General features: G+C 40.1%; 1 protein-coding gene across 4 annotated transcripts; it reads right to left on the bottom strand.

Annotated features, from left to right (window-relative positions):
• Nucleotides 1-9440: 9440 nt before the first annotated feature.
• ppip5k1b (diphosphoinositol pentakisphosphate kinase 1b) lies at nucleotides 9441-53182 on the bottom strand. Of its 4 annotated transcripts, none has more exons than XM_084554977.1 (30): nucleotides 53006-53182; nucleotides 45707-46300; nucleotides 42703-42898; nucleotides 41246-41336; nucleotides 40613-40698; nucleotides 40027-40181; nucleotides 39751-39852; nucleotides 39480-39641; nucleotides 38654-38775; nucleotides 37842-37943; nucleotides 37452-37538; nucleotides 36706-36781; nucleotides 36219-36328; nucleotides 34295-34380; nucleotides 33735-33860; nucleotides 31695-31816; nucleotides 31103-31285; nucleotides 30793-30934; nucleotides 30432-30655; nucleotides 29606-29733; nucleotides 29356-29470; nucleotides 28728-28835; nucleotides 28456-28572; nucleotides 27683-27823; nucleotides 27346-27454; nucleotides 24464-24613; nucleotides 22283-22345; nucleotides 13599-13736; nucleotides 13008-13121; nucleotides 9441-11333 (listed from the first exon to the last, which is right to left on the bottom strand). In XM_084554977.1, exons 2-30 carry the CDS (start codon nucleotides 45881-45883, stop codon nucleotides 11242-11244), a joined length of 3624 nt encoding a protein of 1207 aa, XP_084411103.1. In that variant the 5' UTR covers nucleotides 45884-46300; nucleotides 53006-53182; the 3' UTR covers nucleotides 9441-11241. The 4 variants fall into 4 exon arrangements, with proteins under 4 accessions (XP_084411103.1, XP_084411104.1, XP_084411105.1 ...); XM_084554978.1 differs by lacking the exon at nucleotides 53006-53182 and adding an exon at nucleotides 52834-52905; XM_084554979.1 differs by lacking the exon at nucleotides 22283-22345.
• Between the last annotated feature and the right edge of the window lie 12775 nt (nucleotides 53183-65957).

Below are 65957 nucleotides of genomic sequence, written 5' to 3'. Positions count from 1 at the left end.
GGTACCAGCAGACCCACGAGAGGCAGCAGGACCTGAACATCATGGTTCTGGCCTCCAGCAGCACCGTAGTCATGCAGGACGAGTCCTTCCCCGCCTGCAAGATCGAGTTCTGAGCTTCGTGAGCCCTGCTCTGCTTTTCCCCGCCACCTCCAAGTCCTCTCATCCTCTCCCCTTATCCAGAGGTAGAGCCAGAGCGAACAGCGCTCTCGGCTTCCTCAAAGCTTCTCAATCTCTCATGGTACCATTCTCAAACGTATTTGCTGCAGCTCTCGATACACTAGATTCTGTTAGCTGAAATCAAAAGTCAAAATTCTGGCTGTATGCTTTGTGGGATTATAATACTGTACTTTTATGTTTGTTTTCTCCTGTGAGTTCAATGTCTGCCGTAACACATTTCTTGTAGTAGCACTAACAAGTGTGGTAAAAACTCAAAACCTTTTCAATAACATAATTAAACCTAACAGCTTCCTCTGCTTCATATCTAACAGATAAATTTACATCATAACCCACAAATGAGTAATGTCAATCTGAAGTTTATTAAGAAACAGTTCTCACTGATGGCTCAAATAGCATTTAACTCAAAAATGTAATACTCCCAAGTGGCCAAAACAAGTGCCAAAACACAGTTAAATTATCAAACCTTATTAGCAACACCTCCAAATTTACATCTAAATGAATCAGTGATCAGTTATTCGTTTAGACTGTATGGAGTGTTTCTATAAGAGGCTTTATTTTCCAACAAATTGCGTCTTTTGCGGTTCCGCTCACGCTGCGTTAGTTTGGATTAACTCAATAATGACATACACTGATGTTATGTAACTAATAAAAGTTCCTTCCTGTCATTTGTGGTGAAGTTTTAGGAGGTGCCTGAAGTTGCCACTCTTTGAACTCTTTCTTCTCGGCTTTCACAGCTTAGCTGGTGCATGATGCTTGCATTGTAGCTCGGACTCTTTCGGAGAGAACTGCATAGGGTTAATCCTTTCTTTAGCCAGCCTTCAAGTGTGGAATGCAGTATAGTGTAGATAGATTACTACACTGTTTGGCTGTCTATGCTCAAGTGAATTCAATAGGCGCCAGGCGAAGGGACAAAGTTTCTACACTAATCATATCTGGTTCTTCTTTAAGTCTTTATCACAGTCTTTGTTGGTTGTATGTGCTCCAGTACACATGTAGGGTAAACGTTTCACATTGACACAGAGGTTATGTTCAAGAAATGTCGAGTTTCGTGACAACGCAGCAAATTATGATCCCTAGACGAATGCAGCGTTTTTTATGACGCATTTGAGAAGAAGGTTTGATGAACGTTTCTGTCATTTCCTCCTGTTCAGCTACATCGTACCGTCTCTGTCAGTAAATATCATTAAAGATGGAAAAAAACAAGCAGTGACCTGTGACAAATGTAGCAACGATAGCTCGTCTGCTTGTCCCTTTATGGGGAGCGACGCCCGGGAACTGCAATATTTATCTTTTATTATCTGGGTTATTTTTCAAGAAAAAAACAATTAGTGTGTCACGGGAGGCTTCTTTCATGTGCCTTTAGCTTGTGGTTTTATAGAGAGGGGGATGTTTTAAGGACATGTCAGCTATTTTGAAGCAGAGAAAGAAACCAGGGTAAATCAAAGAAAGAGGACCAATCAGTTCATAAACAAGGTTTAAACAGTCCAGTATCCGGTTAAATATTACACCCCCATTCCTCAAACTTACTAAATAACTTAATAATAATCAGCATTAACTCAACATCCTGAAATGCCACTTTCAAACGAATATGAATGTTTTATAGTAATCTATTGCACCAAAATAGCAAAGCACTTTTCTGGGGAGGATGAGGCGCATTTAAAGATCAGGTTTTGTTTGCAGTTGAAGCACAGAGAGTTAGTGTGGTAGCAGAAATGAACTTTTCATTAATATAATAATATAAATATATGTACAAGATGTTCCTCCAAACTGAGCTTGCTGACAGTGAGGGACGACATCTTAACATATCTAACACCTACCTGATATAAATCCCGGAGTAATATTTACAGAATGAGCATGAATGTGGTGATTATACTGGATGCAGTTATAAGCTAGGAATGTTTTCAAAGTAGTTTTGTGTATGTGAGTATACGATACACACAGAGTAGCTGTTTTTTATAACGCGGCATGGTTCGTTTTCCGTGGGTACAGTGTGAAAAGTTTTTCTGCTTGTTCACAGCCAGACTCGAGAGTGGCTCACGTTTCGTCAGGCCATGTTTTATTTCCCAATTTATATGCAAGTTTTTGGAGATTTACAATAAATTCGGATTTTATTTTCTCTACATTTTGTGCTGTGAAGCAAATGCAGTTCTGATTATGTTTTGTTTACGTTGAATTTTTGTATCAGTGAGAAATACATTTCTGCCAAGATGGCTCACATCATGCTTTTTATTTTTGTTTTTTTGAAGACGGATTTGAAGCTATTGGACAGACCAGGTTGAGCGAGGACAGGGCAAGTTTTGATTTCCAGAAGACACTTTTTTTCCCCCAGCCATTGATAGCAGAATGATTGTCAGGATGTCGCCAGCTAAAACTTCTTTACCTCATTCGGATTTAAACTCCAGAAGGCAAGACTATGTTGTCACCTCGTGCTAGTCGAGGACCAGTGCCAATATCTGCTAGTAAAACTCACTTTATACCTCATCTTCAAAGCCTCTCTGCTCCGCCTGCTCTCCTTTAGCTTTAAATCAAAGATGGCTGACTCACAAGTTGGCCACTGAATGTGGTTTCTCCCTTTGTTATGCAGAGGCAGACATAGTTTCTTTTTTTTTTTAATCCCACAGGGGGAGAATCTCTGAGTGTGATGCAGGTTGTATATTAAACAGCTGAGTACGCACAAGTACACTTACATCCTAGTATAGAGGGAGCGGACAAACTGAAGGGCAAGGGAAAGTTTTGAATAGAACTTGAAAACAGTTCATGTGTGAGAACTGATTAACTCCTTCCTTGCTATATGAGATGTATTCAAAACAGGAAGAAGCTTTTTAATGTATGGATCAGACTTAAGTATGGCCTGATTTGTTGTACTGTCTTTAAATAATGTTTTTAAGTTGGCAGATTCCAAATACCCGGCCTTGAGATTGTCGAGGCATTAATAGAACGCTGTGAACCACTCAATACTGAACTGTATGACTATACAGAAGCTGAATGCACTATACTGGAGATCTATTTTTCTGAATGTAGGGTTGGTACTACCATATGAATGCTGCTGGATCAAAACAATAGAAAAAAAAACAAAACAAAAAAATGAACAAAAAAAAAAAAACAAACATTCACACCAACTTGAAAGAAATAAATTTACGGGGACTATAGAAGGCGAGCAGGTACTTTGTTCGGTTTAGTTTTTTTTTTCTTTTACAAAAGCAACTGAGATTCCACAACAAACATATATAAACAGTTACACAGAAATGGTATTGACTGCAGCTGCAACTCTTTTCTTTTCCTGAATATGACTTGAAACACATGCAGACTCAAAAACCATCAATAAAATTAAACAAATGTACACCTACGTACTGTACACAGATTTGTACATATCACTCTGGAGAGAACAAATCTGAACGATATAACCAACTCTGTGATACCTGATCATTTTAGCCGATTTTAGTGACAGGATGATCAAAACTGCTTACTGTTCCTTGAAAACTACACAAAACGCTGACAAGATACAGAAAGTTAAAAAAAAAAAAAAAAAAAAGAGTGCATCTTTCAGTTCAATTTCATCTCCATACCTGCATCATAATGAAGATCTCATTTGATCACAAATCAGCATATGGTGTCATCTGTCCATCTAATCTTTCTGCATGTGATTTATTTAGTTATAATCCTGAATGTAATTGTTTAACATGGAAATAATAATAAAAAAATACAACGCTATTTTAAAGAGGTATATTTGAAAAAAATAAAATGCTAATTGTCTTAACTGGTACTGAAATGACCTACAGTAATATAATACTGGGCTGTGCTTTTATTGTTTGCCCTGTTAACATGTTGTTAAGAAGACGCTGTATTGATAGTTCTGTTTGATTCTCTCTCTTTCTCTCTCTCTCTCTCTCTCTTTTTCGCATTGTATTACTCTTAATTATGGTTTTCTTCCTCAGCGCAATATTCAGTATCTCTCTGTCTCTTTAAATCTAACTGGTAAAACTAGAACTACTGCAGATTCATTGTAAAAGGGAAACAGCCTGGTGATCATCTATTAAAGTACATTGAAATCCTAATGTCTATTCGTCTTTGTTTTTACTCTTTACATGCCATTTTATGTATCAGCAGCGCTCTATAATAATAAAATCCATCTTATTGAATCATTAACAGATTCTGTGTTTACATGGAGATTAAAATGCAGGGCTGTTTTGTCATCTAGCAGCCACGCTAGTGGCTAGAGCTAACAAGCTAACAATTACGATAGAGTAACATAATGTAGGAAAGGCAAAGAAATAATGAAATGATTAGGTTGTTGGAATTATCAACATTTTCTCAGACATATTATAAAATTATGGAGCAAACTCTGTAAATCTAAAGTACAACATACTGTAATTAAATTCCCATCCACCTCCATCACATTGTGTTTCTGAAAACGCCAGAAAACATGTCACCACTTGAGGACTCGGACCGTAAATTTCAATTTACGAGGTTGTGAATGCCACAACATAAGGCCTTTCTGAATCTATCTCATGTAAACAGTAAACAGGTACGAAGGCACCAAGAAGGCATCATTACTACATTCACAATCTTCATTTTGCATGTTAGCTAAAGCTCGCTAATTAGCACTGAACACAAAATACAGGTTAGGCTGATGGTAATGTCAACACATTGGTCATGAACAATTTTGTGTACATGAATGTGAACCAAAGTAGTTTGACCTGATGATGGTGCTGGAGGAGATGCTAAAACAACTGTAATGTTTTTACAGTTCATTTTGGAGGGACAAGCTGTAGCCAAGTGGTCAACAAACTAGCTTGCTAACATTAGCTAATTAGCATTAAACACAAAGAGCAACAAAATATAGTTGTACAAGCCTTCAGTAATAAACCATAAAACGACACTATGTTCTTCATCACGTACAAGTCTGAGGGACTGAATCAATCCTTTCACTCCACCTGTCTGTACACAGATAATATGTAGAGACATTTTCAGACATTTAGCCAAAGGCAGTTTTTTTCCCATCACTTAACGCGTGAGCACTTAGCTGACTTTCCATCAGGATGAAAAAGAGCATTCAGTGCAGTTTTAAATTTATTGCTTTATTTGGATGTCCTCATTAGCTGCGATTAGTTTCAGCGGATGGACTAACAGCTTCCTCCATCTGTTCCAGTTACATAAACTCGGCAATTTTGGTTTTAAGTATTCCATGGCTTATGTCTGACTTGCTGTGGTCAGAGATTTGTGTCAAATAAATTTGCAGATTTTGGTCTAACAGCACGGAGGGGCGGCTGATTTCAGAGGCCATGTTTTCTGAGCTGAAGGCCACCACCTTGAACCATACTGAACATAGGTCAATGGATATTTGAAACTGGTTCAGGCATTCATGTTCCCTTCAGAATAAACGACTGAATATATTCAGCTCTGATCAGGTGTTACCTTCAAATGAAACTCTTGCTTGGTGTTCAAGTGATAACATCAGCTCTAAGTCGTGAGAACATTGCTGCTAGGCAACTGTTGGTGTCTAAAAGTAAGAGAGTCTAACAGTTTAGCAAGCTAACAACTGGGTAACTAAATATAGAAAATACACAGACACAACAAAAAGCTGAGGAATATTAACATTTTCCCCAGAAAGTTTTTGTTAAATTTTGTTAAAAACGTTATTTAACTAAAGTGCTTTAGACCTGTGAAGCCTGACATATGAATAGTAAAAATTTCTCTGCAAAGAAGGAAAGTCAGTCCATGACGGAAAGCTATTTTGGAAATGGCTGCCAAAAGCCTGATAATGTCTGCAGAGGATGGATAAATCCACCAGAGGGCAGAGGATAAGTATCAAATTGTATGCGTCAGATTTTTTTAAGGGAAGTATTGATTATGTGGGTGGTGCAAAAGTCCCAGAAACTCATGTATAAAAAATGACACACTCGGCCATTCAGGTTTCATTTACCATCAACGTTTACCATTTCTGAAAATCCATTCAAAAACCCCGAGTACAAAAACTTCCAAAGACATACACGTAAATAAAAGCTTAGTAGTTTACTTACTTTGCACGCAAATACCACTAAATCTGTGAAGAAAGTAGGGGGCGTTTTTAGAGGCAACAGTTTTGTTCAGTGTGTTGATTGGCTTTGATTTGTGAGGTGCAAAGATAAAAGTGAAGTTATGCTCCAGCTGCACTACTCAATTTTCACTCTCAAGTTGTCAAAGTAACTCATCCATTTCCCTTTCAGTATTTGGTTCTCTATGTCTAAGCAGTGAGGGAAAGAACGCTTCAGGAATGTTAAAATATTCTCCCTGAGGAGACAAGAATCAATTTAAATCAATCCGGGCTCTATTGAACATCTAGCTCGATAGATCTACACCTACACCTGGTTCCAACACCACCTGCATTCATTTCCATTGCTGATGAATGGCTCCTAATTTATCTTTGTCTCTTAGTTCATTGATCTTCTGCAGAAGACTCTTGCATTTTTTTCAGGGTGCAGAGAGAAAGAAAAGGAAGAGATCTGGCCTGTTGTCACTCAGTCTGGCAGTCCCTCTAGCCTTGGATACCAGAGAGTTTTTGTCTCTTGTGGGGCAACCAAGCTCACACATTGCTGCTCTGCCTGCCACATCGCCAAGCTAAACATCTCCCCTCCTTCCTCGCCATCCCTCACCCAGTTACCTTGACGACACATTTTGACTTCGGAGGAGGGTTATGGTAGAGCTGAGGATGGTGTGTGGGTGTGGAGGTGGCTCCAAAAGGCCTAACTGGACACCTACTTGTCGAAGGAGTGTAATTCTCTCTTCAGCAGCACTGATAATAGTTACCCTCATCTCCCGTCCTTCCCTCCCACTCCTCTCGGTTTTTACATTTATATTTAGGCAGTTTGCTTGTTTGCAGTGCAAGTGAAGTCACCGAACAGCGAGATGAAACTCGAGTGTGTCATCGAGTGACCTCTTAAGTTTGAAATATAAACGACGGGCCACATGAAATTATTATTTTTTTTTTTCTATTTATTAATCTTTATCTAAAGTTTGGCCAACAGTGAATGTTTTACCCTTCACTGGCTTCATTGGCAGGCTGATTCATATAGTGACGACAGACTTCAGGCAAGGCATAGATATTACTTTAAATAGTTTTTGCTCATTGTTATAAATAATCATTTTGTGACGTTAATTCATCTGAGGGTTATATGATTAGGCATTGTGTTGTTGAATTTTTGTACTCGATTCTGGTATACTGGCTCGTCTATATTATATATCTCTATATATAGTTAAACTCAACGGGTTGACTCAATTCAACAGGTGTCCAGAAGCACCACTCCAAATGTATGATGTGTCGCTTCGTATTTCTGCAGGGAAACATTTAAACCTTCAAATATATTGTATGTTACTTCCTCATCAATGTGTTAGAAGTTAAAAGACAGTGAAATCTACAAGAAAAGTCTCGATGGGCTGCTCAGCCTTAAACCGTTGTGAACGCTGTTTTATGGCACTGAACTTAACAAACCGATTGCATGAAGAGCCAATGGACCTGGAGTTTAACTGACCAGAAAACAGTTGAAACAACAATCATCAAGCATTCACTTGCTAATGTACTGTATGAGATAAAGTGCGGTTTTAGTGCTGTATACAAAGTAACTGTGAAGCTGTGAACTTTATAAAACCATTTGAATCAACTAAATATTATTTAATTTCCAGCTCTACTGTTGGCACGTATAAGCCAAAACGTATCTTCCTCATTGGCACAATCTGTACACCATCAACCTAAGACTTCCTTTAATCCAACAGCACAGTATTTTAATGGAATCCACAACTTTGGAGGCAACAATCAAACAACCTTTATCTACTGCCATTTTTATCCTACAGGCGTTTTTCTCTGTCAATAATTCTGGCAAATCACTCTAACTCTTCATTGTGAATCTCAGCTTACTCGCATAGAATTTTAATTAAGAAAAAAAAACAACTTCACCTTCTCCTTGTGTTTTTATTGCTGTCCAGAGTATGTTCACCCTGAAATACCTGTGTTAATAATTTCTCACAGAACTCTTGTTTTTGTTAACCTTTCTCTAAAGCTCGGCTGTAACACCTTTGTAGCTGAACGCATTAATGGAGTGTTTGTGACTCTGTCACTGGACCGAGTACCATTTGATAAAGGTCATAAAAACCACCTGCAGCCAGGCAGCAGCCGTCTAGTGAAAGAACTGTAAATGAAAGTCGCCACTGTGTAGTTCGTATCGAAGCCAGAAAGGGCTGTGTGGCTGCAGATGGAGTGTGTGTAAGTGTGTGGGAGCTGAATGAATGGACGTTTGTGTGCGTGAATGTACAAAATGAAGCCCCAGAGAATGACCCGTCATGCAGGCAGAGGGAATGACATCAGCTTTTGGCTTCCGGTGAGTCGGCGCTCTCTGTCTGCCCCCCTTCTACCATTCACCCGGCGTCGCTCAGGAGGAGTCAATTACATCTGTGGGCGTCACCATGGCAACGCATGGGAGCATTAGGAGGAGGCATGAGTCATCACTATTCTTAAAAGCCATTTAGAGACGAGTGGAGAGGGGCAAGGAGGGAGGGAGAGGTAAATGTGTGAGGTAAGAAGGCAGCGTACTTTTTTCACGAGAAGAAATGGCAAAAAAGATGATTAAGGACAGGAGAAGATGAAACAGGGCACTGAGAGGATATGAGGTGAAGAAACAAAATGAAAAGTCAGGGAGAGAAAACAAGAAGGGGGGACAAGGAGAAGAGATGAGGGACAAGAGGAACAGAAGACAGAAAAAGAACAAGATAAAATCACAGGTAAAACGAAAGAGAGGGGGCAAGGGAAGGAAGGGAGATATGATGGACAGAGGAGATACTGGGTAAACAAGGAGAAATAAAGCAAGCCAGGTGAGATGATGGGAGAGAGTAAAAGCTGAAAAGAGAGGAGCACGGAAGAAAGAAAAAGATGAAATGGTGAAAAACTAAAAAATTGGGTGTGATGAAACAAGAGGAGGAAACAGAGACGACACAAGGGGGAGAGAACAGCGAGGGATAAAAAGAAAGGGCAGCAACACCAAAACAGACGTAGCAGGGGAAGAGAGAGAAAGGTTGATGAGAAATACAAGAGGGAGGTAGAAAAGAAAGGAGAGACAGAGAGAGGTGTGTGTTGGCAGAGCACCGACAAGGAGCTTTGTTTATGGAGCTATAACAGGTTTATGTGTCTGCACCGCGACACATTCGAACAGATGCGCACATGCGCGCGCGCGCACACACACACACACACACAAAAACAATTTCCATTTTAATTAACGTTTTTATTACCCCTCCCTCCCCACAAAAAAATTAAAGACAAAAAAAAAAAGAAAAGACTAAACAGGTGATGAAGCAAGACAGAGATGTACAGATTCCACACGTTAAACCTCGACCCTGTTCTCCAGCTGCCAGACTCATGACAGAACACACACCTCTGTTTGGCTGGCATTAAATAGCACATTAAATTATCACATAAATACGCAGCTAAAATGCCCTACGTCAACCCGCCTTTAGGTAAAAATTAATTCAAGTCTAAAACTAGAACTCTTTCCACGATGACTAAAATATATCAATTTGTTCTAAAGTAGACTTTTCAGGGTTTCGGAGGTCAATTCATTTTCAACTTGACCACGTTGAAGTGAGAGGAGGAGAAGTTTTATTTCTCCCGTTTATACTTTGGTGCTGCAATCAGTGCTGTCTGAACATAAAGCTCATCATCAGAGCACTCAAACAAAGAGTAAGTCATCCTTCTTTATGTTGCACAGGTTTTGGTCGAAGTCATAAAATATATCTTTGGGGTTTTAAAGTAAATTCACCACTGAATTTATTCCTCCTTTATTGGAAATGAATTGAACCCCAGTTCAGTCACATGTCAATAAAACCTATATCTTTAGGTTAATCTCGTCTACCTGAGCATTATTGATGACAAACAGTCATTTGACTCATTGAACATTAAAAATACGTCATTTGGTATTACAGCAGACTGCAGACACAAACAGCATCCAGTGAGAAAACACATCGCCAGCTAGTTTTACCATTTACCTAATCGAGTGGTATTCTCCCTTTCATTCTAAAATAAAACTCTACCATAAATGTTCCTAAAATCAAATGAATCTCATAGGATATTTAAAGGCACATTTACGCACAGACATACACACACACACACAAAAAAAAAAATACAGTATATATGTCTGAATTTAGCAGGTGCCAAGCTAACATGGTCCAAATCTAGTGTATAAAATGATAAACTGTATCCCTCCACATGTATCTGTGTGTCTTCAAGCAGCGCATTTTTGGGCTGAACCTGCTTTGGGTTTACATGATTTCCCAATCTGAATGAAGTCAAAGGATTTCAATTTGCCATCTTTATGTACATAGCTGTTTTTATGACCAAGATGCTCATATGTAATTATGTGAACAGTGAACTAAGGAATAGTTGGACATACTGAGAGAGAGAGAGAGAGAGAGAGAGATCATACCAGTTTTCAGAAGAAAGTGATGAAATGTCAGACCTTCAGCTTTAGGCTTCAATTTTCAATATATGTGCAAACATTTGCAACTGAAACAAAGCACAAACTCTTAATTTAGCCAGAGTCAATGAAAAATAAGAGCCTGTAATGCGTTCCAAGGGTGTAAATGGTTGCAGGTCAGATCAGGGGCCGCTAGTGTCGTGAGATATATTTTTTAAAACAGCATTTGGATTGAAAAAAGACAAAAAAAAAACAAGCAGCAGGCACTTGTTGATTTAGCATAGGCAGCATCGGAATTAAACTAAAGCCATAATTGGTCTGAATGTTGGCTTGATGCACTGTTGTTGTTGTCGGATCTGGTTTACTAATGTGTTGACAAACTGAAGAGGTGGACTGAGGTGATGAGACGTTTTCACTTGTTGAAGGTCCGCGGTTTACGAGCAGGGACGGTGTGGTGAGGAAGAGAGTAGAGCTGCAGTGCAGTTTGTGTGGCTGTGTTTATGGATTGAGAGTAATGCCCGAGACAGAGTGTCCTGTCTCCAGATTCAGCATCAGCTCCAGTGGTAATTGCGAATGTGAGCAGAAGGACAGAGGAAGAGAAGTCCTTGTGGTTTACAGAAGAGCCAGCTTACTCACTGAAGCTGAAGCTCAGGCCGGATGGCTCTGTGGTCGGGGAAGAGGGGCCTGCACTGGATACAGCACTGGAGGGGATGCTGCCATCTAAAAAAAAACAGGGAAAAAAAAAAAAAAAAAAAATTGAAAAAGAGTTAATCCCTCACGGAAGTATTACCATATCTTTTCAGCCCTGAGCCACTTGAAATCTGTTGTTGTATGTGCGTCATGTGGAGGAACAAAGTGATCTGAAATTAGTGCTCTGGTACAAAAACAGGAAAGCAGCATCATCACCCTCTCATCAGTCCACCGCATATCGCTAGTGAGAACTTAATGAAAACAAAATGGGGAGGGAGGGGTCATAAATTAAGCCACAATATGTGTAATTTTAAAGCCCGGTGGAAAGAAGCTATAGGAGCTCCTGCACTAGAGTGACTCCTGACATTGTTTTGACAATACAAGAGCCAACAGGAGAACATACACAGTCACACAACCAAAGGAACAACTGTCTGACTGTCTCCATCCATGCCTGTACACTGTGTGGTAAATGAGGCCGAATGAGTTCAGTTACAGCGACCTCGATCTGTAGCGGGTACCGATGAGACAAAAGAAAGACTGAGAGATAAAAAGACACCCAGAGAGAGAGCAATGTAAATAAAATGGTCGATGAAAGAGGGGAATGCAAGATCCAAGAGCAGAGGCTTCATCAATCACGAGAGCTGGCAAGAGGTCCCAAGAGGGAAAAAAGAGGACAGACAGGAGGAGGAGGAGGAGTAGAGAAAAAAAGGAGTAAGGGTAACACCATTACAGAGATTGGCTGAGTGGTTGTTCTATTTTACTGAAGTTTATAAGTGATGTTTAACCCAGAAGGTGGTCGACGCACATGTAAGGCTCTGCTGTGTTGACGGTTTCTCGCAGTATCGAGGTCTCTTTAGTGTATTTGCTAAAATACAGCTCAGTTTGTAAGAATACAGGCTAACCACAAAAGGGCTCATCTTCCTATTAACCACTGTATTTTAAATGACGAAGCTTTAAATGTTCTAGTAGGGAGTTCAGCTTCGTGCTGAAACTATTGAAGTTACAGTTCATTAAAACAACAGAGCCTGATCTAGTTCATTCTTGACCTTGTAAACAGCTGCTATTGGTCCCACTTAAATGTTCATGACTTTGATTAATCACTGAGTGAAGCATGCTGCCCTTCTCGTATTTTTACAGGTGAGGTTTGTGAATGTGAATATGTTTTCTGTGGTACAGTCAGCATCTGTAAACACAAGGTCAGTGCAGACGAATGAATGTCTGTCAGGTCACATCTGTTACCGCCTATGTGAAGGGCGTGTTGGGGGTGGGGGAGAAGGTCACTCTATCTTAACGCAGGTTTTGCTGAGAAAGCACTACGTTCTCACTCTGCCTCTCATTCAAACAGTTACTCCTTTTCACACATGGGAACTGCTCAGTGCAGCCACAGAACAGGTCTGCTGGACAAGCAGCAGAGGATTAAAATCCATGGATGAGGCAGAATCTGACAGCCACTAAGCAGTGAAAGCTGATACGAATGAAAAATTAAGTCGGTAGGAAGTATGACACAGTACAGGAACTTAAAATCAGAGCACTGTGCATTTTAAATAACACAAACAGCTGTCCATACACTAATAACTATATTTTATCACTAAGCTGTGTTTTCTGGACTTAATCTCTTTGAATGGTCTTGTGTAGACATTCATGAGAGGAAATTAAAGCAAGTCAACAGACTGCATAATACCACTAAAACCATTAAAAACTTACGCCATAGAGGCCGGCTTGGTGGTCGAAGAGATGTCTCAGATCCAGAGGAGGACAGAGGCTGCTGTGGGCTGTAGAGAGACGTCTGGCTCTGGGAGTCAAACAAGCCAGAGAGCGCTGGGGCAAAGACCATAAAACAAATAATTAAATGAAAGAACAAAAATCATTTCACTTCAGAACTATAGTTATATTTTTGTCATGTTAGATCCAGAGACTGCCAATTTCAGATTGATGCCTGGGACTCGTAACAATTTTTATTTAGTTTTCCTAATTTTAGGGAAGAGAAAGTAACAGGATTAGTGAAAATCTAATTTATAAGGTATACTAGGGAGCACGTACTAGTTGCTTGTGAAAACAACAATGAAATATTGATGGCTCAACAAGCGTGAGAGAGCAATGGTGGCTGAGAAAGTTGGAGAGTGAATAGAGGGAGCAGCGTTAGTGAGCAGTTCACACGTCTACACAAGGGAAGGTTGCAGGATTTTAGTGGGTCAGTGAATGATTATTGAAGGGGATTTGATTTCTGGATGTGAACAATTCAAAGGAGTTAGCAGTATATAGTGCTGCTACTGCTGCTTCACTGTGCAGACCTACCTTTCATGGTTTTGGCATGGACCTCACTGCTGCTCTCACACACCGTGTTGAGAAACTCGTCCACCTGCTTCAGGGACAGCGAGTTGTGCAGCGTCTCCAGTGGGTAGATAGAGGGCACCATGGAGCAGCCTTCAAATCCTGCAGTACAGACAGAAGAGAGACAAAAACACAACCGATCGTACCACTTCTCCATCAGATGCAGGAAGAGGAGTCGGGACACAACCGCTCTCTGTGCATGTTGGCAGTTCTCCGCGCGTCGGCTCATTCTTTTAACGCCATGGTGAGGAAAACCCAGCAGCCATTTTTATTTGTTAACCAGCCAAACAAACCTTTAGGCCACTATCAGATCTACAGTCAGCAACTGGTTACCTACCTGTCTGGCTTCAGACAGTAGGTAAACCTACAGGCCAAAATTCATGTACAGCGCCATTTCCAAAAATGTTGGGAGTGTAAAATGGAAATAAAAGAATGCAAATCATTTAAAAACAATATTTGCTTGAAAACAGCACAAATACAACATATCAAATGTGCTCATTTTTAATTTTATGCAAGCAAGAGATTTGAAAAAATTTGGGACAGGGAAGAAAAAAAATCTTGAGATGTCATGCAAAAAAATATGGAACACCTGATAGAACATTTCACTGGTTATTAAGTTGATTGATTGGGCACAAAGAAGCATCACAGAGAGGGTAAGTCTGTCAGAAAGAAGAGGAAGGGGTTCACCACTCTGAAAGAATGAATGGTGAAATAGTTCAGTAATTGAAAAACTGAAGTTTTTTTCTTTTTTTTGTAAAAATACAAAGAATTTGGGGACTTCATCATTTGCATAAACAAGATACAGAAATGCAGCCACCTTGTCTTGGCCCAAGCTCATTTGAGATGGACTCTTAGAAAAATCATAGACACCACGTCCTCTAAGTAAAAGAGGAGTGTAAGCGGGTGAATTTGTACCCATGGAATCTGTAATCTCTGAAGGCATCATAACTGAAAGATATAGAAAGATTCTGGAGCAACATATTCTGCCATCTACTTGTCTTTTCCAAGGCCATGCCTATCTCAACTGGCCCGCCTGCAACCAAGAACTGTCACCGAAAGCAATTTGCGTATTATGAAACAAAAAATATGGCTTCAGCCTGAACTGCTGAGAAGAAGAGATCCTATATCACTCAAGAATGGAAAGATGCTCTCAAAACTACAGCAACTGACATCCTCAGTATCCAAACACACAGCATGTTGTTAAATGAAGAGGTGACACAAAGTAGTGGTAAACATGTCCCTGTCAACTTTGTTGAAATGTAGGCACTGAATTCAAAATGAGCATAAAAATTCAAAGTTTTCAAAAACAAACAGTGGGACTTCTCCGACATTTCACATGTTGTTGTTTTTTTTTAACTATTTTCAGTTAAATACAAGATTGGGAGTGTTCGTTAAACCATTGCATTCACATTTTACACAGTATCCCAACTTTCTTGGAAAAAGGGTTGTGACCAGAAATACTTGGCATAGTGGTTGTTAATTTCCTTCTTTGGTTAGTAAGACCAAAACAAAAGGATAAAACCGTAAAGTTCTGATCATTTGAAAAGGTGTCATACTCATATTCATACATATTCAAGAGGTTTTAGATCAGTACACTTGAGTTCAAACTGCAAGAAGAAGCATTCATTAACCTTAACATGTTGTAGTCTGGTTGGATGTAGCCTACTTTTAAAGGTGTGATGTCAAGCAACTGGAAAGTGATGGCAGACTGCACCCCAATGTTTTGACCCATTAGAGCTGTGAACTGTTGTGTACAATAACCACATAATATATAAGATGATTAATTAAGCATTAAACACTAAGTACCTATCAACTAAATAGTATTGGAATGTTCAATATCATATAGAAAAGGGGCCGTCAGGAGGAAGACAGAATGAGCAGCATTAATAAAAACAAAACAAACAAAAAAATATATCTGCAGTATATTTAATAACTGGCCAGATTACTTATTATTTTTCTACAAGGCAAATGTTTGGCCTCGTGCTTGTTGGCTGTTACATGTCAAACCCAGAGGTGAACAACAAGCTGCACTGAAGTTTAATGAGGGTGAAAACCACAAAAAGATTCACCAACTTTTTTGAAAAGTAAACACATAAAAGCTTGGAAGCATTTTGTTTGGTGGACTTGCCTGAGATTTGCTTGATCACATTATACAAACCAGTTGGCTCATGACGCAAGAAACCAGAGTGCAGCAGATATAATTCAACAAGGCTGAACTACAGATCACAGAATAGAAACCAACCTTTTGCTGTGTTCACTCTTAGAAAGTAAGCAACAATTGCTGTTGCTGCTGTCATGCAATTGGTATCTTGCAAATGTTTACATTTTTTGAGCTTTCAGACGATGTGTAATTGGGGCTGATGTCATTCAAAACTCAGCAGCACAGTTTACACAGTGTATTTGGGAAGGTGAGTGTTATGGATGTTTTCTAGATTTGATATTGAAAGTGAATTCACAGTAGCCGGAGTTGAATTTAATTCTAAAATGTTGTTGTAGTGTGAATTATTCTCAATATTAGCAATTACTTATATTGTATATATCTTAGCCTTTATCTTGACTTGGCAGTCACCTTTATATTTTATAAAGTTATACTCATTTGTTCATGTATTTTCCTTGCGTTTGCCAACGATTGCCAAAAATAATCTTGTAAAAAATCTTGACTTTGACAAATAAACGTATAGAAAATACAGACATACAGTCCAGCAGCGTTCTGTGCAGGACGACAAAGAAAATAAAGCAATACCAGATGCAGTGCTTCCACATCAACCAGCTTCCCAGACAGCATGCTGCTCAGCCTTGCATTACTACATGACTGACGTGTAACAAATACCAATTTTACACCTATTCCCCAAAACAACAATATCACTGAGTTGATCTGTGTTAATGTTTCTCATTGAATCATGTGCATTTTATAACCTTAAAAGCGGAAAGTAGTGAGACAGTGACCTGTGTTCTGTCTATAATATCATTGTATGACATTTCTTTGAGCTATGACAAAATCAGATACAGACCACAAGAAAAAGAAAACAGGAGTGGAGAGTGAACTTTTCCTTCCTGGACAGCTTAATTCATAAAACAAAGCCAACATATAACATGAGAAAAGTGTTAATATGAAGTCTCAGAAGGAAGAGTTTTGCTGGATCACCAGATGACATATTGTAAGTGTCATTATGCTACATGCTACACCAAACAAAAGACAGCATTACTGCCTCCCTCCTCATGGCTGCAGCCGCTTCATATGGATATCAAATTCAGCTCACACACCTGATGCAGTGGGAGCAGAGAACATAACACTGCACCATTTACAAACACGCAGGCAAACAAAAAGACACAGGACAGGAAAGAAAGAAGAGCAAGAAATTAAGACATAAATGTAATAAAGCCAAAGTAATCAACTCAGTCCTGTAGAAAAAAAAGTTAAGTGGATACACTGTGCTCCTGCAGGTTTGTTAAGCCGACACAATGTGCTAAGTCCTGCTCTAGAAACACTCTACAAAATCAGCCATTTGTGGACAGACCACCACTTAATTAGCCAATTAATATGAGAGAAGGGATCTTAGCCCAAATCTTTCAACAGACACACAAATATCTGCCACCTGGCCAGGAAACACACATTATAAATGCTAAGTGAGACACAGTGGAGACCAGTCATCCTCTCCGAGTCCAGAGGTCAACCTGACATTAACCAGACCTGACGTAGTTCTCCAGACAGACCTCACTGCTCAACAAATATACAGATTTTATGCAATTTCTTTACAGCTACTGCTCAGGATGGAACATGCACACAATGCCACAATGCAGTTAGGCAAGATCACAGCTACGCCAGAGAAGAGTTTATTTCACTGGTCATCAGCATGCATGACGAGCAGTTAGTCGTCTTTGTGCAGATTTCCAGTTGAAAAATAAAGTTGTCATATTATTTAGTTCCATAAATGATGAGTAGATGTCCAATCTTGTCCAAGACACAACTGAATTTAAAAAAATAAATAACTTAAAGACACAGTGAAAACTAAATTAAATCCAGCATTGTGTTTGTTTTTTCTTTTCTTTTTGAATATACACTTTTATGTGTAGCGCACTTTCCAGCTTTCATACTATGTAGCGTACTTCCCAGTTCCATTATCACCAAAGCTCTTTAAATGCGGTCAACTGTGCTTCTGCAAAAGGGTTTATAACACTTGCTCCTCACTGGTACCTACTATTTCATTATTTTTTTATCACATTATCATTATGTTTTAATCAAAATTTTGTGGAACTTCATTTTCATTTTGCGCCGCAGGTTGAATAAGGCTTACACATCGTTTTCTTGTTTATGAAGCTAAAATATAAAGTGTTTATTTCTAAAGAATGGAGTCAAGGTTTTAATTTGGTCATCTACAGCTCTCAATATGACAGTCAGAAATGCTTTGCAGATGACTTAAATGCTCTAACAGATGTTTCACTGTGACTTTAATATACATAGGAAGACAATGATGCCCTCTGACAGACACGCAAACAAGAACATGTCTGAATTTGGACTTGAAATGGAGAACTGAGCAGGGCTAAAGATATCATCAACAGGCAACCATAAAAGGAAAAGGATGAATTCACAGGCAGTAAACCAGACTAAAAAAAAAAAGAGGAAAGCAATGAGCTACAGTAGATGCAAAGCGCAACTGGCACTGGCAGCATCCCACCTGCCCCTGCACCAGCTAGATGGGGCAAGAGTGAGAAAGAGGAGGTAGCAAGAAGTGTGCAGGGACTACAGAGGCTGACCGTGGAGAGACTCTGGGAGCTCCTGATCAGACATCAGCCAAGTCTTGAGAAGGCGGAGGTGGTAGGGGCAGTGGTGCAGGTGGTGGGCCATGGCCCCATCCACAGCCAGAGGGACAAGCCCCAGCAGGGCTGGCTCAGTGGGAAGCCCCCCCTGCAGCTGGACTACATGGAGCTCTTCAGAGGGCTCTGAGGGATGAGAGGCATGAGAGAGCAGGGAGAGAAAAGTACAGTGGAGCAAGAGGAGGAAGGCAAGCAGTGACAGGAACTGTGCCACAGACGGACACACAGCTAAACAGCAGTGCAGCTTTCTAAAGGAGAGCATCGTAACAGGGAAATACATCAAAAAAAGCACATCTTCCATACACGTCTTGATATTTTACTTATGACTGAAGCACAACACAGTACCTCAACCATACACCAACTACAGACTGAATCCTACCTATCCATTTCACAGCAAACAAACCAAGTTCAAATAACAGATAACCTGAGGTCAAACAAGATAGCAGGAGGCACAAGCAGTCAACAATATAAGTTTAACAAAAAGGAAACAGTGAAAACACACACACAACATATGAACTAGAGGACTTTAAGCCACCATTAACATTTCATTTTCAGTAACCCGCTTACATTGCAGGGCCCTTTTTCAACACACAACAAACTGCCAAACACCCAGGGTTCAAAGGTTCTAGGTTTACGGTGTGGCAACTAATTTGTGGCAATTCACATCATCTATTTAGGTCACATGAGCTTCAACCTGAACCAACTGATTATTTAGCAACCCAACTGTTACAGAGCAGCAGAATCATTCATGTGAGGTTGTGTTACTGGACATCTGGTGAATACAACATTTACCCTCTCTTTAGTCAGCTTCTGTTCTTACACTTTTTGAGATTCAGCTGCTTATTCATACAACTGAAAGACAAAAATCAAATCACACAGTATCTATGTTGCATTCTCTGCACAACTCAATATTTCAGCGTATAACAAGGTTATAGGTCGGAGAACAAGAATACTCTATTTGGTCTTTTCTCCATCCATTAATCATCATAACTGATCATTCGCTGGTGCTTATTTGAGTAATACTCTCAGTGAACATAACCACAGGAGACAGTCAGTCAACTCTGAATGAATGCAAGTGGAATGAAAATCATTACATTGCTCTCTCTCACCACTCTGTACTGGCACACAAATGTCAAACTCTGATTCACTCCAAAAACACAGCACTGATTTTGGAGAAATGTGACCTCAGGCTCACTCTGCTCTGGCTTCGTCAGTGCCTCTGGCCTCGTTATGTCTCAGCCTAAAAGAAAATATACAGCTGAAAATGATTTATATGAAAAAAAAAAAAAAAAAAAAGCCACCACCAGCTAAATACCATATTAATAAATCACAGAATGTTTTACTGCCATAGCCACATAACTCTGTTTACTAGAAGGGTTTATTTGATTTATAGGAAAGTAGTATATTTTCTGAAATTAATTTACCAAAGCATGCTGGGATCATTTCAATCACCTGTAATCGATAAAACTGGACTAGAAGAGAAGCAAAACACTCTTCACTGTGGAATCCAGAGGTTTGTCCAAACACTTGTCAACATTATATGAGATGCGTGACTTACATAGAGTCTGTTTGTCAGTCTGAACCCAACCCGTCAGATTATCATGATGTTCAGACAATATGTTGTGCAGCCAGCACTAATGAAACGGCAAACACATGACGGGCCGCTTCTGAGGTTCTGCCATAAAATCCCACACACACCTTACAGTCACACCCAAGTACTGGGAAGTGACTCATGTCAACTGCTGTTTCCAAAGAAGAAAACAAACATTGCATTGCAGCTTGCAGGCTACACAGTTGTTACAGATGTAGATAACTAAAACAAAGACACATTCTGTCATGTAGAAGACACCATTCATTAACTCATTTTAATTTGCAAAGTAGGCAGTTAGCATCCACAGTTTGGCTTCACAGCTGAATCAGCTTTACCTGTTGGTGAACAAAACAACTCACTATAATGAGATTTAAATGGTCAAACATAGAACTGCCACTAAGGATTTCTATCACTACTCATTCATTCATTAATTTTCTGTAACCGCTTGTCCTCTGGAGGGTCACGGGGGGGCTGGAGCCTATCCCAGCTGTCATTTCACCAGAGGCGGGGTACACCCTGGACAGGTCACCAGTCTATTGCAGGGCTAACACAGAGAGACAGACAACCATTCACACTCACATGCACACCTACAGCCAATTTAGAATCACCAGTGAACCTACTGAGCATGTCTTTGGACGGTGGGAGGAAGCCGGAGTATTTTGCAGTCGAACTTGACATCTTCAAAAGTTTTATTTTTATATAATCAGTCTAAATGCTACAGATATTCTGTCTAAAAAGTTACAAAACAGAAAAGCAAAACCTCGTCCAAGATTTTTTAAGATGTTCTGTGTGAAAATGACTGAAATATTTATCACAGAATTGGTCATTTCTTTGTTGATTTATTCAATTCACTGCCTAAACAACACAGTTCAATTCAACTACGTCAGAAATGGCAAAGAAACTCCAAAGCAAACTACATAAGACTTTGAAAATAATGAAGGCTCTTATCACTTAAATATGGCCCATAAATTTCATTATCATAACCTTTTGTTTGGGACGTTGATGATAATGACAGAGCATAGTTCGTGATGTGTTATTCTGAGCAGTTTTTTGTCCTCTTTGCCATTGTGTAGTAGATACAAATACAGTAGATACAAACTGGCTTAAAGCTACAATCTGACATTGGGCTTAAATGGTGGCTTTTACTAAAGTTTAAGAGCACTTGACAGAAGTAATCCAACAAATGAAAGAACAAATTCTCACAGCATCTGAAATGCAGCTTAAAGAGCAACTTCACACTCCCTGATAATCTCTCCTGGTTTAACTTCTCACCCTTTTTGATGTACATATGTAGCCCAGTGACCAAGGTCATGTCACTGTTACATTGACTACGTGAACAATATTTCTTCGGTCTGATTCAAATAATTCTGATTAGCAATTACAACTCAACTCATTACATGGACACTAAATAAAACAATCGGATAACGTCAGTCAGAATATATCGTCCTTGACGTGTGCTAAGTGGTTCTGCCAAAAGAATAAGTTCCCCCAACTTTATTGACAACACTGAATTGAGCAACTCGTTTTAACAACTTGTTGTGTTGCTACCGTCCTGTTTATACGCCTCTCTTAAAGTTGTCACGTCAACCAACAATCAAACATTTACATGTTAATGAGGTACTTATACTTTCTTAGTGAACAGATAATCAAAGGCAGTCACGACCCCTCTCAATCAGACAGAAAATTTGGGTCTGATATTTATTTTCATTATTAGTGGAATATTAGTGTCCATGTAAATACAGTGAGACTGTGGTGATAGGTGAAACAGAAAGGCGGTGGAACCCTGCTTTACAGAATGGTTTAAGGTTACTCTTCAAAGTTTAAATCCCAAACTAACAAATGAACATAATAAATGATTTCAAACGACCAAAAAGTGCAAGTGAGCAGACGTTATGAGGTGTGTAGACGATCTACACGTGGAAATATATCTAAGGAAGGAGATATATTCCACACATATTTTGGAAAAACAGCCAGATCAGAGAGGCAAATTAAACATGTGCAGGCAGAGCAAAGGTGTGTGTTAGATGTGAGGGCCAACACAAGGTACAACAAACACAGAGGTTTGTGGTGAAATAGAAACTTCTTTTTAAAACAAAAAAAGAATTTAATGTAATTAACGCAGCCAAACGTCAAACCCCCCCAAATTAGAAAACATAAGAAATGTTTTCCCACAAAAGGGTCATGCAAGATAACAGGAAAACTGGAGGAGTGTCCAAATATACTTGAATAAAACTAGACATACCATTAGTCGGATGCCTGGCAAACGACACAGAAAATCTCTTTACTGCCGGCATAGAGAACAGCTCTGAGGAGATAAGAAAAGTGACGGAATTACTGGGGCTGCAGCTATCTGTGTCTGTCTGTTGGCCTGTGTGTTTTAACATGAGAAAACAGTGGAGAGGAAAAACAGAATAAGAGAAAGTTGACCTGATGATTCATCCGTTTATCTGCATGAAAACGGTGGTCATATCTGAATAAACATAGAGGAGCTCAGAGAAACTGAATGGAGATGTGGAGCAGATGGAGTGAATGATGGATGTTTTGTCTGAATAGTTCTTCTCGTCTTTCTTTTTGTCAGACTGCTACTGCATACTTTTTTTTTTTTTTTTTTTTAGCTTTAAAGCAATAATGCTCATCATTTAGGGAAGTACAAATTAACAAATGTTTGCTCTCGAGTTTCTCCCAAAATTACACAATGAGAAAACCACCTTAGCTGCTCTAGAGCTGTTAAATGTAAGTTCAAAATTCACTACAGCACTTCTATTTATGGTCTCTACTAACACATAAAGACCAGAACACTGAGCTGAAAGATGGTATTAAAGCTGTGTGGAGCTGAAGGAGAGTGGAGAGTCAAGTCATGAATATCTACGGCTTCATAAGATGAACAACTCCTTTTTCAAATAAACGTGATACACTGTTAATACAAAACATATATATTATATATTTAGATATTATATATAAATAAACCCACTTTAGAGTGGTAAAAAAGTGGCTGAACTACCAGCTTCTGCCCCTGTAAACAGCAGCAAACACTCGACCAGACCTAATGAAAAGAGTGACCAGGCCTACACAGACAAATTTAAGAAAATCTCATTTTAAATAATACATTTTTTTCTACTGCACCGATTCTTTTAAAAGAACAAACTTATACCATGACTGGTGGTGTTTAAGAAGGGGTATCTGAACTCATTTGACAGGTGATAATAATGGGAATCACCTCTCTAAAGTGCACTTACCACACTGCACGTCATCTTCAGGTCTAATTAGTACTTTCTTTCACCCTTCCAGCAACAAAAGAATTATTTGTTGTCCTGATAATGCTCTCTTTCTTTAAATGACGTCAGTCCAAACCCTCACCTGTTTCTCAGACAACAGCACATACCATGATGTAACAGGACTGAGAAAGAAAAGCGTGTGTTTGACTATGTGGGGCCTTGCAGTCACAGTGACACCCAGTGGATGAACTGAACAGATCAGTTTCTAGGGTTTAGAACCTGCAGTGGTAAACAAAATCCCTGCAGTTGTGCTAATGATCAGAACCATGTGCATGTATGTGATTTACAAGTTAACTGATCTGCTACTAACATAACTTGAGTCATATTTCTCTTTTAAATACTGAACAAACTTGTTTAACATGCAGCTGTGACCATGAGAATTACCTCCAAGCCAGATGTTTGGGGTAATTAAAGCTGCAGTAAGGACCCCTGGTGGCTATGAAAACAGCTTGCTTGCACTCACTATTAGCAGCAGAGCCTGATGGGAACGTGGGGGTGATGAGGGAAAATGAGACTCGGGATTATTTTTTTTTTAAGGTGGTTTATTGGGTCTTGAAAATATATCGGTTCTGAATAACAGGCTGAGTTTCTTAATGTAAGGATTATCATAAATTGTGATTAATTTAACAAAAAAAGCCAAGCTTTTGGCTGTCATACACAAAAACTACTTTACTGCGGATTATGAAAGTCCTTGAGAGGATATGGTACCTACTGCACCACAACATGCGCAGAGAGGAAACACTTTAGTGTCTTTGAACCCAAGCAGACAGTGGTGTGATCAGTTAGGGGTCATGCTGGCATGGAAAAATATCCGACATCACATTCCAACGTAAGCATGCATTCTTAAGCCACACAATCACTCTGCTGTCATATCAGCGCCCTCGTTGTGCACACTGCCAAGTAAATCACTCGAGAAATGTGACGCAACACATTGAAATTGCTGGTTTGTGGAAGAAAGAAGGGAGCTTTGATTCGAAAAGATATTACAAAAACCAATGTCCCCAAAAATCAAATAATGTGAAGTCCAGGAGAAGATAAATAGAAGACATAGCCAGAAAGCCAGAAAAAAAGCCTGGAGAGCTTTTCAAAAAGGATAGTGATGAAAGGGCCAACCCCATGGAAGAGGACATAAAGCGTAGTGAACATACCAAACATGCCAATCTTGCATGGCAGACTGCCGGGGGACAGGGGTGGTTTTCGGTGGAGGTGGTGGTGCGTACGTACGTAGTCCCGCAGGTTGGGGGCGCTACAGGACACCCCGAGGGCAGAGGCACTGAAGAGGCCAGAGCAGAGCGAGCCTGTGTAAGGAGGAGCCGGGGGGGAGTGTGGGGTGAAGGGATGGGTGGAGTGGAAGTGTGAAGGGTGAGTATTTTTATTACACACCATGCTGTAATCATCTGTAACAAACTGTTGCTATGGGCAGTTTTTGGCACGAGGGTGTTTACATCTCAAGATGTAAACCTGTGTGAAAACCCTGCAACTACAGTTTGGGTGATTTTTATACTTTCACTTCAACTGTGGAAAAACTAAGATTCAAAATGTATAGAAACAGAAAATAGCTTCCAGGTCAAGGGTGAAATTTATTCCTGGAAAGGCTGACATACAGGCTACAAGGTTTTCACAACAGTGGCTGCATCTGTAAGACCCGAGTGTGTGCATATGTAAACAAGGATAAAAACATGTGCACAAGTGCATACAGAACATGTGTGTTTTGTATGCAAAAAGCAGCAGAGGCACAACAAGCAGGCCAAGCATGGAAATATAACGGTTTCAGACCTATACTCTGCTGTGAAATTGCAGTTGCTGGTAAAATACCCAACAGTTAGTTCTCATATTTTATGATAGCTTTCATTGTAACATTTGAAATCTATATGTGTTTTGTAGCCCTCAGGGAGCGGAGATTTATCTTTGAATTGCAAAGAAAGCCTAAAGACTTTAATGGAGCCAGAGTTGACTGTATAATCATTTGTTCTAAAAATAACATAGAAAGGTACGACAACCAGCCAGCTGACAACCGACACCTGCTTCTTTTGTCTGTGACTTGGTGATGAACAGGGGATCACTCAGCAGCCTCACGCTTATGACACATAACACACTGATAGGCTCCACTCAGAGAATATCCAGAGGCTTTAGGTGGAGCCCTTTTGATGTCATGTGAACCAACTGCTGCTTTCAGACTTGTGATAATTAAGAGCTGAGCGACTTGGTGCATTTAGGGAGAAGATAGGCTAAACATATTGCATATATACAACTAGATTTCTTTGTGGAGTACATAGTTGTGGTAAAGTTACTGCATGGTGGCATGAAGATGTAAATAGTGAAGTAGTTTAATGCATTAAGTCTAATGACAGATGGCTTTTGAACTTCTAGCGAAGCCACAGGACACGGAATAGTTTCCAAAGTGACTCCACTCTCCGTTCTCACATTCATGGCTTCATGGGTTTCTCCACACGTCTTGATTTAGAAGGCAGTCTTTCATGCTTGTTAGTGTCACCATGTTGGCGGATCGTTTGTTTGTTATGGTACATGCCCTTGAGGAGTGTACACACAGTAACACAAGAGTCTTTCAAGGTATTACATGGTTTGGTATTAAATAAAGGGTCTAATGAAGCTGACTGGAACATCTTAACCTTCTGTTTCTTTATGGATTTCTGGTGCACAGAGAGTTTGTTGTGGGACAAACAATATTTGGCACAATATTAGAAAAAGTGTATGTGATGACTGTTTCTTCTTGTTTAAGGTTACTCAACATAAAGTGAATATGCCATGCTATACAACTGCTGACAAATAATGATGTCACTGTAACTACATTCATCTTTACATAGATATTATAAAGAATGTACAATAGTTCATTCTTGTATAACATCTCCATTATAAATACTGTGGCTTAAAATGAATGTATAGTTTTTCAAAACGAATGTAGCTCAACAACTTCACGTCTACTGTTCAGAGTTTATTGGTAAATTGATCGACTGGGGGATAATGTTGTAATGTTTGAGTGCTTTACAAATCGATTTCTTTCAGTTTTCAGGAGGTTGCTGTGTCTGTCAAATACAACAACATGATATTTATTCAATTTGAAATATGTATTTGTTAACAGTGTCTTAGGGTATGTGAGAATTTAAATGTTCAGCAATATTTTTAGTATTTTTTTTTCTTTCTTTTCTTTTTGTACATGATTGCTGCCTGGTGATACCTCGGCTGCTTCCCAATGACATGTAACACAATCTAAGTAAGGCCCACAATGCCCAAAGGGAAAGAGACAATGAAAAGCTGGGGGGAAAAAAAATGGGAAAAAAATAACAAAAAGAACTAAATATTAAATCTTCGATAAAACATTTTGCTTTCTTTTTGTGAAGCTCACGTAATTATTATTATATTCACATACTATATATACTATGGAACTGAGATACTACATCTCCATTACATATGCAAGTCAATTCAGCAATATTATTTGCTCTCTTGGTTTAATAATGTTTAGTTTCTAAGCTGAAATTAAAAAGAAAACCTGCAAACACAAATGATTAGTGAGTTTAATTGGTTCTGACTCTCAGATATTTATTTCATTTAAAATGAGAACTAGATCTACCTACAGCATGTTACCTATGTTGTCACCTTATCACCTAGAGGGGATATCAGAATGTCTTTGAACACCAGCTGACACCACCAATCCTGCACTTGGTTGCTCGTCCCAACTGACCCTTTGCCTACATAGTTTGGAGTCTGATCCTGTCGGGCTGCTGCTAAGCTAAGCTGGTGTGAAAGGTATGTGACCCTCAGAAAGAGGAGGAGTGGTGATGGAAATCAAAGAGGGAAAGAAAAACAGGCAGAAAGAAATGAAGGAGAGGCTGAAAGAGATACTGAAAGGTGGGAGGGAGAGGGGAAAGTCACAGCCAGGGCTTGTGATGAGGACGAGGTTCAGTGATGACGGCTGGAGATAAATGTGTCTGTTGGTATATTAACACACATACAAAGACATAAAACACACTCTCCCACATACACACACACACATTAAAAATGAGATGCCCACCTAGGCCACTGGCTGGTTTGATCTCAGGCGATTGGCGCGAACACGACTGGAAGAGTCGATGGGATGTGCAGCCTTTGGAGGAATGGGTGGGAGAGGTCTCAGAGAGGACCTGAGTGGGGCCACGGACACCATGGGTTAAGACTGAGAGGGTTACACCAATAAATCTGGGACCTGATGTCTCCCATTTACTTTAAGAAAACCATTAAATTTATTATATAACAAAAAAGAGCAAAGGAAAACAATATCTGCTCAACTAAAGGGACACCCAGTTAGTCAACATTACTATCATTATCAACATCTGTCCTATTACTGAGACACTAACACTATATTCTGATACCTCCATGGAGCCCGTCTTGCGGTTGCGAATCATGGGGGACCTTCGCTGGATGTTGATTGGCTCTGACACTAGAAGAGCCTGGTCTGGCTGATCCTGGGAAAGGTCCTCCAGGCTGCCCTGATTGGGTTTTTTGTCTTCATTCTGATCGGTCAGAGAAGATAAGAAGGAAGAGCACGACATTTTAAATATTGTTCAAAAAAACGTACTGAGCTGACCTCCATTACCTGAGCTAAACTTAGAATGAAACAACAGATGTTCCTTTTTCCTTTATAAGCTAACTTCCTCATATATACAAAAAAGGACATCTTTGTTAAAACAAACAACATTATGGTCTTTATAACAGTGTGGAAGAACAAACATTTGATGACAAATAACTATAATGTAACTGCAATGCAGAGCAGAGCTGAATACTGTAGAACAACCCACTAACTTTTCATCACAACTGAACAGGTGGAGGGATTTCCCTCTAGGATGCACTATACTTAAGAATTGTATTAATTTTTTATTAATTATTCATTTTAATTTTTTTAATTTTAAGAATGAATTAAATGTGAACAAGTGGTGCAAAAGCAGAAAGAGATGTAAATTATGGAGGAACTGCATCACAATGGTGTTCTGTTAAATGCATAGCTTAAAAAGGAAAAAACATATTATATTAAATATGTTTATTTATGTTTAATTAAATATAACAAGTGATTGTTTTTCTACATTTATGAATTAAACAACCTGCACTATTTTAGATGCACCAGCACCAACCACACATTTTCACACACCTCTGAGGAGGCTGGGCGGAAACCAAAGCCAAGAGGCACGTTCTCTTCATCTTCACATCCTTTGACTCCTGGACTGAAGTGAAGCTCTACATGGAAACGCTCCTCTGAAGACGGATCCTGCTCAACACACATATGGACAAACATATACAAGAGTGAATGCATTAAGGAACCTTTAAACTTGTTAACGAAGCTGCAGGAGTGCAGTACCGACACGTTTTCATTTATGTAACACTGATGGTTTTTATTTCACTCTGTGCACTCGACTGGCTGACCTTATTGTTGTCTTCATACAGCATGATGACTATCTGCGTCATGTAGTTGAGTTCAGTCACAGCACTCAGGTAGTCCATTGCCTGTTTCCACTGCTGGTCCTTCTCCTCCTAAATTGAAGCATATGCAGAAAACCTGATAAAAGCATGTATGAAACAGCATCGATGTACACACATTCAACCAAGCAGCTGTGAACTTCAGGACTACAATCTCATCTTAAGCCAGTTCATAAGCTTTCCAAAACTATATGACAAGAGATATTTCTCAAGAATAAGGCTGGTTAATATGGCTGAACATTAGCATCTTTGATCCTTACTCATTATTACTGCTGTATACAGTCTGTGAGATGGCAAACACTAATTATCATCCAAATGTTGTTTTAGGGCATCACGTCCATGTAGGTTTCTATTAATAGAATTACCAACCCTAGCAAACTTACTGCACTTTCAAAAAGTCAGCTTCTTTTATTCTGGAAAACATAACTACTTTAATAAATTCAAGAGTAAAATAGTCCTCCCTCTCTACATCTACACCCCTACTGTGTCAAATCACTATCAGACGATATACAAAGAGTAACCTCTGCCTCCTGTGGGAAATAAAATGGTCAAAATTGAGAAAACCAGTGTTTACATTCAGCAGTCCTCCATAGCGGAAGATGCTCAGCAGGGAGTGAACGTGGCTCTCGCTTGTGAAGTAGAGACGTGTGCGGACGTGACGACCAGGAGACATCACGCCTCGAGAATACCTGAACACAATGGGACAAAAAAAAAAAAGAGCACAACAAGCGCAGATCGGTTAACACAGCAGCCTCAATAGACATCCACATATATGCAAACATGCAAACATGTGTGTGTGCTTCGGTGGTGGCCTGCGTTCTCACAGGGGGTGCAGCTTGTTGACTGCCTCGTCCTCATGGGTCCTCTGCAGGTCCAGCTGGATCTTCTTCAGCAGAGGAACACAGTACGCCTGAGCGATATCCAGTTTCTCTGCCTTGCTGATGCCATACTCCTGATATGGATGATAGAGAAGAACTAGAATTACTGCCTTGTGGTTTTATGCCTTTGTCAACTAGTCAAGCTGCACTTGACATCTATGTCTGTCCAGACTCATATAATAAATGCAATAAACAGTTGTTAAACAGGTTTTTGCAAAACATCATTATATCACACTGAAACTGACCTTTTATCTGGATGTAAACTATCATCAGTTCATTATTTTACCTTGTTATTATTACATCTAACAGGATAAATTATTTGATTGAGTTTTCTGTGACTTTCCAAAATGTCTCCACTTTTTTCATTTTAACTGACTCAATTTCTTTTCTAATGACGTCTTTTACGTCCTATTTTATAATGATTCTCATTGAGCCACACTACAGTTGGTGAGGTTTTATGTTCAAAGGGAAAATAGTGGGCCTCACCAATGTCACTTATTGCAGTGTTGGTGAAACAACCAACTTATTGAGATAGTAATGATCTACAAAATGCCTTCTGGTGCAATACTCTAATGTGACTCATTTCTTAACATGGCTCCTCAAGATGTTCATAATGAAACAGGTTTAAGTTTCCCTGTCTGTTAATATTCTAATATTACAAACAATGTTCAGTACTAATGTGAAACCTTTGAATAGTTAGAGCATACAGTCTTCTTTGACTACAATAGGAAAAGCTTGAGAGGTGTGATTATTAGCATCGTTCTGCTTTAACCTGTGGGATGACTATGTCAGCCAGAGCACGGGACAGTCTGAACAGCTCCAGTGTGTCCTCCAGGCAAAGTGAAGCGTTGTGCTGAGAATCGTATTTGATACAGTCGTATATGTCTGGAATCTTGCTGATGTCGTATCGCCCGTTCTTCGTGCGGAAGTCTCTCTCTAGTTTGGACCAGCGCTGCAGCATCAGCTCCAATGTCTCGCTGTGGTAAAGCTGCAGGTCTGGGAAAAAGCACAGGAAGACAAATCCTATTATCTTCAACATAGCCTAAACACAAACACATTTTGATCAATCACATTTAGTGCACTAGATTTTTTTTCTTATGTATATGCGAGGTTCACACGCAAATTTCCACTACCTGAAGACTTAGGGTCCTCCAGTCTCTTTTTGATCTGTGAGGTGAGGCTCTGGATGAGGGCGTAGACTTTGTCACAGGTTCTGACCGGATTCTCTATGACATTCATGGAGTTCACCAGTGACGGACTACCTGTTGGGGCCAACTGGGACACAGTGGAAACATTTTTTATATAACAAAGAATGCAGTCAGGAAGAAACATATTCACCAGTCCATGAATGGGCACTTTTCACAACTCTTCGGATAAGCTAAATCTTTTCAGAAAGGCACACCTAACAGTATAAACTGAACTTGGAAATTGTTTGAGAAATACCTTCTGATAGTCCTCTTGTGCAAACTCCTGGTCCTTCTGCATGATCTCATGCAGCCTGGCCTTCACCTTCTGCTGACAGTCAGTGAGAGAGTCACTGTCGCTGTCCAGCAGTCCGTTCATGTTGGCACTCTTCACCATCTGAACCAGGATGGGGGTCAGCTCGCCTTCCAGAGCCAGCAGACCCTGCAGAGAAACCATAAAAGTTTAACTGAAGTTTGGTTTCAGACTGGGTTCTATAATGCATAAAGTGACTTGAAAAAAAATTGTATTGCTACTGACACTATGTAACTAAAATTGAATTGAATTGAATTAAATCTGACGTTCTCTCTCTCATATTTTCATGAAATAGAAGTTGAGTTCAAGAACTGTCATTTTTGTTGTCTCGGTCTTGCTTACAGAGAATACAAGAGTTTAGGCAGTCCTTAAATTGATTACTTATTAAACTGCAATTTCTCTTCTCTCAAGCAGGGCTGAAATGACAGGAAGATAGTTGGTAGAAGAATTTGTCCTTTAGTTTTTGTTTCATGTTTTCAGACTTCTTATAGACATAACTGTCCAAAGTTTAGTCTTCCATGTAGGTTGACAGAGTTACCTTGGCAAAAGCAGCAGCCGTCATCTGCACCCTGCCCTCATCAGAGGCGTAGATCTTCAGGTCATGTCGGTAGGTGCTGTGCAGGCGCAGGAGGCCACAGCCAGGAAACCCAGCATAGTCACCTGAAAGATTGTACACAGAGTGGAGAATCACGATTAGCTGGACTAGTTACACTAACACTAAAATATATTTTAACATTTGTCATTTTTAAGAAACGGCCGAGTCGGTAAAGTAGTCGATAGGAAACAGAAAAAAAAGTGTTTGATTGTACCCAAGTACCCAAGATTACTATTAGATACAGGCACGCAGACGATACAGCACCTGTGCAGGTGCAACATCACTTTTGGTTCAAATACACTGTCCTTAAAACGCTTAGTAAGATTTTGGCATTTCACTTCAACGCTGTGATCTAAGCTGTGAACAAAATGTGAACGTGAAGTGAATTGATGTTGATGAGTAAATCCTAAAGAAACAGTGAAGCTAAGCTGCCTGATGATGGGATGAAATAGTTTAGACCATAAAAGTCTTTTAACATGCATCACTGTATATAAATGAATGTAGCTGTATGGAGTTGATGCATGATAACGCTTCAGATCAAATCACACTGATGCTTCATGCATTTCTCTTTAGCATACAGGTAGCCTGATGCTAACCTATTGATATGTTGTGTTATCATGCCTTATTTGAAAGAGAAATGTCTGAGAAGCGGTGGGGACTCTTTCTAAGCTCTAATACAGGTCAAAATGCTGTAGACTGGCTTTCATCAAGCATCAAACACCATCTCAAGGCCTCATGAAAGAATGCAATAGGATTAGTGTGAGATGATCCGCGTTAGCTCAGAACAACAAAACTGCAGTAACTTTAGCTGACTACATGAGCAAGTGACCAAAAACAACGCTCTGGTGGATCACCTCGAGAACACATCAACGACGACACAAACAGTCCACAGCAATCTCAATGTAGGACAAACAGGACGAGTCGCCAGGCGAAATTAACCAAAATCATGATGAGATGAGGAGAGATCAGAGCACGTTAGTGGACGGAGCGACAAACGCGCAGAATGACAGAGGAGTGGAAGAGCAGTGGTGTCCAGGAAACCCTTCTCTTACCAATAGGGGACTCACAGCCAACGGACCGGCGATTACCGGCTAGTAGTTTACACAGTGCAACAACAGGTAAGAAGAGAAGAACAGAGTTATTTGACAAAACTTATGGGAAAGAAAGAGGTATGAAAACAGTAGCTGGGATGAGGAAAATCGCCTTCTTTTTTATTAAAAAAAAAAGAAGCAACAAAGGGACAGGCTGCATCTAATCAATGCATCTACTTCTGGTTCAGGTTGGGAGGTGTTTTGCATGCGATATTAAACATAAGCATTAAGAAGGAAAGCCTGAAAAAAGCTAATGAATGGCACAGAGATATGCTCCCTTAAAGGTTCTGCAGGAGATCAAGTAGAGAGAAACATGCATGTAACTGGCGGTTCGTCTTATTATTCACTGTATTTCACTTTAGTCAAGAGGGTCAGGTGTATGTAGTTTTTCCAAATATTAAAAATAATGCCACACCAAAGTCTGAATAGAGGAAAAATACTGCTGCATTTCTGTCTCATGCACTTTGAACAACAACCAACATGGGTGCGGTTAGGTGTACTGCAGGGAACCGTTCAGTTAATTACATAAAGTTGATGGAATCATTTTTTTTTTTTTTTTTGGATGAGCTTTAATGATTAACATTGAAATGTGTTACTAACATTTCCCCATTTATCAGTCTGTTTGATCATTGAGGCAATGAAAACATCACATCCATGAAACCCAACAACAAAAACACACAGTGGCTACAGGTAGCCTGAAAATCTGGCTTGTCAACTCTAACATAACCCTCTCTCCTTCTATGGGACCTGACACAGCATGTTGCAGTGTGTTAGGAGAGAAAAATGATTGGCTCAAAATTTATGAGAAAGAAAGGTACAAAAGTACTTTACTAATAGTAGTAGCAAGATCCTTTGAGTGTGTGTGTGTATGAGTTTGTCTGGTCTGTGGTACCTTGACCTCCAGGGTACATGCAGCGGAAGGCCCTGCCCAGCTCCTCAGCCTGAACCCGGCCTGCAGGCGTCAGCTCTCCACCCCACTTCAACACCAGCAGCAGAGATGGACTGTCCTTCTTACAATCTGGAAAAACAGCAGCAGAAAGTTACTTTCAGATTTTAACCAGGACCACAGACACTTTTACACAATCTCATAATGTCCAAGCTTTACTACAGAAGCTATCCACAACAAATTTACGAAGTTTCTTTGTAGAAATTCTTTAATCTGACTTTAGCCACTTTTACTTGAATTGTCAACCGAAATTTTCCTTGCTGTATGTTTTTGTTCTTTTGCTTTACATATGAATAAACCCCTCAAGTGTCAACATCATTTAAGCTTAGCATATCTCACTCTTCACAATTACTTATTATGTTTCAAGATGAGCATCTACATTTAGAACAATCTACAATCTACTGCTACAAAACAAACAGAAACTAACATTAACCTGTAGTCACCATTTATTGTGTTTATCAGAATAGACACACCACACAATAAACAACAAGTGTGTCTGTTTGTACCTTCTTCTTCGCTGGAGGCTTTAGGTTGGCCATTACGCAGGTAGGTGAGCTGGACTTTCCTGTTGATACCTGAGAAATGACCATACCTAGTGGGAATAGACAAACACGCGCACGCGCGCACACACACACACACACACGCACACACACATCAAGCAGACACAATAAGGTTTGCACACAAACAGACAAGCAGAATTTGTCCCATCTTGACATGTTTTGTTTAAATGTTTAACACCAAACACACATCTGACTCCCATTCCATGTTCATTACAACACAAGCTTAAAAAGAGGCAATCTAACACACGATCATACACACAGCCTAGTATTAGCAGACGGTTTAATGATCATTCAATCACTCAGCGGCTACTTTGGAGTTAAAATGTAAAGACCAGTAGCTCCAATGGAACTCCAGATATGGCTTTTGAGTGTAGATGTGCATATATGTGTGTGACACTGTATCAGGTGCTTCCACTTGCCCAGCAAGTTAAGCTGTATTAAGAATTTGGCACACCGCTCAGACTAATGACTGCATAGTGTTCTCTAATAGACAAGCAGCCGAGCAGAAGCCTTTAGAAAGTCATGTCACGATGGACTCTGAACCAGGACGAATAACTGTGGCAGACAGCCACAGAATCTGAACAGATGTGAGAAGTCCACACATAAAAAGCAGACTTACTAGATTGGGATGGTTTGTTTTAGCATAAAAAGCTGTCAAAGTAGCATGTTACAAAGACTCTAGATGCCTCTAAAAATGTGTTAAGGACTATCCACTTTTTGTGCAAGTTGTTCCAAAGAATTAAGATTGTACTCGTGATGCATGTGTAAACAAACAGTGAGGTGACTGACAGTGCATAGGGGTTCATTTAAATTTAGATAAGGCAGGTTTAGTCTTGCAGAGTCTCTACTGTGGTATATGAGCTGGTGACAGAACGGCAAACTAAACAACTTTGGTTTACTTTTATATTTAGCCTTTACTCCCTGACTCTTACTTATGTAAATCCTACCTCTCTCTCTCTCTCTCTCTCTCTCTCTCTCTCTCTAGTAATGTTCCTTCTACTGCAAATCTGACCATCTAGGTCCTCCTCATTAGGTTGTTACTGTGCTCCAAGTCAGAGAACAGCGCAGGCAAATTACTAAAATGAGTATAAATGCAGATGAGAGGCAGGAGGAAGGAAGACATTAGGAGATTTAGAGTCCAGCTGGTGTGTGGCGAGGACAGCATGCTCACAAAGTAACACGGCACACTCTGCTTTCCACACACAGAAACACAGTGAAATCATCAAAGACATTTGACTGTGTATGTGTCCAGTGTTAATGGCTAAAACTGAATGGATTCTAAAGGAGATGATACAGTGTACAAAACATTAGGAATACCATCCAAATATCCACCTCAAAGTCTAATCTCGTAGAAGTCTTCTCTACTCTGTTTACACCGATTCTTCTAAAATTTAAATGGATTAAATGAAAGAATCCCAGGTTTTACCTGGATTTACCTGGTTGGTGTGTGTCAGAGAACGGTTTCTAATATTCCTAATACTTTGTACACACAGTCTAGGTTGACTATAGAAAAGGAGGGTGGTAAAACCTCATCCTTTAAAGTGAGAAGGGAGAGGGTGCGTACTGAGTGTCATTCAAGCTGGATTCCCTTTTGGAGAGAAAGAAGGAAGGATGGGTGGGCAGGAGAAAAGAGGGATAGAGGAGGGAGGAAAAGATAAAGCAGTTAGAGACAAGACAAGAGGGATGGTGAACATGTGTCTGGTTGTGAGTACAAGAAAGATGACTGAACCCTGGTGTTGAATGGTGAAGGAGGGTGAATCGCAGATGCTGCAAAATCTGCTGATGAACGATGACGACAGGAAACAGGTGGGTGATGACTGATAGTGTGTGTTCTTGTGAGTGTGTGCGTTTGCTGAGAAATGTCACTCACATTTCCAGGACAGTCTTAAGCTGCTCCAGTTTGGATTTCTTCTCCTCGATCTCACAGTCGTTGTGCTGGCCCAGTTCAACCAGCAGCAGCCGAGCGATATCCAGCACTTCCTGGAAACGCAGAAGCCCTTTGGCCCTTAACTAGTATACATAAACTTCGGAAATGTTCTCACTGGACACCATACAACAACGAGTGGAAGTGAAGGCAGCTCCAAAATGGTTTCATAAAAATTTGAGCCAAATGCAGGATGAAAACACTGTGTGACAGTGAATTTAGACCACCATGTATAAATATTTCAACAATAAGATAATAATTGTTTGTGCTGCATAATAATTACAAAGCTCAATACACGGGAACATTCCTGTATCCTGTATCTAAAACCCTTCATTATTGTTAAAAAGGATTTTGTTAAAGTCTGCAAACAAATAGAGACAAACAGACAGAGAGAGTGAGCGTGGAGCAAGAGGTTAGACTCAGTGTCACTCACCTGCAGCTGTTTTGGCTTTTTCAGTTTTAGCTTTCCTGATTTGTATCCTCCGTACTTATCAAACAATTCAAAGAATCTGGTCAACATAAACAGAGCAAAACAGCAGGATTAAGAAACACAGGAAAAAGAAAGCATTTTAAGTCAGACTCATGGGAACAAATGGAATGATTTCTAGAGCCAGACAGTGGGATGTTTTCTGGTGTCAGGGGATCAGTGATTGTCTTTGCAGTTAGTCCTGGAGGCCATAGTTGGACCCTTTCCTCTCCTTTACATCCAAATGAGCTTGCTTGCCGTCGTAGTATTTTCAAGTTTGACATTTTCGTCCAGACACAGCTGACTGACGTGACCTCATGTCACCTGTGTCTCACTGGACATGCAACAGGAATGCCATCAATTGACTCTCAACTCAAATGGTTGCTAGTTAGACTGAGAATAACGATTGGGGCACGGAACAGGAAGTCTTGGCCAAGATATCCACTACCCTAAAAGCCTAAGACATCAGACAATAGCCAACAGTGTTTTACCAGACTGGAATCAGTCAATAGTGGAAGACGGCCTATGTAGAAATTTAATACATAAAACTATTGTTACTGCTTTTAGTCCTTCCATTTTCAGCATTTCAGTCTGTGTAAAATAAACCTGCTCTTGCATGTCTTTGAGATAATCCCACAGTGTTTAGTATGAGGTAAATTACAGACTACCGTTTCACTAAAGTTGTTTTTGTATTAACAGAAGGAGAAACTTACAGAGGATGTCGGACCTCCATTTTCATCTTTTGCTTTGGTGTGCGATCTCCATGCCGGATGATGGCAATAACACAGCGCAGTTCCATCCTGAAGACAATCGAGGAACGACAACATTTGTTTAATACATATATATTTTAACAACGGATAACAAGTTTGTATCCAACATTTAGTTAAAATGTCTATTTAGTTGAACTGTTTAACAAAAACATTGAAGATCGTGTCAATTATTCTCTTAAATCAATGAACCTTCACAGAGTTTTAGGACAAAGTCCACAAAGATATGCAGTATAGAGCTAGGTCATATCATCTGCACTGTAGTGAACTCAACAACACAGTTTCCAGGAGTTTTCCAGAACACCATTTGCCATTATGTTGTTTTTCAGTACGTACATGGTTCCCGAGGTTGTTGGCACAATGGGGATGTCTTCAGCTTCCATGGGGATGGACCAGGGGATGTGGAACTGGGGGGCTAACTCCCTCATTACCATGTTCCTGGTAAAGCAGAGAAAAGTGTAAAAGTGAACAGGAATTAGGTTAAAAAAAAATAGATATAACAGCAGAAAAAGGACAAAATGCAAAACATGTCATTCATTTCACAAGCTTCGATTAGAAGCAATCAGTTTTATTTTAATATTTAGATTTAATATTTACAGTTCCTCTTCAGATTTAAGCTGTAATACTGATTGTTAGCACAATCCTTGTTCCTGTTTTATGGCATGAAGAAGTACAGCTGAAATTCAGTCGTCTGAATTTCCTGTGTCTTACAGTTTCAATTTGTAAAATTTATGAGCCTTTAGTCGTCAAGCTTCGGTTACTTTGGCAGGAGAGACAATAAATCAGAAACAAACTAAGACATAAAGCTGACAATAGGACCCTCAAAGCTGTCCACAGCTCTGGATAAAATTAAAACATGACAGCTTGAAGGCAATATTTTCTTTAAAGCCACAGACAGAAAATGCCATCAAGGACCAGACGTGTCAGGAAATGAGGAAACAGACCTTGAAAAACAGGACCAATAAATCTTACTGACCATGTTATTCAGATATATTAGTGTTTCCGATTTGTATAATAAGTTTATGACAAAGTTTTTGCTTACAAACTGTATTTGTACATGTTTCCTCTCCCCGCTGTCTCAAATTGAGCGCATGCAACAGGAAATTTACACATAAGTGTTTAATAGGCTGTAAGATTATGTCACCTACCCAAGGACTTTGGCACAGTCGTCGTAGTATTTCATGGAGTTCTTGACAAAGCTGAAGCCGTTCACATCACAGACAAAGGAATGGCCGTTGGCTCTGAGCAGGTCGAACCCACATACAGTTTGCTGGAATTACACATTAAAGACAGTAAATATACACACTGCACGGATATGCTGCTAGGTGCAACGCTTCTTCATAAGTAACTTCAGCATTTAAAGAAAGCAAAGACAAAATGTTGATGCAGGACCTGGAGTGACAGCTTGTGTTCAACAGACACAGTTTGTTAATACACACTTGTAATGTGCCATTTGGCCCATAATTTTAATCTCAAAACAACACTAATAGTACTGCTAAAAGCTGCACTTAAGAAGTTATGAATCACTGATTTCTGTACCTCATGCTGTAGTGAATCTGTTTGCCGAGCGTCCAGTGTGTCATGCAAAATGAGCCGTAGGTGTTAATGTAGTCTGAACCAGTGTTTACTGTTATGATTAATAGTGTGAAGTGAATCATTATCATAGCTATAGGTATGATGAAAAAAAAAAACAAATTCTAGCTGTTTCAAATGAAACTGCGAATTTAGTAAGGAGTTAGTTGCAAAAATTACTGTCAACATTTGAAGGTTTCAGCACTGTCTGTGATCAACTACTAGTAACTATGGAACCCAGTAGAGTTTTTGACCGCTAAAAGCACAGGCATCGGTAAAATGGTACCACAAAGACATAAATAACGCAGTTTTCAAAAGAATGGAGGCTTCCTGTCATCTTAAACCTGCATTTTGTCCTTGCACTACAAACACTTTGTGGTCATTAATGCGATTCCAGTTTACCTTGAAGGCCAGGCAGACCTTACGGGCCACCAGTTTTTCCATGGCGGTCAGCATGACGGGGTAACGGATCTCCTTCCCCTCACTGTCCCTCTCGACCTTCCCATCCAGAGCTGGAGACTTCCTGGCCTCAGCGTGGGCATAGTCTGGGCCCACTGTGTAAACCTGACATGTCCAGAAACAGGCCACAGGAAATGTTTCATTTACTTAACTTCTACCAGAATGAGCCACTGCAGTCAAAATCAATTCAGCAGGACATAAACATCAACAGTACCTTGACATCAGTACCATCTGTTGGCATGAACTCCTCGTAGATGTAGGACCCAGTCTTTCGAACACTGCTCTCTGGAGAGTACACACTGCTACGACTCCCTATCTACAGCAAAGAGACAAAGACAGACATGTGGTGACACAAAACCTTCAACATACTGAGAACATTACCATAATAATCAATGAATGTGAAAATGTGTGAACTTTGTGAATAATACTTTTCCTGTATAGTTATATTTCACTGCGGTGTTTGTTCCTGCTTTTCATGGGAGACAGTTACCTTTCTGAAGAGTCTTTGACTGCCTCCTCCAGCAGATGTCGGGTAATAGATGTAGACGTTGTGGTCCTCTGCACACACGGGTTTCTCCACAAAGGGTTTAGGGAACACCTCCCCATTCACCTCGACATGGTCCTCCCCCTCCACCAGGTTACACTCTGCACAGGGCAAAAATTAGCTCTTAAATTCAGCTAACCAGAAAAACTTTATACACATCTGAGGACAGCTGTGGCTCGAGTGGTTTAATTCCTGAACCATGCTGAAGCGTCCTTGGGCTAGACACTGGAACAGAAGTTGCTCTTAATGGCAGCTTTTACAATTGTTTTGTGAATTTGTGAACGTGAAGCACTGTAAATATATATGAAGAACTCAACTCAAGTTTTTATTTCTTATGTTTCAGACTGAACAGTATTAAAACATTTGTGTTTCCCTTAGGTTTATGGCTTTTTGGAGTGAGGGGGTGATGCAGATGGACACTGAGGGGGGATGTGTGTGTTCGTGCCCATTTGCGGGACTCCCCCTTATATGTAGGTAGGGGAAACACTGCATTATTAGGGTTAGGGACATTTTTGACAAACATAATGAATACCTTCAGGATTGTCGGGGTCTCGGTTTAACACAGCATAGCGAGGTAGGTCAATACCCTCTTCTTGTAGGATCCGGTACACTTCCCTCCTGACAAGGAATAAAATACTGTTATAGTCTCCAAGAACAAAAGCCATAGAGAATATATCCAAATCTGTGCAACTGTAGTGTGAGTGTGTGTGTGTGTGTGTGTGTGTGTGTGTGTGAGAGAGAGAGACCTGACTAGTTACATGTAAATATGCTGAATGAGGCAAGTGAAAAAGGAAATTATGCAATTTTCATTGTTATAACATGATTGCCTGATCCTAGATGGAAAAAACAAAACAAAAAAACAAGTGCGAACAAGTTGGATTTATGAAAGAATTTGGCAGCTGCAACTTGTTTTTTGCCGGAGTGAGATACATTGAACTTAGTGTTTGCTGTGTGTGAGCAGCGTGGCAGTTAGAGGTGCAAATATTTAATTTGTTCTCAAGTTTATATGACACAGAAACATGCTATATAATGATGTCTATGCATTGTTTCTCGTTTTGGTGGATATTCTAAATCATTTAGCTTGAAAGAAACAGAACCAGAGAACGACAAGTTTTTCAGTTTGATACCCCTCCACCTTGCGTGTATTTGACTGCTCAGACTGTACCTGTCCTGAATGAAATACTGCATGTTGAGATCGTTGATGAGCAGTGGATTCCTGAGCTTGGCATATTCTACAGCTTTGTCCAGAGGGAAACCTGAATAACACAAAGTGTTATTAATCCATACAGTATGTGCACCAATTCAAGCTCAAACATCATTTACTAATAAGTAAGGATGATTGTCACGTTAGTAAATTTTAGTTTTGATACCCAACAGTGTCTAAGGAACATTATTCCTGGTCCTTGGATTAGGACTTACTGAGAATAACAAAACATATTTATTATTAATACACGTTTTAAATATCGTGTAGCCACAGGTGAAACACAACCACTCTGACAGCCAATGTGTTTCATATTTTGGCCTTAGCAGCAGCAGTTTGTTTGGACTATTATGAACCAGAAAAACTACACTACTTATTGTGTGGTTATCACCAAGGCCATTGTTGTCAATATTTTCTGTTTCTGAGCACAAGAGACATGTATGTACATAATGTTTCAGGCAAATATTAGCTTTTACCTCCACGTAATCAAAATGATAACAACACGGGACTCATAAATTCCCATGTCCTTAGCAACAACACAGAATTGAATTAAATCAAACAATGGAAAAAGGCCCATGTGATAGACTAATCTGACTCAAACACACACACACAGATGCACTTGGGTCAGAGGGAAACTACTGTAGTAGCTTATAAATATGTGTGTGTATATATATATATATATATATATATATATTATATACATAAGTACGGATGATTTGGCTTTATTTGGTTGCTAAACATCACCTTAATACAGTAATCAAAATATAGGATTTGGGTTTTTATTGTTTAAATGAATATGTGTGTGGCACATGTGTTCATGATGTCAGTGGACATATATACATTTGATAGGTGTATTGATCGGATCCGTCTTGGAAGGACTTTATGAACCACACATGGCAGCCTGAGGGATAAAAATTCCTTACAGTCCTTAAATGGATATTTTCAGTCCCACAGTACTCTTTGTTGCCTATTAAGTCATCCCCATAAACTGGTACTGGTTGCTGTCATTCTGACACTAACTTAAGCACTTGTATTTCTCAAGAGACAGAACATTTATTTCACATGACAGATTTATATGTTGCTGAAGACGGAAATGCAATATAATTACAGCTGAACAACTAGTCTGACAATAAACCGGTCCCTACAAGGTGGAAGCATCTTACACGTTACATTCTTCCCGCAACTCAAACTAGACCAGACTTTTGTTCAAAGAAAAGGTTAAGAAGCAATTTAATTGCACAACTTTTTCATACTGATCATCCAAGTGATTTCTTTATTTATAGAAAAGATTATTTAAAGCACCAGGTAGAGATTTATGTGGAAGGTAACTCCACATACATGCTGTAGGTCAACAATTCTCTCTGCATTAAAATACCGAGTCACTTTCCCCACAGGATGCTCTTTACAATTGAAAATGTTACCTTTGGAGTGGAAGGAGATGAGGCAGTCGCACAGGGGCCATTTCTCCACTGGTTGCTCCAGGATTACCTCCTCGGGAAAGATGACCACATCAATGTAGTCAAACTTACAAAGGCGCTCCAAGATCTGAGTCATGGGCTTGGATTTGGACTTCTTCATCATGGCACATATGCCAACCACGATCTGTCGCTCTGCCAGCTGGTGGGGACGACAGGGAGGAAGAGAGCAGACAAGGTGAAGACAAAGATGGATGACAAGAGTCATTAACAACTGACAACAAAGTGGTGGGACAAAGTGGTGTCGTCGTATATTTACCACTATTAAGTTTCAGTTGATTCCTCCGCTGCCATTTTAGACTTAACATATATGGGTTGGGAGCAATGAAAACAGCTTTTGAAATATGTATCTATTTTCAATATTCGAACAAACTATTGTATGTTTGCACATTCAAGGGATGCAGAGCAACATTGTCGTTCATTTGGAGTTGTGTTTCTGGCCACTTTTCTTTGGCTTTTTAACTACTAAATGCTCCAGTCTGTTTACCACTAGTCACTAACTAGCAGTTGAAAGGTTCAAAGCTCTGTAGAGTGTAGAGCTGATGCTATTCCTGTGAGTCATTAGTAAATGGGACTTATTATGCTCATTTCCTGTTCTGTATCTGTATTCTGGCACAATAGACTAGCTGATTCAAGTTTTAAAGAATCTTTATTTATCTCATACTGCCTGTATGCAGCCCCTCAGTTCTGCCTCTTTATAAAGCGCCTATAACTAAAAGCCCATGAAGGCTTCTTGTCAAACCTATCTGTACATGTCGGAGCCAAAAACTGACATGTTACTTATTTTATGCTGGACTATATTTAATGCTTACAATACTACTAGGCCACATGTTTTGTGAGAAGCTGTTCTTACATTCACAGAGTACACTGTACTTTGGGGTAGTGAGCGTGTTGTGCCTGGAGCTGGGATTACTTTTAAATACATTTACCTCATTATTCAACTTGGCCACATTTAATGTGAACATCCAAAATTGTACATATGCCATAAAATAATGAAACACATAATTGGTCCACTTTAATTACAGTTGTCAACTGTTGACTGACAACAATAAGATCATTCAGCAAAGATGGCTCAAGTCTGAGGTTGGGGAAGTCCAGCTCAGACTGCAGCTTAAAGTCTAATACTGTAGAACTAAACCTGACAAATCCAGGACCACTGTGCAGGAGATAAACCATTCTGTTTTAGGTAACATAGGGACTCTTCCTCAGGCCAAACTCCTCATCCGGCCAGGTACTAAAAATAGAAGTTTTCATCTTTCATCAACTTGGTTCCATGGGTAATGAGCTCTATGGTCTCACAAGGCCACTGGCATGGTAATGGTTCATTATCAGATCATTAAGTCAGTAATTACTCTTTCAGAAACCTGAAAATATCATCCATTCTGGCAACATTATGAAAGCCTCACGAATGCATGAACTGTTACAAAAAAGGAAGATATACTTTGTTGGCAAAGAAACTTTATGACATTCATGGCCATGACACAGGATTTATTTTCAATTATCAAATACGATGCAGATTGTCTCAAGATATTTTATGGAACCGATAGCCCAAAGCATAGATGATTACTGATTCATTTATTGGATAATAACGTATTTCTGGTCATTAATGAGAAGTTGTTACTAGAGTTGTTGTTTCCTGTTAAAAAAGAAATGCCTGAAGCTGTGTGTGTATATTTTAATCTATTTATTTTTCCACTATCCACTTCCAAACAAAGAGTTCCTCTTTAGAGGAGCAACACTGTTTACTTCCTGTTCTGTTCCAAAATTATAAATGCTTTTTTTTTTTTTTTTTCCATTGTTCGCATACAGTCACTGAAAAAGTATGCTAAATAAATGCTTTGTAGAGATTTTAATTCATAGGTTCTTAACATTTATAGCCCAACGAGTGTTTTTCTGAAAGTTTGTCTCACCTTTTCGACATTTGAATGCAAGTGTGAGGTTTTTGCAAAATTTTACCATTTGGCATATTATATCAACGAAAAGCATCTTTCCACAGCTAAACACGATGGATGCGATGGACTTTATTTCAATGAAAAATATGCACAGTAGGGATGGGCGATATGGACTAAAAATTTTATCCCGATAATTTCTGGTATTTATCACAGTAACGATAAAAATGACGATAAATAAACACCAATTCAGCCTAATCTTTTTGACTATAATGCATCGGCAAGTTTTATCTGAGTTGGGTTTTTTGTTTTACCGGACTCTTTGGATGAAGTCGCCCATTCAAAAAATTCCTAGGAACCTTTTGCAAGCACTAGTTTCTCGTAGGACCGTCCGGAGTGGTAAGCAAAAATGCAAATATTTCATTTATTTATATAATTGAAAAATCAATTCAAGCGTTAAGGGGTTAAAACCAAACCAGATAATGGAGCGGCGTATCTGCTCCGCCTTCTGCCATTGTCAATTTGTCAATATTCCACACGTGTTGGGTTGCGAGTGAGTCGCGCACATATATACGTCATCTATTGGAATTTATCGTTTTTATCGCGGGATGACATATTCTTACCGTGGGGAATGTTTTTGACGATATATCGTAAACGATGAAATATTGCACATCCCTAATGCACAGTCATTAGTGTTCCTGTCTGAATTTTGCTACCAATTACACAGGCGATGTTTGTCATTTAAAACATAATGTTGCAAGTGAAGTTTGCTGTGAAATTGGTGAAGTATAAGACTGTGAAGAAATACAATTGGAGACGCCCACACGCCCTAAAAGTTGCCTAATTGTTGTCAACATCATTTTTTTCTCTCCTCAAGCTACCCAGAGCCACAGATAGAAAGATAGATAAATCTCGTCTCCTGCCACTGACGGTCATTCACAAGCCATATTTTTTTTTTTAATAATGTCTCATTGTGTCCATCAGAAGTGGTGGGATTTTGTCTGTCTTTAGCTACACAATCTATGTACAACTATCTACTGAACTGAACACCTGTCACTTACCGACTCATCGTCATCATCCTCCATTTCCTCTTCTCGATACATCTCGTTCTTCATGCCTGCCTCCATTTGCCCCATGTCGTGTTCGTCATCTTCACAGCCAACCACAAAGCGAGGAACGACAGCGTGACTGCGCCCCTGTTCTTCCTTTGGTTTTGGTCCAGTAAGGGGCTTGGACATCACAAACCCCAGAGTAACATGGCTGCTTCAGGTGGTCCCTCGCCGCAGGGGTTTCAGGTGGCACCGATGGCGGTCACGCAGGGAAAAAAAAACCTTCAGCCGTGTTGCACCGTGGCTGGATGACTGACAACTTAGAGCCTGGAGATAAAGTGAAGGGTCTGGTGGCGTTTCTGCGCAGACAGATAACAGCTCTGGTACAGTCAGTGCATGTATAATATGTGCTGAGGTAGAAAGAGCAGATCAGTGGATGTCTTGAGAGGTAGAAAAGAAGGAGTGGACTCCACGTGTATTGAGGTAGAAAGTCCTGGTTGTAAAACTCCCTGGGTCAGGACAAAGGAGATTTAGGAGAAAACATGTCCAAGCCTTCTTCATACTGGAAACCCCATTGTCAACATTTGCACACCATTTTTGTTTTTCCTGCAGAAAAAAATGGTAGAAAAAAAGAAACAGGTTGAACAACTGGTTTAAACCTGTTCCTTTAGGTGAAGATTTGAGAAAGAGTAAACATGATAGTTAAACAGCATTGGCAGGTGATAAGGATCAAGGATCTGTAAAACCTCAGGCCTGTAATATCACCTACACAATAGATAAATAAACTTTACAGATTCCCAAAGAAAGAAACTCACTCATTGCAACACTAAAGTCAAGACAAATGTTTTTTCTGTTAGCATTTTGTCTAGAAAGTAGTCCTGCCTTGTTGACTACTGAAATATTTGACAATATCTGCAGTTTATTTCCTAATCCTTTACTAATTCACCGTCAAATAGCATTCATAGGTATTTTGAATTAAAATATACTGACTAAACACAGACACAACTAAATACCTGCTATTAAACGCAATCAGGGGAGCAGTAATTTAATCATGTCCTGCAACTTGTGCTATATTATTTAAATTTTAAGTATTTGTAAGAACACCAGTTAATTAGTAAAAAAAAAAAAAGAATATAAAAAATACACATTTATCAAGTGTCTTAGAGCAGCCTTTGGATATAAATCAGAAGAGATAAGTTCAGAAATAGTCCAGTGGTTCTTCATGTTCAGATCAAAGTCACTCACTACACGCAAACACACACAGTTTTATTGCACACAGCTGAATCATTTACTCCATGTGTCCCTATTTCAGGCTCATTAATTTTCTGAAGAGCCCATGGTATTGTTTGTTGTTGTCGAAAACAACAGCACCTGAACTGGAACCAGACTGTCCCTCTTCGGTGTCATCTATGTATTTAAGGTCCTTCTCGTTACCGATGTTAGAATTTCACTTTTTAGACAGTCACTGATAAAACTCTTGTGTCATCTTACTTCAACTTTGCAGCTAACGTAACCGAATCTGTAACTATTCCTACACTTAACCTCCGTCTGCTCGATGCAAATTAACAGGGCTCGAAATATAAATAAATCTGCTTATTCCCTATTTATTTTCTCAAGGAATCATTCATTCATTTTTGTCCTCTGGAGGGTCACAGGGGGGCTGGAGTCTATCCCAACTATCACTGGGCGAGAGGCGGGGTACACCCTGGACTCCCCAGTCTATTGCAGGGCTAACACAGAGAGACAGACAACCATTCACACTAACACCTATGGCCAGTTTAGAATCACCAATGAACCTAACCAGCATGTCTTTGAACAGTGGGAGAAACCTAAAGTACCCGGAGAGAATCCATGTAGACACAGGGAGAAAAATGCAAACTCTACACAGAAAGGCCCAGTCGGCTGATGGATTCAAACCCAGAAAATGTCAGTTTACTACCATATAAAAGAAAGAAATGCAACTACAATTAACTAGTGGGAAGCTGAACCAATTCAACGTTTGGCATTTTTGCATGAAACATTACTTTACTGCTAATCTAAAATGGTGCAGGGTAAATGAATGTTTATGCTTCTGCATCAGATGTACAGCGTATTCTGACATGCAACTGCTCAAGACTGTAACTAAGCGCTGCGGTGACACAGACTGCTGCAGTCACGTTTGGTCCAACACACACTTCCTCGTCTACGTCCCTCAGAGTTCAGACAACACCGAAAACTGACCCTCCTTCTGCCTCCTACACACGTCTTCTCTATTTTTTTTTGTTGCAGTGATTTCAGTGTAAGCAACCATTGCTCAGCATTTATTGAAAACTCAAATGTGAGCTGCTCAGTTCAAATAACTATTGTTTGAAACACAAACCAACACAGCCCCCAACTTATCACAGAACAATGCCAAGCAACAGGACATGTTAGCATGAATTTAAACTGTTAAACCTCATTGCAGATATTACTATTATGTATTTATTTGAACATAATATTGTATCTCTGGATCCTTGCAAAAATAAAAAATAAAAAAAAATATATATATATATCACAAACCTGCTTCACACTGATGCAACAATGTAGCCGACTGCTGAATTTCTGCTTCTCACAATGATTTACACAAAGACATACTGGGAAGTGGAAGAAAGCAAGCTGCTGTTTATTGCCATCGTCTCTGCTGTGCTTTCCAGGTCCAACTCACTGCAGCATTATCTGGTTTTATGTGCAGTCCATTTATTAATTGAGAAGTATTTTGATCATTTTGCTTACAGTTTAGTATACAATATACAGTTTAAATAAAGCTACCACTCCTAATACAGCACATATTTCAAGAAAGAAATATTTACACAGCACTGAACGCAGACAAGCAGCAAGCAAAAGTAAAACCCATAGACTGAAAAAAGAAAGAAACGTGTAACGGTGTTACTACAGAACACGAACTTCTACTTCTTCTTATACAATTACTATCCCAGAATTGTCTAGTTAGGAGAAGACTGAGGCAAAAATAAACCAACCATTTTGTCCTGTACAATTTCCAAAACAGAGAAATGATAATGTAAGTGCACACTTAGATGGAGGACGCATATCACACAAGTCCAAAGTGAAACCATTTGTTTAACTGTAACGTTTGCAGGCTTTCATATAATGGGTGTGTGTGCGTGTGTGTGTGTGTGTGTGTGTGTGGTCACTGCTTATCTTTTATGTTATCCGATACCATGCAATAAAATAACAAAGCTGTATCACTGAGCCGAAGCTAAAGAGCAATGTGCAACATGAATGCAAGCTGGAAGAAGCAGCTCACTAATGTATGTGACTGTATGTCGGCAAACACTACACACAGCCAAATCCAGTTCATGTGTCTCTCATCTGTATAAACAACACCGCCATGCTGACCCCTTCACCCATGACAAACAGCTGACTCGAGGGGAAAAGCCTCCTGAAACAGACGGACAGATCATATCACCTCTCGGTGCTGCCTCGCAAGGCCAACTGTGCGCTCCCCGGAGTCTCTGAATGACTGCGGGAAGTTATTTAAAGTCACTTCCACTCACCTACATTGCACATTATTTCTGTTTAATGTTCTGACTGCTAAAGAACAGACATGGCCTTATTTCTGGCTGACAGTCCAGGACATACCTCCGCTGAATCTCCCATGTGACCCTGCCTAACCTTGGTACCCAGAAATAATCATGTCCTCTTCTGCAAGACTGGAACTGAGGGGGCGTGGAGCCAATGGTTGGGTGTTTTTCTGGCCAGGGACCCGCTACACAACCCAAAGATAACTCATCATTATTAACGTCCGAGGCGATGACAGGCCGCAGTAAACTAAGTGGAAGCCCTTCTTGCTGGCCCGGGGTCGAAGAAAACCAACAGAGATAAACTCGTGAACAAATACCAATAGCTGGTCTGAGTCGGTTTCACTAATCCTTGGTTTAGCCTTTACTACAGCAAGGACATGACATTTAATATGCAGCCAGAAATGGCAAGGAGCCACTGCTCGTAGGTTTGTTTTAAGGGGAACAACAAACACATAACACCACTGCTATTATATTGTTTCCAAGTTTTGGAAATAATATAATAGCAGTGGATTGGATTTCGCCATTGTGCCTACCACCAACTGTATATAAGACCACTGTTAGTTGATGAACGTCTACAGTCTGCCCAATGAGTGCAGAAAGCTGGAGAAAAGATATACGCCAACAAACTATTTAGTTGCTTGTTTATGTTGCATGTTAAATTGTTATAGTGTGTTATTAATAAGAAACTAGTGTAGGACATGTATAAACTTGGGGTAAACACATTCTATAACCGCAACATGGAAAATAAGTGAAGCAGCTTGCCAGAGTAACTAATAGAGTACTAACTCTAAATTCCAATTCCTGTGAAGAAATGCATTTCCTTGAGTTGGCGGGCAAATATAACCATAAACGATATGCAATTAGGAAGACCAAAGAAAGCCACAGATCAAACATGCGGTAAAATCCACCCACCCAAACAAATAATTTTCTCCAGATCTACACCCAATCACACTGTTTCTCAGAGGAACATATATAAACATGATAATAACACTCCTCTGAAGTTGGTTTTAATTAAATAAACTTTTATTTCAAGCTAATATTATTCCGTTGAGTTTAGCTCTGATGCCTCACATCAAGAAGGTTCTGGGTTCGATTCTATCTGGGGCCTTTCTGTGAGGAGTTTGCATGTTCTCCCTGTGTCGGCGTGGGTTCTCTCTGGGTACTCCGGCTTCCTCTCACTGTCCAAAGACATGCTTGTTAGGTTCATTGGTGATTCTAAATTGGCTGTAGGTGTGCATGTGAGTGTGAATGGTTGTCTGTCTCTCTGTGTTAGCCCTGTGATGGCGACCTGTCCAGGGTGAACCCCGCCTTTCACCCAATGACAGCTGGGACAGGCTCCACCCTATAACCTTTAAAAAAGCAGTTCAGGGGCTGCCAGAGAGCTGCTGTGGTTGGTGCATGGACTCTTTAACAGGTTAGGACATTATCTTGAGAACAGAATTACCGTCAGTAAAACCTTTGGAATTACTATTTTCTCAAACTGGATATTGGTCTACTAATCCAAACAGCATCATGTTTTTATCCATAAAATCACATGGAGTACCAGGTCCGTCTGTCTATCTATCTGCATACCAGTCATATGGTTCCCTTTGAAATATAAAACCCTCCATCACCCATGAATAAATTAGAAGGCTGATTAAAAACATCTCCAGCTGTCACCTGTGGGTGACCGTCCAGGTCTGAGTCACTCCGTCATCAAAAAAAGAGCTAGCAATCTACAACACAACTCCAATAAATTCATTTTAACCTTTGAAACTGCATGCCACAGTTTGCCTCTGTCGGGGGCAGCTCCTTAGCTCACATTCACTATCACTATTTCCCTGATAAGATACATTAGGAGACACACAGAAACACTTTGTGTAACTGTTTATTTGTCACTCATGAACTATGCTATTTAGTAGGTGGATCTAATAATTGTTTCTAAGAGAGGGAAAGAGGCACTTGATGACAATCAGTGTTACTGCTCTTGACATTGCCAGAAAAAAAGTTCAATTGACAACTAGCTCGCTGGGATTCCTTATTTAATAGAGTAAGGATGAACAAATGAGAACCTTGTTATCTAAAGACAGTTTGCGTCTCAATCATTAAAGTTGTTAGTTAGACCCTGCAGCTACCCTACTGGCAACGTCGGAGGTGCGTCAGGCAGAAGCCAACTGCAGGTAGCCCTTCCTTGTGCTTACATCTAGTTATACTGGAATGTGACTAATGTGAACAGGGCAGTTGGAAAGAAAGGAGGACGGTCAGGAAAGACTGACTGACGGAAGGAAAGACTGTGTGGATGGGCTAGTCACCCACTCCACAGGTCCTCTGCAACATGGTGGGGGACACCCAATCTTAGCAGGTCAGACAAGCAGGAAACAAAGCCTGGTTGAGCGCCACAGTGCTACTGATGCCAACACTGCAGATGGCCAGGGGGAAGAAGAGCACGAGGAGACCCCTAGCAGTGAACCCACGACACAAGCAAGAAGGGAGAAACCAATATGGCGACCCAAAGTCAAGTGGCCTAAAGCTAGTGACAAAGAGGCATGGAGAAGTTTCACTGTCTCTTGGGAGGGAGGAATGGAGGCTTGGAGGAATGGAGCTTATGAAACGAAAAAGGAGAAATACACTGAACTGAGTGTCGAGAGGCGGGATGGTCGACTGTCATCTGTCCTGTGGAGGTTGGCTGCAGGGGTTTCATCGGAACATCCATCCAGCACCTCCTGAGGAATGGGGGAGTGAGCGGGTCAAAGCTGAAGAAGGCAATCAATAACTTGGGAGAAGAGGCAGAGAAAGCAAGCTTCTGGCTGTGGCTGAGAAGGAAGGACATGTCGTAGGGAAAGCATGGTTTCTAGGGGTAGCTCTAGATGGCGGTAGGGTTGCTCCACCACTGTGAGATGAAGTGTGATTAATGGAGCGAAACATCAATGAAGGGTGGCTCCCAGCTGAAAACCCTGCAGCTACCCTACTGACACCACCGGAGGTGTGTCAGGCGGAAATGCCCTGCAGGCAGCCCTTACCTGTGCTTACATCTAGTTATACTGGAATGTGACTACTATAGATGTAAACACTATTGCGCTTACATCTATAACTGACCCCAGAAAGGAGGAACTAATGTGTCATTACACAATGTTTCATTCACTGTGATGGTACAAAAGCTTCCAAGTAAACTACTTTCGTTTATTTGGTGTAGTCTTTACATTTTATACAGTTTCTTCAATATTCAGATTATGCTTACTATTGTTTAGTTTTTGCTAAGGGTTTTCATTCATTTATGAAGTATTCGTTACTGTCTCTATTGAAGCTTTTCTAGTCCTCTGTGATATATTTTACATTCACTCAGTTTTCCCACACACACAGTCTCACTCATTTTGCAGGGTCTCTGATTCAGATAACAGCTAAATCCGCTTTTACTCTTCGGTACATACTGTTCACTCTCTCTGTCTCAGGACCAAACCCTACAGGTGTCCCGCAGCCTGTTTCCAACCTCAACCTGCGTCTGAAATCACCATCAAGCACCATGCACGTATCACATGGAGGTGCAACAGGAAAACGCGTCTCAAAACGCACATTAATAAATCAGTGCGTCGCTGTACTCACCACGCAGTATTACCGATAGGCACGTTTAAGTTACAAAATCTTAAAAAGCTGTCCGGTTTTCGTCCATTTCCACCGATAAAACAGCAAAATCCAACTTCTCCCCCGACCACAGGACTCACAGCTGCCCCGCCGTGACGAGAACACACAAAGCGACTCAACTAGCGAGACTTACCGGCGGAAAACAACTGGAAGTCGGTCAGCTGGTCACTTCCTTGTTTCCACTGACTGAACTGTCCTAGAGGGAAGAGGCCGCTACCTCGGTATTTTTTTTTTAAAACTCACAGCTAAGTTGTGAGCCACCCGTTAAAGTTCACGTCCGGTCACGGTGGTGTGTTAGCTGATGTTGCTGCCGCCGCTAGCTTCCTTCCTTTTCTTGTTCTTTTTTTTTTTTTTTTTTTTTTTTTTTTTTAAACATAAAGTTTTGTTTTTGGAAGGCCGAGTCATCACTGCCACCTAGCGGCCACAATTGTGTATTACACAATCGACTCATGCTTAAAAACTGTAATATAATTTTTAATGATTAAAAACTGTAATATAATTTTTAATGTAATGTATAATAATGAGGCTTTGACCACACTTCATATCTTAAATGAAATAAAACACCCCAATAATACCTACAAATACCTGCACCCACAGGTCATTTGTCCCTACAGCATTCAGTATTCATTCATTCATTCATTCATCTTCTGTACCTGCTTATTCCAGTTAAGGGTCACAGGGGTCTGCTGGAGCCTATCCCAGCTGTCATCGGGCGAGAGGCGGGGGTACACCTGGCGACCTGTACACCCTGGACAGGTCTCCAGTTTATCGCAGGGCCAACACAGAGAGACAGACAACCATTCACACTCACACGCACACCTAAGGCCAATTTAGAATCACCGATTAACTTAATGAGCATGTCTTTGGATGGTGGGAGGAAGAGTACCCGGAGGGAACCCACACAGACACAGGGAGAACATGCAAACTCCACACAGAAAGGCCCAGTCGGCCCATGGATTCAAACCCGGGACCTTCTCGCTGTGAGGCATCAGTGCTAACCACTTTTCCACTGTGCCGCCGCATTCAGTATTCATGATATCCATAATATTACTGGTACTTTTTCAGCTTCCACCTCTTCAACGTTCTGTGTTTATTTTCTAAATTAACTTTACTTTCCTAACTTTTGTTGGTTTTCATCTAACTTTCATTACTTAAGCTGGCTGTACATTATTCTTGTACATTTAATATATTCTGTTTTCTATTTTTTTTTAACCAATTTCTATTTTCTATCTAACTTTTATTTTGCACTGTCTTGCCTTGTATCACCTAAATTTCCCATGGCAATCAGTGAAGTCCAATTTTATCTTATCTTATAAAAGCAATTATTACAATAACAGACACATTGTAGGAATCAGTTTTATCAGGTTGCATATTGCTCTCTTACTTAAATAGTAATATATAATACAGTAGGTACAAAAAAAGAGAAATAGAACAACAAGGGGAATACACTATATATATACTTTATATCTACTGTATCTACTGTACCAGTCAAAAGTTTAGACAGCCTTTCCTTTTTGTCGTTTTCTGCATTGTAAATTACTACTGAAGACATATAAAACAAAAACTACGTTTTATATCTGAGATTCTTCATAGTAGCCACCTTTTGCTTTGATAGCAGCTCACTCACTTTTGGCATTCTCTAATACAGCTTCATGAAGTCGTCACCTGAAATGGTTTTCTAGTAGTCTTGAGGAGTTCTAAGATGTGTTGAGAACTAGTCGGCTGCTTTGCCTTCACTGTGCAGTCCCAAACCATCTCCAGATGATCACTCTCCTTGGTCAAACAGGCCTTACACAGTCTGGAGGTGTGTTTGGAGTCATTGCCCTGCTGAAAAACCAATAATGGTTCCACTGAGCTCAGACCAGATGGGATGTCATGTTGCTGTGGTGGCCATTGTGGTGTAGTGTGCCTTGAATATTGAATAGATCACCAACAGAGACACCAGCAAAGCACCACCACACCTCTGATCGAAACCATCTGCTCATGTTTTCTGTGTCTCACAGAACTCATCAGACCAAAGTACAGATTTCCTCTGTGGCTTCTTTGTAGCAGTGTGATCAGGAAGGTCTCCTCTGAAAGGTTGATGTTGAGCTGCCACTTGAACTCTGTGAACCCTTTAAATGGGCTCTGATCTTAGCTGCTGTTAATTTGCAGTTTCTGATGCCAGTTACTCTAATGAACTGATTCTCTGTAGCAGAGGTATCTGCTACCACAGTCTACTATGGCTATTCACTGTGGAGAGCTCTGTACCGACCCTACCTCTGCACAACACAAGAGAATACCAAGAGTGTACAAAGCCGTCACCAAAACTAAAAGGTGGCTACCTTGAAGAAACTAAAATATAAAACATATCCTGGTTTCTCCATTGTATTTATCTGTCTCGATAAAAAGGATCGTATATTAACTTTTTACAGCTCAAATGAGTTTTAAGGGTCTTCATTTGTGTTCCTCAGTGTCATACTAAGCGCAGAGAAGTTGTGCTGCAGAACTCTTTTGGTTATTCATGTTCAAGCTGCAGACTAAGGCACTTCCTACACAAGTTATGCACTGAAAATATATCTTTGGTGGAGCCTTTATGGCTAGACCATTCTCTCCAAACTACCGTGAATTTTAAGTCCTCAGCGTCTGAAACTCTGAGGACTTAATTCATCACAACTGTCTGTGTCTGTTCAGATGCATTTGCAGTATTAAGAGCGCAGCAAAACAAAATATCTTTTAAAATCTCTCAATTAATTGTATATTTCAGAGACATAAAGGCTTTATTTCATGAGGTGACTTTATTCAACTCACTCTGCTGCCTTCAGAACCACACACAGTCAGCTGACCTCACATAGATTTCCATAATCCCACAGTTCCCTTTGCTTCCCATTGAGTTGTTCCCAGCACCAGACCTGGCCTGGTCGCTGCCAGACAGCCTGGTGTGGCTGATGTGAGTCTGGCAACCTGTCAAGAAAATGTGGAGCGTCTCTGCCCCGTCGTGCAGCGGGATAAGAGAAGCCAGTCTGTGCTACGGCATAAGGAAGTAGTGTTCACTAAAAACCAGTAACCACCTCTCCCTCCTTCTCTCATCTTCTCTCCTTCACCACATACCCAGCATCCAAAAGTCACTTTATTTAAACACATGAGATTATGTAATGCATTTTGGGTAAAAAAAGAAATATACCTGAATGCACTCTGTCTTCAGTGAGTCAGTGAGTTCACTGTCACTGACGGGTCATCTTGGATTTTGAAAGCTGGCTCACAAACAAGCTTTTGTCCACGAAGTCACCTTCAGCAACAGAAACATAGAGGTTTGTTTAAAGTGTTCAAAAAAATTGTCAGCAGACAGATTACTATTGACACCTAATGAGAGAAGTAGTCAAGCATGTGACTTACTTAGGGTTAAAAAAAACAGGAAACCTTTACTCGTGTAGTTTCCGTGGATAAAAAGTGTGCACAGTCACAAATGACGGATAATGGGTTGAATGAGGTCTATGTCTTTACCTGCAATGCTCACTTTTTTCCCAGAGATTTCCTGGAAAGGGTGAACATTTTTTCTGTTTGTATGACTCATAAACTCTGCCAGGAAACTTTGATCGATCTTTGCACTTACATGTCTGCCTTCATTTAATTAATTCGGGAACATTAGAGAGGCAGAATAATGTGATTTAGACTTGTTACACTTGTGTTATATGATATTTGTGCTCTACTACATTTAAGAGAGTTTAGAAAAGTTTGTACATATGGTCAAATTATCAGTTTACATCAAATAGCTATGAAGAGATTATAATTTTAACGTCTGTGTTTTCAGTTCTCTTGAATGTTTGTATGTTAAGTATGGTATCTCATTCATTGTTATGCAGACGACGCTCAAATTTACCTGGCACAAGTCATGGCTATACTCCAAGTCAAAATGCATGCCATGAAACAGTCTGTACAAAGATTAAACTCAAATAGATTAGAGAAGGTCAAGGCAACAGATTATCACCAAGCAGACTGGGGGATAAGCTTTGTCAAGGTGATGATCTTGTTGTAATCCACTTATAATACATGCTTTGGAAAAAAAAAAAAAAGATTTCTGTGATCTTCTGCTTGTCTGTAAGCCCAATTTAACATGAGTCTTACATCTTTATAAGTTTCTTTTTCTTGTGTTTATGCGTGTAACAGTACAATTCTCTCAACTTTTTTGTGCACTATGATTCAGTCGAGAATGAAACCTTCCTAAAAAAGTTTGAGTAACATCGGGTGTCTGCAGCTATACTGTAATTATGTATAATGTAAGTACATTCTCTTTGCACATTACCAACACATTACCAACCTAAAAAAACACATTTGGTAAAGCAGCCTTTACAGCTACAAAGTAGCTTCTCTCTCTCACACACACACAAACACACACACCTGCGCTTTCCTCTATTCCTCAGTTCTTAGGATAGCATAGTGGCAAGAGATGCAGAGCAGAGCCAGGATTGGTTGAAAGGACACTTTATGACATTGGACGACCTTCATTTTCATATTGCATGACAGCAATCTTGAGTCAAAGGATGTGCATTTGGTGGCTGAGTGCTTGCAACAGTATCAGTATCATAATATGCATCATAATCTAACTCTGATCTGAGGTGCATACGGAAGCCTGGTGGAGTTGGTGCCATCTACTGACAAAAAAAAGATATCTCTTGTGTCACTGAATATTCATTCTCAATGGATGCACAGTTCAGGCTTAATGTTTCTCTATCTTTTGGTCCAGGGTTGACTTCCAGAGTAGATGCAATGCCACAATGCCCTGCTTGAAAATAGAGACTTAAAAATCCAGGTTATCCCAGGGAAATGTTCCACTTTCATTTTTCCAAATAATTGGAAAACTTCTTGTCAGGATTAAATTCTGTTCATTTGTGGTTCTGCACAGTGATGGTCATACAACCAAGAGAACAGAAGTGATCAAACCTGATCCAAATGCACTGCAAATAAACTGAAAGCACACACACAAAAACATTCATTGTATTCAAGAAGCCAAAAATACTCAACGTAATGAGCTTATTTTAAGCACCGGGAGGAATTCTGGGAAGATTTACGACTTTCTGGCATCTAGAGTTTGTTTATGTTTTTCCAACCTAATGCTGGACTCCAGGATGGTGTTGAGACACGACATGTGAAACCATGTAAGCTGTTGCTAAACAAACGCTGTCTACAATGTTCAATGATTTGACCTTAAAGGGGAATCATTAGGTCAGCCTGCTGGTCCATGCACTGAAGTGACACAGAAAGCCTCTGAATGGTAGTCTATTAATCCATCTATCTGTCTATCTATTCATCTGTTTGTCTGGCTAGTTGTCTAATAACCTATCTTTCTCCTTGTGTGCTGATTTACAGTGTCCAGGGAGTGGAAACAAGTTTTACTCTGTACACTGGGGAGGTGCTTCGTGTCCGGAGCTCTGATGTACAGACCACTGACATTTATAAAGTAATATATTTTAATATAGAATATTTGCAGTTGCAAATCAGGTGGTTGTGTAACTGCATGTGTGTAAATACATAGACATGGGACATTACAGTGATATATTTAGACTTATTCACAGCCACCATTTATAAAACCTGTAAGTTTAAATTTGTTTTTAAAGTATGCCTCCAATTCTATATAAGTGCTATCAAGTTATGGATAAAATCTATTTTTTATCTACAGCCATGCAGGTAGCACTGTGAGGATGTGAGGCTTTGAGCTAAACGCTAACACATCTTAGTTGGGTATTTCAGTTTGCTATCCAATATCCATTATTTATTACAGCTTATCCTCTGGAGGGTCGCAGGGGGCTGGAGGCTATCCCAGCTTTCATTGGGCGAGAGGTGGGGTACACCTTGGACAGGTTGTCAGTCTATCACAGGGCTAACACAAAGACAAACAATCATTCACACTCACATGCACACCTATGATCAATTTAGAATCACCAATGAACCAAACATGAAATCTCCACCCAGAAAGGCCCCAGCTGGCCGATAGGTTCAAAGACCCAGACCCTTCTTGCTGTGAGTTGTCAACGCTAACTACAACACCTTTTAGCTTGCTAATGTTGGCTTATTAGCATTAAACAAACATTTCTACAGACGAGGACATTATTTCTGCAAGTACTGAGACCCAAATGCTGGACACATGAAAAATCCTATGGACCCCTGGGTCACACTCATCATTTGAGTTATTTAGTTTGATGGTTTGTTAGACATAACCAACTCCATCATGGTCAAACTTCAGCCAACCAGATGCAAGTAGTTCCTCACAGTACACTGACTGGCCTGAAAAACTGACCATGTGCCTGTAAACTGAAGCCTGGAAGAATGCAATTGTCTCACAAGGTAAAAATAATTAAAATCCACAGTAATAAAGACAAACTGTTAATCGAAAGGTGGCACTTGTGGAAATGTCAGTGGATCATCAGTAGGATTCAACCTCTGTCCATCATCAAAGTCTGTAGAAACTTTTGTCTGAATCCAGTAGTTGATATCAGTCTAGATCAAAGTGGTAACTAACATGGCTGAAAATCTTAAACATGCTTTATCCTGTGATGTGACTATAGTAAGAGGGTAGCTGAAAAGTCAAATACCTTATGTGTGCAAACCCATGCAACAGCAGTCTTGTCATCACCATATGTTTTTGTGCATATACGTGTGTGTGTGTGACGTCTCTGTGCAAGTGTGAGTGTGCGCACAGTGTGTGTGTGTGAATAGAAAGTCCGTTGACTGAAACAGGCGCTTCAGCACATTTACCAAGCTTGAAATTTGTCACCCTCAAGAAAAAGCCTCAGTCTGGTTCCAGAAGACCTCGTCTGAAAACCTGTGTCAGCAATATTCCAGCTTGTTTCCAGCGTGCGGCCGCTCATATTTGGATCATTCGAGCCAGAGAGGAGAGAAAACACAAGCGCCTCTGTGTCGACCTCCCTGGTACACTCTGAGGGGTCTTTCAGACTGTGCAGCGCTTCTAGCTGCAACTGAAGTGTGCACTCGCCAAGACTGTAAATGAACTGAAACGCATCACTACAGGCAGCGTGTCAAACAGGACGCACAGATAAATTCACAAACACAGAGGGAACAGGTTTAGTTGAACATGACCCTCTAACTCATGTTAACCAGTGAAACTAATTTAACAAAGTCTTCATTTTTGTGAGAACAGAAGGGATATTCACGGTGGAACTGACACGCTATATTGTAAAACTGGTGTCCAGCAGGATATCACAGTCATTTAAAATGTAATATTACTGATTTTGTGAGTCAGCTCAACACTATATCCTTTCTCTTTACAACCCAGACTGTGAAAACACACTACCTGTCTGTTTCTAGAGACTCGCTGTGTGCCTTTAAATACAGTTAGCCTGAACACATAAAGCTGATACATTCAACATTTTAACAACCTCAGTGCATTTCAGGCCGATGACACCATAACACACTGGAAGGGGTTTTCTTACAGCCATAGACAAAGCACAAATGTGGTTCAGTTCCTCATCTTCCACGGGGCAGAATATGTCACTAGTCTGGATCAATACTGGAAATTTTAAATATGTTTAACATTGAATTGATTATGTTAACTGGGATAGTAGAAAGCCACGGTCTGAATGTAACCTGATGGAATGTCAACGAGTGAGCTGTTCTAACCTGAACGCTGCTATTGGGTCTTAGGGGATGAAATGTTGCTCACACCAACATAATAAAAGTAAAAAAATGGAAATATACATATATATATATATATATATATATATATATATATATATATATATAAACATTACCTTCTCAGTCCAACTCTTTACTCACCTTGGCATTCACTGACACAGACAGAGCTCGCCTTAAAAAAGCAGCTTTCAAGGATGCCAGAAAATATGAAGGACTCTAGGAAGACTTCCAGAACTGTTGAGGATACATCTCAGGCTACGCTAACCTAACAAGCATCAGTAAAAAATAACTCTATACAGCTCTCTTTACAGCCGAAAGTTAGAATACGTCCTGTGCCTTAGCAGTTATAACAGAAGTAAAGAAGGATGTGATGTAGGGAGGAGGTTGGGGTGGATGGATGGGTTGACAACATTGTCCGCTTGTTTATAATTGTAACAAAGGCCTGATAAGACCTTTTTGAATAAACAAGGCTCAGCTAACTAACAAACCCAACCCCTGATCTTTCCCTGAACCTGTCCCATAACCTTTGTATCTAAAGCATTTTATTTTATTGAGTTCTGAAAATTCAGAATTAGTTTCTCATCCATCCTTCAATTTGAACAGTGGTCAGTAACGATTAGATTAGGTTGTGTCATTACAACCCACCACATACGCAATAGAAGAACAGAATACATTAAGCTTAAGGAAGGCTGAAGGCTCATTTACATCCATGAAGTTGACGTGACAGTCAGTTCTGAAACATGCCTTATTTGTAATCAACGGAGCCAGATTCTCATAATGTTAGTTTTGTCATTTCTGATGAATAACTTTACTTGTTACAGAGAAATGTGACACAGACTTTGTTCCACAATGTATGAAACAAATTCTCAACTTTTAGTTGAGAGAGACAAATTCCTACTCACAAATCAAGACGAGCCTGCCTGGGAACACAGCAACAGAAAATATGAGTTTGTGGTTACTAGGGGGATTTTCCACGTAACAATGTACAGTACTGTTCTGACCGAACACACATTTCTCAAAACACTTTCAAGAGGTTTGCTTCTTGGTACTTATGATAGAATTTCTTAGTCACTAACTGCTTTTTATAACATTGTATGAACATGACGTGACAAATTAGAAACTGCCGTAAGTGCTGATGTGGAAAACAGTTCTTCTGCAGCTATGTAACTGTAAATGTGTTAAAGAACATTGATAAAAAAAACTATAAATAACACGTGTCACCAGGCAAACTTTCTCGGTGTAAAAAAAGCTTCAGCATAAACCTATAAAACGGGTATTTTGAGGCGTCCACATTTCTGTGCTGCTCTTTCAGATATGTGAACATATAGCAGCTGATAGACATGAATGATGGCAAGTAAACCTGATATTTCTATTTCATCTGTGTGCCTCTGCTGAGCAAACACAGAGTCTGTAAATGAGCCCAGAATTAGAGCAAATCAGCTGTTAATACATTCTCCTTTGAGGATGTTGATGGCAAGTGTGCGTCAGTGAGCGCAGGGAGCACACAGCCAGTATTTACACCTCTGAATAAAGTTTGGTGGGGGACGAATGGGAGCCACGCCCTTTCAACCTCAGGCCAACATTAGCATGTTTAACTTTACTGAACGTACACAGACACTGGCGGCAGACATAGTATATACAAGTTGTATTTTATTTTGGTTTTTTTAGATTCACGTGACAATTTACTTTCACATTTTATGTTTTAATCTCTGTGATATTGCATGTTTGCTTCAATTGTTTTTAGCAACTGTTTCTTGTGTTCTGTAAATCACCTTGGGTTGCATTTGGGAAAGAAAGGCAATATCATTTTCTGTAACCGCTTATCCTCTGGAGGGTCGCAGGGGGCTGGAGCCTATCCCAGCTGTCATTGGGTCAGAGGCGGGGTACACCCTGGACAGGTCGCCAGTCTATCGTAGGGCTAACACGGAGAGACAGACAACCATTCACACTCACATGCACATCTACAGCCAATTTAGAATCACCAGTTAACCTAACTAGCATGTCTTTGGACAGTGGGAGGAAGCTAGGAGAGAACCCACGCAGACACAGGGAGAACATACAAACTCCACACAGAAAGGCCCAGTCGGCCAACGGATTCGAACCCAGAACCTAGGTGATATACAGTATCATTCAATTTGCATTGCCTTTTACAGTTGTGTCCATATATATTTCTATATATTCAAATTACAGTTCCATAATGAAAATGGGCTTACGCTTTAATTTGAAGGTATTCACATCAAGATAGGAGGAAAACTGTTTTATGGACAGTTGTTGGACATTCCTTGATTATTTATTCTACAGTTAAGCAGATAAGTGAGATCAAGGTCAGTAGTTGGATTTCAAGTGGGGCCGAGACTCAAAATACAGCATGTGCTCCAAGGAGAAGTCAGTACAAGTGAAACAGGCCATCCTTAGGCTGCGATAAAACAAAACAAATCCGTCAGAGATAGCACTGTGAAGTTTGGCGTTATAAAAAGGGCTGAGTTTCACCAAAGACAACAGCTGTGGATGAGATTAGGGTCATTTCCATGGAAAAACAAGCAGGACACTTTTCGGTGGGGAGGCATATCACTATCCAAATCTGTCATGAAGAGAAGAATAAAGCAAGTAAAGTTCAGATCATTTCAGCATAACATGATTTAAAATGTGCACATTGGTGTATAATAGCAGTAGATAGTATTATCAGAATCTGTTTCACCACTACCATTAATGTGTTTGAAAGCACCTAAAACTTTTAACGTCTTGCATCTGTGGGCTAGAAGTGAAAGACGAGTTAATGAACCATTGGGCATTACACACTGTCAAATATGAAAACAATGGTGGTAACAAACGATAAATCAGATGTACTTTGCGTGTGTCAACCTGGATGCCTAAGTTTAATCAAAGGTGAGTTTGGATGTATTTCTTTTGGTTACACTTGTGCTGTCAAAGCAAACACATTTGTTATATGTTCAAATGTGTGTGGGATACTAAATCCATCCATCCTTCTAGCCAATATCTCTGTTTATCATGTAGAAGATTCTTTCCCAACTAGCACTGAGCAAGAGGCGGGATACACACTGGACAGGTGGCCAGTGGACATAAAGTCGCAAATAAACATCTGTCAGGTCATTATTCAGCAATCACGTCTACATCTGAAATGTTGTTTGTGAAAGATATTTTATATATAATATATTATCTTTATCTTTAATTGAAACTAACGTCTGCGCTGGAATCAGATTCTATGCCTCAGGTTTGACATTCAAGGCCGTTTGTATGACCTCACCAACTGGCAGGAGAGCACCACGTCTCTGTCCATCCCTCCCTCTTCCTCTCCCACCCTCCCTCTCTCTCTCTCTTTCCAACATCTAAATGTGTGGTGGAGTGTGAATAGAGCTTCTTTCTGCACTCCTACACAGGCAGGAGTGAGAGGCCCCTGGAGTCGCTGGCACTGGGAACGCTGCAGCATCAATGGTACGTTTACAACTCACCAGTGGAGACGTTAACGGGGAATATTGTGTGTGAAGAGGTTTCAGGGGACGCCTTAAGGCTTTTTCCTCTCTGATTGAGTGGCAGGTATTGATTCAGGTGCTCAGGAGTCCAACCAAAGGTAACCTTTTTTGTCACTTGTTCGGTTTCCAGGGACTTTTTTACTTGTAACTAATCTAAATCACAGATATGTCGTGGTCTTTGTAGAGGTGTTTTTAGATTTATTTGCTGGTGTAGTTTCTGAGTTTTGCTGAGTTGACATGAAGGGTTAACAGTTTACTGATTATTAGTTATTTGTATAATTTCTCTAAACTGTATTTCATGAGTTCTGGATGGCATCACGTATAATGAAAAGTGCCTTGTGTGATACTGATCCGATAAAGTCAGCTCTCTTCTTGGCTCTGGTTCATGAAGTTGTTCGATCATCTCTCATATACAGTGATCATTGAGACCGGTTTATAGCTTGGGAGTCCGTAAAGCAAAAGAATGTCTCCAAGCTATTAAAAAAACTATTTAATTTCCATGCTTTGTTTTTCAAATTATTGTTAGGTGTCTGAAAGGGCACCATTATCCAATAATTCATGAGCAAAGATTGGAGGAGTGTCTGAAAAAATAATTTAGTAGGCTGTGACAGAAACGTTTCCTTCAGCTCTCCCAGCCTGTAATCATCTTTATCTCACCAACCCTCAGAGGAGTTTCAACACTGATATAGATCAGAAAAAAAAAAGAATAAAAACATGTTGAAGAAATTTGTCTACAGCACTATTTGTCATTGGCTTTACAACTGAGCTCACTTTTACTGTGTTACAAATAATTTCACACCTGACACTGCCGTCTTGCTGTTGATCAGCAGAAATGAATCAATGGATAGTCAAAGTTGGTTTGAAACCCTGTGCTTTGTTACCATGATGGAGCCTTGAGTCTTGGTGGTCTTGAAAAGGAAAGAGGGGAAGCATTTTATCTGCCCTGAAATCCCTGGTGGACAAGTGGACTGGGAACTGCTCCACACAGTATTTGGTTATTGGCGTCTGATCACTGGGAAAAGAGTGTTACTAGGACATAACTGGAAACTACTGTCGTAGAGCAACATCCCGTTACTATGGTTACAACAGGCCGCATGGGTGCATGGTGTGAATTGTAATTCTCAGATACATAAATGGAAAAAAAAAAAAAATAAATGACAAAGGGTTTAGTTACAGAAAAAAATGATTGCGCTTCCTATTGTTTAGAACAGCATTGCCTTTGAGAAGTGAGATATTCTCATTTCATCTATCAGCATGTGTGTGTTTATAGGTTTGACACATTAACTGAGTAATTGTCATTCACACGATGCTTGGGCACATCTTTGATGTCTGACTTATGAGTGTGCATGTACTATATAATATACTCATTAGCACCTGCGAATATGAATTTTTGCCCTCCACCCATTTCACTGTACAAGACTCAGTGTGTGTTCTCGGACACAGGCCTTACAGTGTGTGTCAGTGGCGACACATGTACACGCACTCCGGTGGGTTTTCTTTACCAGGGGCATCAGACGTGCGCTCCCACACATCCCCCTGGTGATCCATGAGTGTTGGTCTGTGTTCCTCTGTGTGCATACATATCAATGTCCACTCTGTTCTGCCACTGAGGGACTCAGGAGGGCTAGCGGAGAGTGGGTGGAGGGGAAGGTGGTGGTGTTGAGGGTAAGGGTGGGGGGGCTCCTCTGGATGCCCGCCACATGTTTACCTTGGCAGGGTCGCACCCCCTGAGGCCCCGCCCCTGTCCGTTGCTCGAACAGACCGGGGCCTTATTGCCCTCCACCTCAGCTGGGAGCAGAACATACCACAGCGGCCAAACGGGGGAGCAGCATCCACCCCACCAACTGAATGGGCACACTGTGGAGAGAGGGCGGATTGGTTTGACCTGGCCTGGTGAGGTTTGTTCACAAATGCTGGTGCCACAGTTTAAATGATGCCTTTAAGGAAGGTAGATGATCTGCTCAA

This window comes from Chelon labrosus (genome assembly GCF_963514085.1).
Source record: "Chelon labrosus genome assembly, chromosome: 11".
Lineage (NCBI taxonomy): Eukaryota > Metazoa > Chordata > Actinopteri > Mugiliformes > Mugilidae > Chelon > Chelon labrosus.
Note: the sequence above shows the minus strand (reverse complement) of the source record. Positions and strands in the feature narration are given on the sequence as shown.

Bases quoted from the DNA above. Each gene is read 5' to 3' on its own strand.
- ppip5k1b (XM_084554977.1), bottom strand. From the start codon at position 45,883: ATGTCCAAGCCCCTTACTGGACCAAAACCAAAGGAAGAACAGGGGCGC. The intron at 39,642-39,750 runs GTACTGTTGATG...TGGACATGTCAG, and splicing joins CAGATGGTACTGATGTCAAG to GTTTACACAGTGGGCCCAGA. The intron at 27,455-27,682 runs GTATCAGAATAT...GGCCCCACTCAG, and splicing joins GCAAGACGGGCTCCATGGAG to GTCCTCTCTGAGACCTCTCC.